Below are 72089 nucleotides of genomic sequence, written 5' to 3' on the forward strand. Positions count from 1 at the left end.
GACGGATTTTGGGTCGTTTAAAAAATGTTTGTTACAAAATTTGAAACGAATTTTGAGATGAAATTAAGACAGATTTTTTTCGTCTCTAATTTGAAAAAGATATTTAGATGAATTTTTTCGTCTGTAATCTGAGACGAATTTTTTTCGTCTCTAATTTAAGGCGGATTTTGAGACTGAATTTTTCATCTGTAATTTAAGATGAATTCTTGAGATTGATTTTTTTCATTTCTAATTTGAGTTGAATATTCAAACAAATTTTTGAAACAGAATTTTCAAACTAATTTTCAGACTGATTTTTCCATTTATAATTCTCAAAATTTGTCTCAAATTTAAATTAATTTAAAAATAATAAAATTTATTTTCTTTCAGAATTAACTTTGATAGATACAGTACACATATGCACCAATATAACAAAACAAATGAACTAAATTAAAAATCATGCATAAATATAAATTAATCACAATAAATAATATCATCCATTACAACAAATATTTAGACGAGTTTTTTAGACGAAATTTTAAGACTAATTTTTTTATTTGTAATTCTTAAAAGCCGTCTAAATATCCGTCTCAAATTTTGCACCGACCATTTTTTGGATGAATCAAAATCCGTCTCAAATAAAAAATTCTTCTCAAAATCCATCTCAAATTTATTGTTTTCTTCTAGTGACTATTTTATTGTCATATGGTTTCAATCAATCTAAGGTAGATTATTCACTCTTCGCTGCATCAACTAATTAAATTTGGTTTCTTGGCCTTGTTTGTGTATACAGATGATATAGCAATTGCAAGATCATCATCACAGGATATCTCTCATTTAAAGATTATTTGTATTTATATTTTAAGTTGAAAGATTTGGATGATCTTAAATATATCTTCGGCATAGATGTGACAAGATCACATAAGGGAATTGCTCTTGGTCAACAAAAATACACTTTAGATCTTCTTGAAGAGTATGGTCAACTTGGTGCTAAGCCTATCTCTACTCCTATGGACCCTAATCACAGGTTAATTATCACAAGTTATAGAAGGTATTTTAATTTATCCTTCACACTATAGATAGTTGATTGGTAAACTTCTTTACTACCCTGACTCGAAAGCAATTTATAGAATTCTTAGATATTTGAAGAATGCACTAGGACAAGGTTTTGTTGTTGTCAATTTAGTCTTTCCATTTAGAGAGCTTATTCAGATAATGACTGGGATGGTTGTCTAGATACTAGGAGATCCATTAGAGGCTATTGCATATTTCTTGGGGATTCCTTAGTTAGTTGGAGATTTAAGAAGCAAGCTTTGGTTGCTAGAAGTTCTACAAAGTCTGAATATAGAGCCATGGTTGTTACATGTTGCGAGCTTATTTGGATTTTATCTCTACTGAAGGATATTAATGTGGCTCAATTACTTCTTATAAATATGTATTGTGACAATCAATCTGCTCTCTATATTTGGAATTAAGAATCCATTATTGATTGTCATTTTTGTCAAGGAAAAGGTGTTAGCAGGAGTAATTCTATCTTGATATGTTTCAACCACTTAGCAATTAGCATTACAGTCAAGACAATTTCATTTGCTATTATTCAAGATGAGCATTCTTAATATCCATGCTGCTCTTGAGGGGGAGTATCAAGAATGTATAGTTGTCAGTTAGGTTGTTACATCCTATGAGCTATAATTTATTGAAGTAGATAGATGGTTGATACAATTTCTTAATTAATCAATTACACCTGTTAGATAGCTAACAAGTACAACTAGAACTAGAAGACTTTTCTCCTTGTGTATATACATCTCATATCTTTCTTTTCTAATTTTTTTTTTTTAATGAGAAGATACAATTTTTCTCTTAATTATAGTTTTTCTCTCTTTTGATCCTTCATTAGCCTCCACTGACAAAACAAAATGACAAACAAAGGAAGCAAAATCCCAACAAATTAGTCAAAACAGCGAAAAGGACTAAACAACATTGAGGAAAGATGCATCTTTGGCCAACACTGACTTCACCAATCAACCAAATCAATTGACCCAACCATTAATAGCGAAATCGAGAAAAACTTTAAACAAATTTGTTGGACCTCTAACAACCACCAGCCTTCATCACTAAATATCTCTTTCAAAACCTGTGAAGCTAATTAACCGCGAAATAAAACTTAATGAATAGCACGCATGCACTACCTGGTCACAATCTAGTCAGGATGACAAATTCGACGTTGAAAATCCATGAGACCACCAGAATGTTGAGAGCTTGAGACCTCATATCCGCTTGAGCTCCGTCCTCAGCAGCATTACCACAATATATTGTGTGAGACACATGTTTAATTAATTAGTAGAAAATTGAAATGTTAATCACCTCATAAAAATAAATTAATTATTTTACCTGTTAACACTAATGGTGGCCGATCATCTGCAGCTAGCCACCATCTCGAAAGGCGAGTAGAAAACTTAATTACATTGCCCAATTAATGAAGAAAAGTCGAAAGCTAGGAAAGAAGCCTTCGATCACCAAAGAGAAATTAAGAAGAAAAAAGTAAGAGGGAGGGAGAAACTTTTAAAATATAAAAACATTTTGATTATTATTGAATATTTTATTAAGATTAACTAGTGATAAGAGAAAAATTAGAACATGGTATTAAAATGTTAAGAGTACTATTCACAGTATTTTTTTTATTTTTTTCTCTCACTTTTGTAAAGTTTGTTACTTGCTTGTTATTATACTATAAAAGAAGCTTGCCCTAAAAGTTTCCACACTGTTCAAATGAATATTGTTATTTTGGTTGATATGTTGTATCCAAGATTTGGTGTTTGGTTTTAGGGATGTTTGTTAAGTTTAATTAGAATATATAGAATGTGTGATTGTGATTTAATTGAAAATATATATAGTAGGTTATTCATGCGTGGTTCTGGTAAGCCACTTTTTTCCTGACTAAAACAAACCTCACTAGAACTAGAAGGCTTTTATCACTTTAATCAACAGCTTTGTCCCTAAAAACGGGAATGTTAGTGACATCCAGCTCCAATCACAACTAAATTCCTGCTGTTGTGACGATCAACTTAAGGTTGCCATTTTTAGTGGCAGTCTCTGGAGGGAGGGTTTTTGGTGAGGATCGTCATCACGAAAGTCTCTCTAGTGGTGGCAAAAAGTGGTCCCTGCCCTGCGTGTCTTCTTTTTTTGTGAGTTGGATATTAATGGATGAATGGAGAGAAACACGACATGTTATGTTGCGATGAAGAAGGCCCATATATACTAACAGGCCCACTCACTCTTTGTGCTAAGCAACTCTTTCCTCTTTTTTCTTTTTGCTTTTTTGCCCTAAGAAAGTTCAAGTCTGGTTCCTTCTCTTAAAAAGGGATGATCTGTCTGTTGCACGCAAACGTTTTCTATAACTCTCTGCTTCCCTTTGATCGCATGGTCCATTCTTGCAATCTTACCTCTAAACTTTTGGACAATAATTATTTATAAATTATATGTCATTTTTTTAAAAGGCATGGATGGAAGTAGTTTATGGTTTAGGTTTAGAGTATGTCCTCCTTTGTTGTCCCACTAATTATTGAATCAAATTTACATCTTAATATGATTAAGTTAGTTTTTACCTCTTCCATCATAACTCTTGGTGCCATACGCATCTTTCTCAATTCACCTTGTTTCCTCTAGTATATTTAAATTATTTTAATAATTTAAATATTTTATCCTCAATAAGTATTAATTCAACTTTATTATAAATAACTTTTTCTTAATTATACCTATATTTTGCACATGTTAAATTCAAATCTTATCCGTAGCATTATCCGTAATTATTTTTGTATTAAACTACAATATGTATTAAATAATATCCTAATCATTGTTCAAGATACAATAAATCTATCTTGGAATGCGCTCTCTTGCAAACGTCTCTCCACCGAAGCCCCACTCATGTGGAGAGAAGGTAAATCTTAGCATACCCGAGCAAGCAGCTGCGAGCTCTCTTTGCGAACGTCTCTCCATCGAAGCTCAGTCATGTGGAGAGGAGATAAATCCCCACACACTTGAGCAAGTAGCTGCGAGAGGATTCGAACCTGAACTTTTGGGCTTTCCCACCCCTCATGGAAACCTCTCGAGCGCCCCTAGGGGCCTATAATAAATCTATCTTAGTTTTACATAATGTGTATTTGTTAAATTTTATTATTAATTTCAAAATATTTAAATTACGTATATTACATTTTAATTAGCATTACCTTATATTCAATTTATAACTTGCTTGAAACTTTTGAATTCTAATATGTTCTTTCATGTATTTACGCTTCTATTTAATTTATCAAAACAAATATCAACTTACAATAATATACGTCATGACATTTTCTTTTAATAACAAAAAAGAAAAACTCACGATCACAAGTTGAGAAATTTAAATTTTAATCCTATTTCAAATTAGTCAAATCTTATGCCGCTTATAGATTTTCACTAATTTTTGGTGGCCCAGTCTAAAATCAAAAATCAATTACAATTAATATAATATTTATTATTTATTAATAAAATACATTTAAAATTTAAAATATACATGTAATATATACAATTTTTAAAATTTTATATTGAAAAAGAAAAAATATTTAGGATTAGACTAAACTAATCCAATCTAGTTCAATTTTTAGGTTTAGGACATTTAAGAATCTCGACCTTAATTCAAACCAATATAGAGTGAATTCAGTTCAGATTAAATTAACATCATTAACCACAACCTTCAGTCAATTGAGTTCATCTATAGATGAAGTCCGCTTATTGCATATTGTTTTCAACAACCAAATAATTTTATTGATTGATATTAAATTGTTCTTAAAACAATAGTCTCCGTATAAAAAAAATACCAATAAAGTGATTCTCGTCATTAAAAATAAAAAAATAATAATAATAATATAAAATAAGATTTATGTGTGTCAACGTTCAGAATTGGTCGACTATGATTTATTAACCTGTATTGGTGTAATGAATTCAAGAAAGAGAGAATGGATTATCTGGTTCGATTTGTTAACCCACCGACTGGTCCTTGTAAAGTACTCTGACACTCAAATGAGTAAACAAGTAAGTAAATGCAGAGTATTAGCAAGTTGGCAGAAAAAACATAATAAGGCTCTCAAAAATGCTGGTTGATATATGGGAGGAGAAGATGTCCTCCTGCATGTGTTGTACATCTGCAGGTGATGGGATAGAGTATCTGGCGTCGACGGGAATGCCTATGCAGCAGCAAGGTGCCGACGGGACACTCATTAATGAGGATGAAATCTAAGGTAAACTCGCGAAAATCCAGACACAACTGTAATGATGTTGTTGCAAGAGACTAGAATGGGACTGACATGGGCTGATCAAATGGACCGAGAAGACCAGGCTAGATTGGGCCTGGATGGCCCAGCTAGGACGGCCCTTAGCCTACTAATATTTTCTTTCACATGACATTCTCGTTATGCGAGCTAATTGGCTAAATGGGCGAATTGCAATGGTTGCTAGAGCTCGCTCAAAGTGTAGTTGGGAGCTCGCTCGGATAGGCCGACGAGCCAGAGACATTGCTATGAGCTCGCTTAGCCTTGAGATCCGAGCTCGGACTCCAGTAATGTGCGAACTTGTTTCGACGAATTCAGTTTGAGATCTACTAGGCCTCATGTGATTGGGTCGAGATCTACCCGTAACAATGTTTAACAATGATCAACCAATTAAATTATTTAAAACAATAATTAGCATTATTAATTATAAAATATCACTATTAAATTATAAAGGCTTAATACATCTTAAGGTCCCTCAACTATTACAAAATATAACATTGAATCCCTCACCTAAAAAACCTCAAGATTCGGTCTTTAAACAATTAAAAATATATCTTTTTAGTCCTTGCCGTCAATGCGAGTAAAGAGCTCCATTATGTTTGTCCCAAACCTATATATACACATACATCCAGCTTTGTATATATATACATATACACAAACACACAAAGGGCTGCGGCCATGGCAGTCACCGCCATGGACGCATCGCCTACACTGGACTTTCTCTGACTCTCTCTTTCTGTAATGTCCTTTTCTTCATCATCTGATTTGCTGTATCTTTAAGCCTCTGTAGGGACTTTCACTTGTCTTTTCGTATTTTCTTCTTCTTTAAATTTAGATTCAGAGAGAGAGAGAATAAGCCACAAGACATCGCCACACCTCTTCAAATCCATACCCTCAAACTCAGATATTTTCTCGACTTTCCACCATTAAAGCCACCCACCCTGTCTTTCTTCCTTTAATCTCCAGCCTCAACGCCAACAGTTACTTTTCTCCCCGCATCAACGGCTACTCCCTATGCTCCCCGCAGAGAGAAACTGACCACTTACAGATTCCCGATCTAGAGAGAGAGAACACACTGATCAATATCGAGATGGATTTCAGCTCCTTCTTGACGTCACTCGGGATTATAAATAGCAGTATGATTAAATGCCAAACATGAATGCAAATGAATTTTTAGCTGTCAAAATTTAAACTTAAGCATTCAACATGCAATTTGTATTCTGTGCTTTCATAATTGAAAGGAATAAGGCATGCGAGCAAGAGATTTTTATTATCTATCTACCAGCAATAACGTGAATTCGAGACAAACTCCATTTCCATGGCGCTAAAACCAAAACTAGAGTCCCATTCAATAGCGACCACTAGCGGGTCAGGTGAAGCCACAACTGTAGTAGCCCAAACCAACCCCCATTGTTCCCCATGTACCTGTGCAGTATATATATAGAGAGAGAGAGAGAGAAAGAGAAGGGGGATGGGTCTGTAAAGTATATATATATAGAGAGAAGAGGGGCGCAACCATGGGAGGGGAGTCACTACAGGAAAAAGGAGTATTGCCGGCGAAGTTTTCCCGGCGGTTTAAAGAATTGTCGGGAATACACCAAAATTCCCAGCGGTTTAATAAACCGCCGGGGATTTAACACAATCCCCGGCGATTTTAGGAACTGCCGGTGATGTTGGCCCATACCCGGCGGTTTAAAAGCCGCCGGGGATACTATTTAATAGGCACAGCCAAAATTACCCCCTCCTTCTCGCGCCCCCGCCCAAATCTGCCTCTCATCCCCTAGCCTTCTCTTCCAAAACCCCCCCTGCAAACCCTAGAACCCTCTCTTGCTCGCTCACTCGACCTCGCTCTCGCCGTTGCCTCCCTTGCCCTCGCTGCTCACTCTCGTCGCTGCCTCCCTCGCCCTCGCTGCTCGCTCTCGCCCTCTTCGTCTCGGTCTCACTCGCCCTCAATCGCTCTCGCCTTCGCCCTCAAAAAAGGTTAGCCTCAAGCTTCTACTTTGATTTGGATTGACGAACAGAGCCCTTGAATCTGTTCGTAAATCCAAATCCATATAAATTTGGTTATAGATCTTGTATAATGTATTTGGTATTTGTGCTGGATTAACGCTATTCCGTTTTAATCTTTGTTTTCTGAGATCTGATTTCCGTTTGATATTGGAATTGTGCCAATTTGAGCAGATATGATAGTTATAGTGATTTCAATGGGATTGATTATGTTCTCGTGATGTTCATGATGCTTCCAGTAAATTAATATTTGAAATTTTCAATACATGATATGATAAATGATAGGATTTATATATCAATTTAAAGTGAATTGAGTTTAAGTTTGAGTTTTAGGATTTATATAGGAATAGGTTTGCTTACCCTACAAGCAGGAACATCAAAAAGTATTAATTTAATTGTATGATCTCAACATATTCCATTTGTTGAGAATAGCTACTGATCAGGAATTAATTTTGCTTTCCCATTGTACAAACAAGTGGAGAATAGCTACTGATCAGGAATTAATTTCAGTTTTAACGCGCGTAACTGGAAGTCATTGATTGAAATTTCTTTTTTCTCCGTGGTAACACGATTGACTTAACAGAAGTGAATTACGAAGCACGCGATCGTTTTCTTGTAGGTCGTGATCGAGCGTGATTCTAATGCACTCGAGGAACATAAATTTGAAGATAGAGGTATTTGGTAGAGTTTTTTTAGCGAATTCTTAATCACTTTAAGTTTATGGTTTGCATGAAGTTTAATTGACTCTACAGCTGTTAGCATAGGTTGAAGGTTAGGGAAAGAGAGGAAGTGCTGAGATACTGTTGCAAAATGATATTTCAAATAAGTTGGAGGTTTGTAAAGATGTTCTCAAGACAAGGGATGGAATAAATCGATTAGCGCTTTACCACTCTTCAGTTGGCAAGTTGTTGCCAATCTTTGGGTTTATATTTCAGGAGTTACTCTAAAATTATGATTGTTATTTATTAGATAATGTTAATAGAACTGCATCTTAAGTGGAGTAGAACAAGCAATGAATTGTTTTATTACATAGAACAATGAAGATAATGATGTCAAGTTGGTTGGAAATAGAAACGTGACAGGTGAAGCCATTCCTATTTCTAGCATGCTCCTCTTTTTTTATTCCATTTTAAAATGTATAGTATAAAACATTATTTATTAAATAATTGGCTGTTCATTGCTAAATTCTTGTCATTTATCACCCAAGTGTGAGAACTAATGTGAAGACGTAGAGCAGGAGATCAATCCACTAGGCTCAAGGAATTTTCTATTTTGTCTTTGGGTCTACATAAAAAAGGAAGGGAAAAAAAAAAAAAAAGGCAGCAATGCAAATCCATGCACAGTCAGTTTTCTTGGTAGAACAGTAACAACTGGGGTGCTGAATATGAATTTAAGGAACTAGCCACTTTGTACAACTAATGCCATTGGTTAGTTGACAGTTTTCTAACATTGAGCATACCTCATCAATGACTCCACCTTTGCTTCTTTTCGCTTGCTCTCGCACTCTTGTTCTTTTTTTACCCCACAAAATGCTTTGATATATTCTTTAGTCTTTGATAATCTTCTTCATTGCTCTTCTCAACCTTGGACTTATCTTTAGTCTTGGATATATTCTTTAGTCTTTGATAATATTCTTTAGAACTAAGTTGAACATAAATTTTCCCCACATTGGACTTATCTTTTGCTTGGCTAGATTAGATAAGATAGTTGTCCAACTAATTAATTTAGGCTTCTATCAATATTTGTCATCATTCATTACGAGAGACTAACTAAATTTACTAGGTTCTTGTTGAAATTTAAGTGCTATTGTCATTAGTGATCGGGTTAATTATGATCTTGAGTCAAGAGACAAAACTCTCAACTTTGTATATTAATTTTTTTTTTTACACTATTTAATTGTCCTCTATTTGTTTATTTTAAGAGGACAAATGTTAGAAAGCATAATAATTTATATTTATAATATCAAAGGATTAAGGATAATTTTAAAAGTTGGAGAGAGGAGGCAATTGCCCACCCTCAAAGATATGTAGTAATTCTGCCCTGATTGCCATTTATTATTCACTTGGATAAAACATCACAAATGAAAAATTTAGGAGAGTTCATCCTCATGAGCTTTGTATGCTTTTGGATTTATAACTGTCAAGTTCCTTTCAATAGAGAAGGAAATGACAAGATATATATATATATATATAGTTGGGCTATTTGGATATAGTAATGATGCATGCATGCACGGTCCAGAACTCCCGATTAAGTTGGATGGGATGGGAGTGGTCGATATCCAATATTCTCATGGGCGTTGCGGGCAATCAAAGAGAAGAGGAGGTTGTGTTTGCCTAGTTCAATATTGGAATGAAATGAGTGAGAGGTGGATTCATCTCAAGACACTCTCTACGTACCTTACCAATGAAGTGAGAGGTGGCTTTATTTGTTTTGTACACAATAAATCAATCACTTACGTACCAAACTCTTTTTTTGTTCTTCTTCTTCTTGTTGTTTATGATTATTTGTTTTGGTTACGTGCAAGTAGAAGTTGGATGTTGATGTATTTGATTATTTGTTTTGGTTACATTCCTTTGCCGGCGGTTTTAAAACTGCCGGCAAAGGAAGAATAAAATAAATATATTTTGCCGGCAGTTTTAAAATCGTTAGCAAAGGAAGAATTATATTTTGCCGGCAATTTTAAAATCGTCAGTAAAGGAAGAATTTTTCCGGCAGTTTTAAAACCACCGGTAAAGTAAGAATTTTGCCGGCGATTTTTAAGAACTGTCGGGAATTATTACTTTAACCAGCAGTTTATCAAAACCACTGGTAATTAATTTTTCCAGGCGATTTTCAACCGCCGAAAACCTTTCCCGACGCCGGTATTTTCGACGGTTATAATTACCGCCAGTAAAATATTTACCGACGATTTTTCAACTTTTTCCGGCGATTTTTTCATCGTCGAAAAAAGTTGAAACTCTTGTAGTGAGTGGGTCTGTGCACTGGGCAGTATATATATATATATATATATAAAATAGTAAGAGAGGGGGGTCGCGGCCATGGGAGAGGGTGGGTCTGTGCACTGTGCAATATATATATAGAGAGAGAATAGGAAGATGGGTCTATACAGTATATATATATAGAGAGAGAGAGAAAGAGGGCTACGACCATGACAAGAGGAAGTGATGACTGTGGCCATGGGAGGGGGTGGATCTGAGCAAGTCGAAGTGCACATGAAATGCCAAGTACATGCAAATGCAAGAATATAATAACAATTAAAATAATATAAAATCATTTTGAATTACTTGTTTTGTCAGGCATCTTAAACAGTGCGTGATGTCACACACAAATAGATATAAACGATAAGAATTAAAAATATATATTTTTAATTATTTAAAGACTGAATCTTAAAATTTTTTTAGGTGAAGAATTTAATATCATATTTTTTAATAGATCAGGAATTTTAAGATATATTAATAAGCCAATTATAAAATCATTATTGCTTATATAAAAAATCTGTAAAAGTGGCATTCGACAATTTCACAAAGCTGATTGATACTTACATCCCAATCCCAATAACAAAAGAGAAGATTCAAAATACTAAAACCAAAATAAAACTAAAATTATACCACAAAAGAAAACAAATAAAAATTAAAAATAAGAAGCGAAAACTTGAATCAGTCCACCAACGAAAGGACATAGAAAACTTCCGAGTCCCAAGACCCCGAAATTACGCCTTTGCCCTTCACTCCCATCCTCCAACAGGTGGCGTCATCAAGCTCGGACTCTTGTAAAAATAAAATAATCCTCCAAAAAAATATAGAAAAGGGCAATACGATTGTGCATCGAGGTGTACGGGGAACGCTGAACCCGCGAGCCAAATCCGCCAATCGAACGGCCGCTATTTCCATGGCTGGAGGGAGAGGACTATGATCAGGATGATGACCAAGAGCAGAATAATGGCGAAGCAGGTCCACTTGCGCGTGTTCTTCTGGTGCTTGCGAGCCACATGGAGCTGCTGAGCCCCTCTGCTCACGAATGAGCTGGCTCGGTTCACCTGAGCCTCGATGTCGTCGAGCTGCTCGCCCTGCGTCTCAACCAGCACCGCCATGTCCATGAACACCTGGTGCAGCTCCTTCAGGTTCCTCTCCATCTCCTTCACCCCCTCGTGCCGCTCCTGGATCTCCATGATCGTGTCCAGGACCTTCCCCCGTCCTTGCTCCTGGATCGCCTTCTGCAGGAACGTCTCGCTCTCGCCCGTCGAGATCAGCCGGTCGATCGTCGACTCGTCGGCGTTCTCGCCTGTCACCGTGTAGTACCGCCGCTGCACGGTCTCCTTGTACTCGCCGGCGATCTGTTGCCGGAGCGCGTTGAAGGAGTTCATCGACTCCTGCAACTTTTTACGGAGGCCGTTGACGACGGAGGTGCGGGTCCGATCCGAGGAGCTGCCCGGTCCGCAGCCGGGGAGGCTCCGGTTCGCGGCGTTGGACCGGTCGAGGGCCTCGAGCCGGACCTTGATCATCTTGGCCTTCTTCAAGGCCGAAGCGACGTCGTTGTCCATCTGCGAACGAAGGTTTTTCACGGCCTTGGCGTTGTGGAGGGTCTTGCTCTGCTCGTTGGCGCTCTGGAGATTGGCGCAGAGAGTCTCGAGCTCCCGGAGATCGTCCTTGATGGCCTCCACGTCCTCGAAGAACTTGTCGAGGTTGACGCCGCCGGTGGAATTCGCCGACATCTGGACGCTGCGCGGAGAACCATCGTCGCGGTAGCGAGAGAATGAGCCTGAAAATATATCGTTCATCGTCGTTGATGACTCGAACCTCCAATTAATTCACTGGTCCGATTCTGCAGTATATGGCAATGAAATTTGTTAAGAGAATAGGGAGGCAGAGGTGTGGGGATTGGGGGGAAGAGAATCGGAACTGGGTTTTGGGTATGGAATGAAGGTTTTTAGAGAGAGAGAAATGGGAAGTTTGAAAACGCGTCTTGGCTGCCGGATTGGGTGGGTAAGACTCGTCAACTACTCTGTACAAGATGGAGCATTATCAGAAAGAGAGAATAGAGAGAGAAAGTCAACAGAAATTCATGAGAGAGAAATTCAGAAGAAACGAACGATCCATTCGGGGGGAGGCTCACATGAGAGACCTGGTCTATAATGTGGTGTTGGGGGTAGTTTTGGAAAGTTGGTGTTATATGATCATTAAGTTAAATGAAAATAGAATAAAATAGTAGCTAGCCAGGCTGCGAAAATGGGTTTGACGTTTGAACGGCCTCTCAGTCATAAATTGAATATAAAAATTGGTGTCGTACAGGTTAATTAATCCATCTGGGTATGAAAGCTCTGTTTAGAATTGGGATAGAAACTTCTTTGGGGGAATATTTAAGGAATTAAAAAAAGCCAAAGATTGAAATTTCCAGGAAATAGCTGTCTGATCAGTAGCAGCTATATAATAATAATAATAATAACAATAAAAGAGAAAAGATTTCAAATCAGTGTTGATAGATAGGTTCAGAAAATAGAATAAAGATTGATGGATAGGTTCAAATCAGAAGAACCCATCAGTAGATGGGTTCGGTTGAATAATGCATGCAGAAAACCAACCAATTTCTGAATGAGAAACCCGGAACCAGTCTCTGGCCGTCGTTAAACATTTTTTCAAATCACCAAAATGTACCGTTAATTAAAAATGTAGCAAATCATTTCCTCAATTCGCTTTTCCTATTCTCCTCCAGTACTAACATGATATAGAAATATATTAAAGTGAAAGGAAAACGTGGTCACGCTCTTCGTTCATTCCTCATGTACATTATTTATATATATATATATATATATACAGATCTTCTATTATTTTCTTTTTTATTTTTATGACAAATCCATGAGTAGAACGAAAGGCTGTTCACATGCTAGATTACCTTAAAAAACCAAAAAAAAGAATATGTAAATCTTCAACCATATATAGTATTAGATAATGCTAGTAAATTTACATAATAACAAGTCGAAAACGCACAAATTATTAGCCCAAAAGTCATAGGATACAACACTTTTCAACAACAACAAACTCAACCTCTTCAAGCTCACACACACACATATGAAATCACACCTTACGTAGTTTTACTCGAATATATATGGATGGAATAAAACATTATAGTTTTATCCAATTCTAACGTGCAATAAGGCTCTCAGCACCATCCAACCACACCAAGAGTGCAGCATGCAAATGGAACCGCAAAGACAACCTTAATGCAGATGAGCCAAGAATGACTTGCCTTCCGCCAAAAATGGCGGCGGGGCAATGCTTCAAACTTTGAGGTGGTAACTGCCATCGGCCGCGCCAACCCACTTGCCCGACATGGCTAGGCCACGCGTCGTTTCAGAGGGAGCGCGGACAGATGGCCGGAGATGATTGATCCCAAAGTGATTCAGATCCCTCCTGGAAAATATACTGGTCACCTCTGACCCTAAAATGTTTGGCATGCTGCCATTTGCTTTGGTTGGTGAGTTCAAGTTTCCGCTCTCAGACTGCAGAACTTCAGAGTTTTGAGACTCAGTGGCTCGAGAAAGATGCCTGTTCGTAGTCTTCTCCTTCTCAGCTCCACCTTTGTCACCATTTATGATCTTTTTGTTGAGGAAGCGGCCACCGCAACCCCTTGGTCGGCGCATGGCATGAAGATGGCGTGACAGGTGCAAGTATGGCTGTGAAAAAACCAGAACAGGAAACCTTAATCGCAACCACGAGGTGAATATTTACTGCTTGAAAGAGGTAAGAACTTAATGAAAGGAAAGAATCGGCAAAAAAAAAAATCAAGGAGAAAACTAGAGAAATGAAAACAACTCAGAATTTGATAGAGACTTCATATGAAGTAACGGCTTCAAAGAAAAATTTGTTAGCCACTAAATCTGAACTACATAAAAGCTAAACTGAGAGAACTTATTTGGAAGGATCAGATAATATTCTAAACTTATATAAAATGATGACTACCGCCTAACTAATCCCCTAAATATAGCATTCAATATACCAATTACAGTTCCTATTGAAAGCCCAATCCCTTCTTTGAGGATAATGCTGAATTCAGAAACCGTACCTTACGTACTCTTAGGACATTATCCTGAGATTTTGCCTTTGCACGTGAGAGCCGACGCCTAATTATTCCATGATATTGCTTAGCATTGACATACACTGTACCATCATCTGTAGTCAGGTTCATTGGCAGCATAACTCGGCCCTAATCATGCCAAAAAGAAAGTAAATGAATTTGTAGCTATGTCCAAATTTGTTCCTGAGAAAACTAATGAAACAATGCCAAGCCATAACACCAACCAAAGGTAAAACAATAAAAAAAATAATAATAAGTATACATAAGGATTCCCTAGATATTAGAGTTAAACTACATGGATCTCTGTTAATTTGCTAAGAAGCACCGTGAGACAGATTTGAACAACACAAACAACTTGATTTTGAAACAAGTGAGAACACCACAAACAGCACTATGATAACAAATAAACAGGTATTACATGTACACGAGAAAAATCAATTATCTAATACTCTTTTCAAATAGAGAGACAATTACATTTGCTTGTATTAAATAGCAAGAATTCATGTTCCACATTCTACATATTTGCAAGAAGAATGAAAAGCCCAAAGATCTATCCCAGGAAACTCCATTTGTGAAATATTTGGAAATTCTAGTTAGCGTTAATTCCTAATATTCAGCCATGAGAAGGAAGAAGAATAAAAATGTATAATTCTACATTGGTTTACCATTACTCCTAAGTTAAAATTCACTTCTGTCCAGATTCCGGATGCCTGGCTGAAGTACATAGCTGAGGCTCATATGTCCGCCCTAGATCATTTTAGCTATCCTGATAACTTTTCCTTAGCTCTTTATAGCAAGCCAAAAATAAATAAATAAATAACTACTTGCACTTAGTCTTGCTTAATCTTTACAGTTTACACAGCCAACCATGAGCATAGATAAAGAAGGGTGTAAAAAAAAAAACTACAATGTGCTTTGTCTTTCTTATCTTTACAGTTTCCAAGGCCAACCTCAAGCCTAGATAAAGAAGGGTTTTTTAGGTAAACGAAAGGCAAGGTAAAATTTTGTCAAACCCATTATGATGGATCTCATTTTTCTTTTCTTTTTTTTTTTCTTTTAACTTATACTACATTTCCTGTGCATGTCAGTAATCAATATGTTTGTTCCCTAGGTATTTGAGTGTGTGCAAAAATAAGTATACAATTCAGACAACCAATATGCATCAAGGAGCATCTAATGTGTTCTGTTCAACACATATACGGAACCGTATTAAAATTGCCCATACTTCTTAGTCAATGAGGAATTTCACTATTCTTCTTGGTTTTTGATTTTATACTTTTTGACTGTTACAAGCATGCATATAATGGCATAATAAGACTCTAGTACACAACCTCTAATAATCAGGGCTTTCTATTAAGAAGGGCTGCAAATGCTCCCTTTTGCTTCTTATAACATTTTCTTATTTTGTACATAAGAAAATTTCTTGCTCGTTTACAATGCCTCCTTAAACCATAGAGAAACATCCCTTATGCTGTCTTCAGACAACAAATGCATATTATTTCTCTCCATTAGGAATCTGGGAGAAATAGAGACTTAAAACATTCCATTTTTGGATGGCCATGTACCGCAAACTGACACATTGGACTAGTTGTGGCAAGTCGGCTTGGTGGAGGTAGAGTCCAAGAATCAATTGTATGCTTGGGAGCAATTGAATGTTTGGAAGCATGTATCAGGCTCAGTGCTTGGAAAAGTTTTGGTGGGACTGGGTGTGTGGACAGTGTGACAAAGGCAAAATATGACAACCAAATTTCAATTACAAATCCTTTTTTTCAACCATATTTTGTAACACTATGTCCATGTCTTGTTGTCAAGACATACTTCTATATGTTCCTTCTGCATGATTGACTAGAAAAAACAGAAGACATAAAACTTTACTGCTAATAGTTGCTAAGTTCATTTTCCAATTTAACTAGTAAATCATAGGTGAGAATATAATCATTTCTGGATAATATAATCATACAGATTTCTCCAAGAGAAGAATTTTACTTTACACAGAAAACATAGGTGAGAATATAATCATTTCTGGATAATTGGCAAACAAGAAGGTTAGAAGAAGACAAACCGTAATAAGAGGTCCATAAACTCCATAATATGGATACTTTGCACAGATCTGCATCAGTTAAGGGACAAGAAATAATAATCATTCCTTGACTAGAAACAGAGATAATATACAATTCGTGGACCTACCACAGGCTGACCAAATCCTAGCTCAAGATGACCTCGATAGTCTGCCAAAGCTGATTGCACAGCAGTGGCTGCCTGGAGTTTTGAAGGTTTCTGCCCATTGGATGAAGTTTTGCAATCACCTGAAAAGGGGGCCAACTTAGATGGTTAAGGAAAGCCAGAATCCAGATGGAAGTGCCTAGCATATAAATTCTAGAGTGGGTCTCAAAATTTAATTGTTATCTTTTATTCCCAACAATCAATATATGTATGCATGGGCGCGTGCATGCACGTGCGCGCGGGGGGGGGGGGGGGGGGGGTTTGCACATAAGAAAGAGAAATGTCCATGCATTGAAGTTTTTGAATATGCTGTGTGTTTTTGAGAAAGAAATATTGAGAAGAGAGTAACCATTGATGGAATAAAGACATTCCTCTGATGGTAAGTGCTGATGATTATGAATGTATGGATAAAAAGAGAGACAACCGCCTCTAATTTTATTTTGTTTATTCTTTTATTACTAGATTTTTTTTCTCTTAGTGGGAAACAAAAATAGTAGCCAAATATTGTGGCTCTTGTGTGTGCCTTACACATAATTTATTTGTTGTTTCTTTCTTTTGGAAGAAACTCAGCGCAATCTTTTACAAACAAGAATTCATAATCATAGGTTAGTTGCTGTAATTATCTGCAAGCTTCCATTTTCAATGATCCCTATGCTGTACACTAAAGCTTTATTTATCCCAGGTCTTACGAAACAATAAAATGTCAAAAGCTTACTTCACAAACATCATTGCACCCAGGTTCCTCAACCAATTTCACATGCAAAGCTTCTGCATTATTCTAACAAACTTTTTTCTTTATTGGTAGAACAGAAACTCTGCAAGTACATTAAGTTTTCCACTTCTAGGGTTGAAGGTTTTCCTAGCAAAGTTGGTCCCAAGCCCCAAAATAGATGAAGGTACATTAGGAAGGCCACAGTTACTACAAAATATTGCCAGATCTTTTCAACATAAATTCTACACAAAATATTATTTTGTTGGGGAGTAACCCTCTTAGCAACACACTATTATAGCATAGATGCAGTGAAAAATGTGCTAAAGTTGCTGCATCAACACCCAGATGTAGTGTTAGATTTGCAAAGGTTCATACATTTTCATAGAAGAATGAGCGTAAAAAAATTAGTCTAAGAATAAAGGCCAAAATTTGATTATGGAATATTGGAACTTTGAAAAAAAAATTTGGAGGTATTGGATATGATGGTCAGAAGAAGAAAACAATATTAATATTATTTAACTTCAAAAGACAAGATGAATCAGTGAGAAGCCTAAAATGTTGGCTGGGTTAGGATATAAACTTTGGTACTTAAGAAAGGACTGTAAGAGGAAAGGAGTGGGGATTATTAGGGATAAAAAAAAAAGGTAGTGGATGTGAAGAGGTTGGAGATAGGATTATTATAGGTAAAATTGTTCAAAGAGAAGAGGCATTAAATATTGTTAGAGACATTAAATATTGGGAGAATAGACAAAAGTAAAATTTTGCAAGGATCTAGAGATGTTATTTCAAGGAATACTGAGAAGAGAAAAAATCTGACAGGCCCCCGATTCACTTGACTTATCAAAGAAGGTCTAAGGGGCAGCAATCAAGGGCAGAGAAGTAAATAAGTTGGCTGGCATAACAACCAGCCATGTGCGCAAGTGGTAGAATGGGGTATCACTGGTGTAACAGCCCAGCTATGGCATAACAGAATTCGGTTAAGGGGTAGAGGGAGGAATATGTAAGGGGTGGGGGGGGGGTAGAGAGGTGGGCAGGCTGTTTTTCTGGAGGAATTTGGAAGAGAGAGGGCCTCTCGAATGCCCTGGGTGATCTTGTTCTTGGCTGGAAAGTTGTTTGTTACTAATACTTGATTGTTGGTTGGAACTCTATCGAAAATCTTACCATTTTGGTATCAAAGCATCACCGATCCTAATGGTGAACCTGACTAACCGAGTGAGTGAGTTGGAAGGCAGGATGGATGGCATGCAACGGAGTGTTGAATCGGTGGAGAAGAATGTAGCGGACTTGCTGGAACAGTTCGCTTGGTTGAGAACGAGATGGGAAGAATAGGAGAGGGAGAGGAAGAACAAGGAGAAGTTGGGAGGCCAGCCTCCGGAATTCACCCAAAATTCAGAAGCGACACCGGAAATCAAGGTGAGGCGAGTGGAGGCAGGGGGTTTCGAGGGGGGGTGGCGTCCGGAGGGCCAAGGTCGACGGCTGGAGATGCCCCTTTTTGAAGGTGAAGACCCCGATGGCTGGATATTCCGAGCCGATAGATACTTCGCAGTGAATGGGCTGACTGAAGAAGAGAAGATGGACGCGGCAGCGTTGTGCTTGGAGGGTGTTGCGCTCTCGTGGTTTCAATGGGAGGAGAAGCAACAAAGGGTTAAGAGCTAGGAGGACTTCAAGTTCCTGATAAGGAACCGCTTTCGACCCACCCAAGAAGGCTCAATCGAAGAGCGTTTTCTCGCCCTCCGGCAGAAAGGAACTGTCAAGGAGTACCGCCAATGCTTCAAGGCATTGGCATCGCCCCTTGAAAACCTGCCGGAAGCCATGCTAGAGGGGCATTTCATCAATGGACTGCAACCTGATATCAAAGCCGAGTTGAGGGTGTTGAGGCCGAGAGGCTTAGAGCAAATGATGGACTTAGCCCAACGCATAGAAGAGCAGAATCGAGTGGTCCGAGGTGGCCTGGGTGGTTCAGGGTCGAACAAGGGATAGGCCATGCTGAACCCAGCTCAAACTTATCAGCGAGGGGGAATTCTACCACCCTTCCAGCAGCCCCAAAAACAAACGACGGTCAGTCCTAATTCTTATCGACCACAAGCCATGGGGAAAGGGAACAACCCACCCTTCAAGCGGCTTAGCGAAGCTGAGTGGAAGGCAAAAAGAGATAAGGGCCTATGCTTTAGGTGCGATGAGAAGTATACTATAGGCCATAGGTGCCGAAACAAGGAGCTGCAAGTGCTTATAATATACGATGAAGAGGTAGACGAGGAGGTAGATGGGGGAGAACTGTTGGAAGAAATCACAAGAGAGCCTGGGCAAAGTGGGGAGGTCATTGAGCTCTCCATGAATTCGGTAGTTGGATTAACCACACCACAAACTATGAAGCTTAAAGGAGATATAGAGGGGCAGCCGGTGGTGGTGCTCATCGACGGAGGAGCCACCCACAACTTCATTGCAACAGATTTGGTGCAGCTGTTGGGGCTAATCAGGGAGGAAACAACAGGGTACGGTGTGATTTTGGGTACGGGAGTGGCAATTCAAGGGGCTGGTATTTGCAAAGGAGTGAAGCTTCAGCTCCAAAATTTGCAGATTGTGGAAGATTTCTTGTCCTTGGAGTTGGGAAGCTCGGATGTTATTCTGGGAATGAGATGGCTAGCAACGGTGGGGAAGATGAATGTGAATTGGAAAACTCTCACCATAAAGTTTCAAGTAGGGGGCATGGCTGTAACCTTGCAGAGGGATCCTAGCTTGAGCAAGACATTGGTATCTTTAAAAGCTATGGTAAAAGCATTCAAGGAGAAGGGGGAAGGGATGTTGCTGGAATTGGGGACAATGGCAGCTGAAATTGAAGAAGATCAGAGAGCAGTTCCAGAATTGCTGAAAGGGGCATTGGCTGAATATGGAAGGGTGTTTACTGCTGTGGAGGGGCTACCGCCTAGTAAGGAAAGGGACCATGCCATAAACCTACTTCCGGGATCCTCACCGGTGAGTGTAAGACCCTACCGTTATCCTTATTTACAAAAGAATGAGATTGAGAAGTTAGTAGGTGAAATGTTGGCCGCGGGAATCATCCAACCCAGCTCCAGTCCATTTTCCAGCCCAGTATTATTGGTTATGAAGAAGGATGTGCATCGGTATGTAAGTGAGTGTACGACTTGTCAACAAAACAAATACATAACATTGTCACCGGGGGGATTGTTACAGCCACTACCAGTTCCTAACCAAATTTGGGACGACATTGCCATGGATTTTATTGAAGGGCTACCAAAATCGAACAAGGTGGATTCAATCTTGGTCGTGGTGGATCGACTCAGCAAGTATGGACATTTTATTGGCCTTAAACATCCATTTACAGTTGGGGATGTGGCTGAAACTTTCATCAAAGAAGTGGTGAGGCTCCATGGAGTTCCTAGGTCCATTGTGTCGGATAGAGATAAAATTTTTATGAGCAGATTTTGGGAGGAGATTTTTCGGCTACAGAGCACCAAACTCAAAAGGAGTACAGCTTATCATCCAGAAACAGATGGGCAAACCGAGGTACTCAACCGGACTTTGGAGACCTACTTAAGATGTTTTGCTTCCTCCAAACCAAAGGCATGGTTCACTTGGTTACCTTGGGCTGAATTATGGTGCAATACCTCCTTTCACACAGCTGCCAAGTTAACTCCTTTTCAAGTGGTGTATGGGCGGGAACCACCTCCCTTATTACGGTTTGAGAAGGGAACTACCCTTGTCTCGATGGTGGAGCAGCAGATGATTGAAAGGGATGTGATCCTAGATGAACTGAAGGCACAACTATTGAGGGCACAGACAGTAATGAAGAAAAGAGCAAATAAGGGAAGAAGAGAAGTAAAGTTCCAGATAGGAGACTTGGTTTATTTGAAACTAAGGCCGTACCGACGAAGGTCCTTGGCTGCTCGTGCAAATGAGAAGTTGGCTGCTCGTTATTATGGCCCGTTTGAGATTGAAAATGAGGTAGGTCCGGTAGCTTACACACTAAAACTGCCACCACATTGTCAAATCCACCCTACATTTCATGTGTCCCAACTACGGGAGGCTAAGGGTGCAGTGAGGGCTACTATAGAGCTGCCCCAACAGCTTAATGACGACCTGGAAATGGTGGTGGAACCTTCAGCAGTGCTAGGAGTGCGGTCGAGTGCTGGCAAGAACATGAAAGGAGCAGAAGTGTTGATCCAATGGAAGGGCCTTCCACCATTGGAAGCCACTTGGGAGCCTTACTCAGTGATTCAGCAGCAATTTTCATCTTTCCACCTTGAGGACAAGGTGAAAGTTGGGGGAGGGAGTAATGATAGGCCCCCGATTCACTTGACTTATCAAAGAAGGTCTAAGGGGCAACAATCAAGGGCAGAGGAGTAAATAAGTTGGCTGGCATAACAACTAGCCATGTGCGTAAGGGGTAGAATGGGGTATCGCTGGTGTAACAGCCCAGCTATGGCATAACAGAATTCGGTTAAGGGGTAAAGGGAGGAATATGTAAGGGGTGGGGGGGGGGTAGAGAGGTGGGCAGGCTGTTTTTCGATAGGAATTTGGGAGAGAGAGGGCCTCTCGAATGCCCTGGGTGATCTTGTTCTTGGCTGGAAAGTTGTTTGTTACTAATACTTGATTGTTGGTTGGAACTCTATCGGAAATCTTACCAAAATCTTTATAGGAGTGACTTGACTGGTTATATGAGCAAAGATAAACAGTTATAGAGATGTGCATGGACAGTATGACTTTGAAAAAGAGAGGAAATAGCTATTTCAGATCTTGTCATAGTATATGACCTCATCAATGTCTATATCATGTATAAGAAGCGGGATAAATGTTTAGTGACAATAAAAATTGGTTATCAGCTATCTAAATAAATTAGTTTTTTAGGAGGCAAAAGGATTGCTTATACTATAACAATTGTAAAGTTATACGAAAAGAATGCCAAACCATTCAATATAAGCTTAATACTCTTTGATGTCCATAACAAAAAATGGAGAAAAAATTATTAAAGAAACAAAGTCCATGAATCAAATTGTGAAATCTACAAGGAGAAAGCAATTTATTTTTAAGAAAAAAAAAGTGTAACAAAAGAATTGGATTATGAAAAGTAATACTAAATCAGTGTGCATCGAAATGGTTATTACTATCCAAAATATAGCAAAAACTATTTTAAGAGAATCACGAAGAAAAGCTCCAAACCAAAAGAGTCAAGGTGATGAATTGAGGAGGTACAAGTACAAAATAAGAACCAAGAGAGCATGTTGTATATTGTTGTTTTAATAAAAATAAAAGGGTTGATGATGTCCCAGAAAGACTTGTAGATCAAGTTATTCCTAGAAAGTATTAGTTTATATCTCTTAAATTAATTATTCAAAAAGAAAGGGAAGATCCGAGGATGTCACCACATAATTAATGTAGGATGATTAAATTAAAAACACATCATTCATACGATCGTAAAAAAATTTTAAAGTCAAAAAAAAGAAATTGTATTAGCTGATTATAAGACCATCTTTGTTATATGCATAAATTGGACAATTAAATATTAATGTATGCAGAATATGATTACAACATATGTGTGGCCATATAAGAAAAGATGAAAAAAAAAAAAAAAAGATTATTTATAATAACATTGTTGTATATTGAAGATAGACGTAATTAAAATTATTTGAAAACGTGAGAGGAAGGCCAATAGACACACTTGTAAAGAAAGTGGATGAAATGAAAAAAGTTTGTAACAAAAAAACAGAGGAAGACCTAAAAGAGAAAACCTTAACAAAAAACTATTAGACATGACATCAAACATAACAGCATACAAAAAATATGGCCATAGATAAGGATATTGAAGAGCTACAAATAGAATCCATTTAACCAAACCATTAATGGGATTAAGTATGACCAAAAGGTTTTTAGAAATATTATATTTCAACCAAGCTTTGTTAACCTTCAATGCAATGGCAAGTCTCTAAAAGGAACCTCTTTGAATGGATTGGTAAGGAGATCACTATAACTCCAGCATGGTGAACAAATCACAGAAAATCTTCCCAATGCTCTCAACCAATCTTCTCCTGGATTTACTAAGAAATGTCACCAACTTTCATGAATTCTTACCTTAAAGTCATGACAAGCTTCTATTAAAGAACTACATGAATGGCATTTCACATTTTTAGAGTTTTTTGATAGACTTTTTAGTATATTTATCCATAAAATAAAGGGATCTCATACAAATATGACGGTGATTAAACAGTTAAACTGTATGCCTTCTCCAATCAAACAACAGTCTCATTCAAAATTGTCAATCATGAACTGTTTGAGCATACTATGCTGAATATCAATAATTTACATGTGGCATAAAGAAAGAGAGGGAGGTGACACGGCTTATGTACCAACTGACCTCGTATGAACTAGTAATCCTCCACCTTCAACTACCTTCAGGGGGGAAACAAAAAAAAAAAAAGGGAAAAAACTAACATTAGATTAAGTAATTATTTTAATTTTTCCATTTTCCCTAAACAGGGACTACTCAATACTTCTCTTACATCAAAAAAATCTGCAGTCCACGGTGAAAAACATTAACTCCTAACCCAAAAAGGAACTTTCTCTATCAAAGATGCTCAAGTCCCATAGAGGCACTGTCACCAAGTCACAGGACAAAGAAGGAAAAATCCACAGGAAATCGAGAGAATGACCCTCTTCTCATCTTCCATCCTTTGCTATCTAGATTGTTAAGTAATATTTTTATCTTCCTTAACCTCTGGGTGCATATGCTCACTGCAAATCCACCATTCATATCCACAAATGTAACAGAGTTCAATGTTTAATCAATATGCACATCTTATACCTTATCAATTTATGCAACAAAGACACACAAAGGATACTCATGCGTGATGAATGATTGGAATATCGTCTTTGCGGATGTAATTAACCATAACAATGATATGGAAACTTCTTAAAGTCATTAACATTAGATTTAAGAAAGTGTGATGAGTGTGATGTCTGTTCATGCTCAGAAACTGGATAACAATTTCGCATTTTCACTGATATTCCACTTAAATATTACTGCAACTGCTTCCCCCAGCACTATTTCACTACTTTTTCAGTACTCTAGTATGGTTGTAATCATCAATAATGCAAAAGGTTGAAGAAATTACCTGGAGAAATGGTGAACTGAAGTATGCTCCCTTTCTCCAGACCTTGCTCCATATCACACCCAGAATCCTTAGGGGCAGTCAGTTGGCCTCCACCGGTGGATTGCTCCACATGGGAAAACTTAAATTGGCTTCCAGATCCACCATCAACCGGTTGAGATCCGAGTCCACTCCACCAAGGCACCAAAGTAGACGAAGGCTGGAAAACGGGATTGTTCAAAATCCCTTCATTTTCTTTCATGAAAACAGTGGGCATGGCCATACAGCCTCCAAATTAGAGTTCACTTTTTGGATTACTTAGTCTAGTTCCTGCAATTTAAGTTCATAAAAATTTAGTATTTCTACCAAGTACCAAAATTTTGACAAAGTCATTCAACAAGTACTTGGAAAACTCTACTAGGTGATCTCCGTGGAGGATCTACAATTACTCAGTCATCGAAAATTTACTGACACTAGATTCAAGGATTCTGTAATTTTGTCCAGAAGGCTTGCCCAAAAGAACTAAGATTAAACCGAACAAATAAGAACCAAGAAAACAAACTAAATGGCCAATTTTAAAATGCAAATGCCAGAACCAAAACTGAAAGAAGAATTCAAGCTATGTTATTGTAAATACCTAAATGAACTCGCTGCAAGTAAAAGACCAAAACAGCAATAGGTGGTGAAGAACAAAGAGGATATCCTGAGAAAGACGATGAAAAACCAACTCCGGCTTTCGACACTTGAGTTAGATTGAACCAGAGACTACCTCAAGAGAGAATAGCGAGAGTCAACTTTGAAGAACAGTATTCTGCCAATACTATCGAGTTTTGTTTGCACAAGGGATGAGAAGAGAGTATTTCATTCACATACCCAGAAAGCAGAACCAGCTTCAACCGCTCAAGCGAACAAACCCCATTTGGGCGGAGGGTGCCATTTCTGTCGGTGCAATTTGAAGCAGAGGAAGCAAGGAGAAGAATAGAGACTACACAAGGACGCGTGCCACAAGAAGAAGCGTCTACTGAAATATCTGTTGCTTTTTGCTCTGCCTTTTCATTTTCGGTAGATTTCATCACTATTTTTTGTGCTTTGAGTTATATTTTGGTAAAGTTTATAATTACACATATTAAATAAATTAATTAAATATTAACATAATCATGTTAAAATTTCCAATTTTAATATTTAAGATATCATATCCGACCACTAATTTGTGAAAAATAAAAATAAAAAAAAATAACAATCACCCACTAACTTCTTTTTTATTAAAAAAAAAATAACAATCCCAACAACTACCTAATTCGAGTCAATTTTGGGTTAGGTTGTTTTTCTCGACTTTGACAGAGTTTAACAAAATAAATTAGATTATAATTAAATTAAATATATATTAAATTATTTAATTTCTAAATCTAAAATCAAATTAAACTAAACTAAATATTAATAATATATTTCTCAACCTTCTAATAGTAAACTGTAGTCATAATTACACATTTAAGTATTCATAATCAGAAAGAACACAATTTCCTTTGTATAGACACTGTTATGTTATCCGCATTGGGAGCAACTGAAAAGTTTTTTTCTTTTATATACCTCAAAACAGTAACAGAATAAAAGAGTGTTTGTAACACAGTTCATTTTTCTTTCAACCCAACATAAATATTATTACCACGTAAAATTAAAATAAAATCTAATAAACATATGTGTTAAATATGGGAAAAAGATTTACCATTTAAATTAAATCAAAGCAGGGTTCGAAGCCAAGCCAAGCCAACCTCTCTTTGCAAGATTGTTTGCATCCCTCAGTTACTTCACCTGGCCTAGGAATAGAGGATTTAAAATTCAACTCTTAACAGATAAGTTTAAAAAATATTAGTGTTCCTGTCACCCAGGATCTTTTCTCTTCTTTTTTTTAATTGTAAGTGGGTGATAAAAACTAATTTTGACTGCATCAACACATTTGATTAAGGATTATGGGAGGAATATATACATATATATGTACTGGCCATTGGAATTTTCTGGGTGTGAGGTATATGTTAGGTACATGAAAGTCGAAAGGTGGTTGGGAGGCTGTTTTGTGAACTGTTTTCTAGTTTTATATATAGAAGGGTGTGACATATATAATCAAACTTGTTATCAACCTTATGAATTTTTGTTATTTTGGGTCATAATTAACAAAATAAATGTAATCAAGATTCCATGCAATAATCGTTGTTATGGTGGATAAGATATTGTCATTTTCTCTGGGTTATCTCACTTTTCATGGTTAGTTTTAAAATTTATAATTTATTTATTTATTTATTTATAAAAGTCATACAACACATAACATACTCTCTATCTTGAATAAAATTTCTTCATAAAATAAAAAAAGAATAATAGAAATTTAACAACCTATAATACTTAATTTTATACAGATGCTCTTTGCAAAATATTAAATCAATTTTTTTACAAATATAAAAATATTAGGTAAGTTCGTACCACCTCATTTATATGATTTATCAATAAATAATATGAAAATAAAATTTTCAGGGATGAATTTATCTTTTTTCTAAACAAAAGAGAAAATTTAATGTCGTAGAGAGCTAATTGGAGCACTAATAAGCGACTCGTATGAGTTCATTTCTTAAGAAGAATATGAGAAATTATTAATATATGTCACAAAGGGGCACCTAAAAATATTGAAAGACCAGCTGATCAGCTACCCGGTAGTGAATTTTTAACATAGGTGGACGTTACTTATTAGCTAACTATATTTGTGATGTAGTACGAACTTTTTTTTATCAAATAATTAATAGTTTGAGTTTGAATTATGCGAATGAATGGGTGCCAGGTGTCGAACACTAATGCACAGGACAAGATTCTCACCAGTGGAAGTCTATCCGAAGTTTACAAGTGGAGATTGAAAATTAAAGGCGGCTGCTTCTTTTTTTTTTTTTATTCATTTAGAGTGTTTAAGTTTGGCTCCATCAATTCTTAAACGTGAGTGACTCTCTCTTCTAATATATCTATAGAATAAATTTAAATACAAACATAATTTATATATATTTAGAATTAGATATTGAGTATAATTCATGCGACAATTATTTTTTAGCCTTATTATTGTTTTTTAACTAAATATTATCTTTAAGTAATAATTTTACTTTTTAAATTATCACATTAATTCAAATTTTAATATTTTATATAAAATTTTAAATACTTTATTACCACACCATGTCTACAAGAAGAAGGCGACTGGTTTTGGCTTACCTAAGTTTTGCAATTTCACTGTGAATGTTTTTCTCTTTTTATTTCTTTTCTTGTGTAATCCATAACAGGCATAGCTAATAATGTCGCTATCGACCTCAAATCAAGTTAATCTTAAAGAGATTTCTCATTTCTTAGAAAAAAAAAAAAACAAAATCAAGTTTTTTTTTATGTAAAGTCAACGGCATCAACACATAAATTTATTTGTTCATTCTTATCATCTATAATTTATTTTTGTTAAAAGTTAAAAAAGCAAAATTAAAAATAACATGGGTGGCATCGCCACTGCCTATCCATTGAGTGGATTTGCTTTTTAATTATTTGTTTATCAAGCTTAATTAGTGACATACAGTTGGATTAATTATCCATAGTTATCCATCATCATAATTTTCCAGCCAACCCCCCCCCCCCCCCCCCCCCCAACACACACACACACACATATATATATACACAGAATTTTTATACAAAATATTATATGTATAATGTGAGACAGTTGTTTTCTGTAATTATAAATTTTTAGTACAAAATTTATTTAACATGCAATAACTAATAAATAAAAATTTTCATTACAATAATTAAAGCAAGTGGATGATTTGTTTATTGCATTCTTAAAGTAAATAAAAGTCATATAATTTTGGTAAATCATACGACGACTAATATTGGTGGCCAGTAACTACATGCAGAAGAATCGTTATTGACAAATCAAAATTGTTCTCAAAAAATAAGATCTTGTTTTTCTTATCATTTTTAATTTTTTAAAATAATAAAAACGTAATATGTTTATATTTTAAAAAAATATTTTCAAGAATAAAAAATTATAAAAAAACTCCAAATAGTAAAAAATTATTTTAATTATTTTTATCATCAATTCGCTCAAAATTTTCAAAAGGTGAAAAACACTACAAACAAAAAAAATACATATTTTTTACAATTTCAAAACAAATACTTAAAATATAAAATTCAAAATAAATTTAAATTCAAAATTAAAAACTAAAACAAGACCTAACTTTCTAAAAACAAAACTTTCGTTTTTCTTTTCTTCTTCTTATTATTATTTCTTAATTTTCCTGTTGTAAACTTTCACAAGACGTAGCTCATTATGAAGTGTGATTATTTCTAATTTTTACCAAAGGTTCGAAACACTTCCCTTTTTTCTTTGCTAGTAAGTAATGACTAAAGACAATAAAAAAACACAGTCATTAGAATATTTTAATTTTATGGAAAAGCTGACTCATAAATTTTTCCTCAATGTCTGATAGAAGAATAAAACCCGCCAACAAAATAAATATTTGGATAACCTCTTCCTCTTTATCGCCTTTGCTTCAGGTAAATCAAATCAACGTTAGATTCGAATCAATAAATAAAAGCACGACATAGAGAATCCAATGGCCCTTATGATAAAACATTAGGAATCCGATAACACCTCTGTTAATAATGATCACAACAAATCCATTTTCAATATAGAAATTTACACAACTTTGATCCAACTCCCGAAGAAGAACGGAGGATGAAAGTGACTGATTGCAATTAAATTTAAAGCACTAACAGAAAAGACAACTACTAAACAAGAGGGCAACACAAAGCAACTAACAACAGTTACCTGCGGTGAAATCTACAGAAACAATTAGAAGATTTTGTTATACTGACCGGTTAGAGAATCCCTGAGATTGGAATAAAGGCCATAGAGGGAGTACTGCCGAAGGTTCTTCACTTCATACCACGAGTTGAAAACTGCCTCGTGCTTATCGGTGCCAGAGAAAGCCATTTGTATCCCAATGCTACAGTCGACAGAACCCCCATGGTTCTTACAACTGCTTGTTTTGATTGCACAGTCTTGATTGTTGAGGCACACAAAGTTGGAGTCGCCTGAGCATTTAGCACAGCCATCTCTCTTCCAATAAAAGTTCTGCAGCCTACCCTTCTTGAATTCAAGAGCCTGCAGCATCCATAACATAATTCAAGTCTTTTTATACATGAAATGGAAGCATATTAAGGTTAGAAATCAGCATCCACAACATAATGCGAGCCTTTTGTATATAAAATGAAAGCATATAAAATTTTGAAATAGCAAACAAAACAAAAAAATTTCACTTACAAGAGTAAAGCTGGTTACTGTGTATGTGCCATTTGCGACGAAAGCAGGAAGAGATCTTGCAGCATATTTTCGACCAGCAAATGCAACCATATACCCACCATAAGAATCCTGGCAGTCCCAAAAGTCACGGGGATGAAAGACGTGTAATAGGCTGGGCTACATGCTTTTCTACTTGGTAGAAGTTCAAAATTACACCAAAAGAACATTACTAGTACCATAATTAGTGTGTGCCAGTCTTTGTTGGGGGATGGAAAAAAGGCAGTTTCATCATGTAATACTAATTGTCACATTCTACCAGTTAACCACATTACAACTAGCTAAATAGCATTTTCACCTCCAAATTACAAATCTCTTCTCTACTAGGGTTTGGAAATAAAATTACAGAAATAGCAAAGCCAAGCTACCATCCAAATGGATCCACCAACTCCTTGAAAGATAAAAGTGCAAAACATTCTTCGAACAATACTATTCTTATTGCTTTTGGTGGGTGCTCTTTTTCAATGGGAAACAGGGTTGTGGCTAGGAACAAGTTAATAAGAATCTGAAACTTCGAAATTCAGAAAAACAAAACCCTGATTGAACTTCCATCACTCCAAAACCTTTCAGATAAGAAAAGGCACAAAAGATCACCACAGATGAATACAGATGAAAATGAATAAATTGCATCTCTTAAAATTTTGTCATCACTCTAAAAAGCATCTTTTAAGCACCCTCTTGACAAGCAAGGGAAAGGGTCCATGTCAGGACCCTAGGATGTATAAGAGCTTACGGTAGGGTTGAGCATAGCAAATTATCCCTCAGGAGAAAATAGTTAATTCTGTTGAGCTGTTGTAGTAGCTACATACGCTGTTGTAATGGGGATCATCCAGAATATCAATTGAACTTCTGATTTTTCTCTCTCCAAACTCTCTCTCCCTCTCGGACCTGTCTTCTCTCCCCCTCAAGCGTCTCTCTCTCATTCTTCCTTCTGATTCTCCCTCTATTCTCTCTCTCGATCTCCCTGTTTCTTCCACCTCTTTCTGTTTTCCCCTCTCTTCCTCAATTTCTACCCTAATTCTCTGTTGAAACCCTAGGGTCATGATAATTTGGTATCAGAGCAAGGCCTTCCTCAGAAGCTGATTGAAGGCGATTTTGAAGAAGCTGCAACAGAGGCGATCAGTTGTAGGAGGTGCTATCAGAGTCGAGCCTGTTTCAGGAGAGTGTTTCCATAAATTCCGGCAGTTTCAGCAGGACAGATCGATTGGGTCAGGAAGTAGATAGTGTTTGCAATCATTGGCGATAGGTTACAGTAGATTATTGGCGATTGCTGTTCTTGGCTACTGCATTGTGACTTAGGTTGTGGCTCGGAATTGAAAGACAAAGCAGTGTCAGGGGGCTTTTGGCTGGAACTCTGGCAATTATTGTTCGACTTTGAAGCGGAACAGTGCCTGCAATTCGCCACTCCCAGAATCAGTTCCAGAGGCGATTATAATCCACGGTAATTCTAGTGATTCGGAGCTGCAGAAATCGATCGATTGTTAGGCGATCCCTAGCAGCAACGGAATCAATTGAACTTTCAGAAAGAGAATTATCAGAAGGCGGCATATAGGCCAACCAATTCTCATGGTAGCTGTTTAGAGCAATTCGGCTGTGATTCAGGAAGCTTTAACAATTGACAAGGCGACTTCCAGAAACATTTCCGACAGTCGCCGTAAGTCCGACGAGTTAGGCGAATCTCCAACAACTCCTGGAGAAGTGTCAAAGGCGACTTTGAAGGACTGTAACGGAGCCAAACGTTCCTCGGCTGGTAATGTCCGACAGTTCTAGGCTGTTGTTTTCCGATGCTGATAATTTCTGCAGTGCATTCCAAGTCGACTTGAAGGTACTTGAGACAGATCGTAATCGAGCAAGCAATTCTCAGGAATGAGCTAGAGGCGATTTAGTAAGCTGAGCTACAGGCAACTCTCGACTGTGAAATCCGGCAAGTCTCGTTCAAAAATTGAACGACAAAGCAGACCAGTGAATTCCATTGGTTGCACTAGAGTCGACAGACATAGCAGGTGGATTTGTAGCAGCCAATACTCGGCTACTGCAGTGGACTCTGTTGAATTTCCACGATTGAGACAGTGAAGCAAAGTAGAACTTCAAACCTTGGCCTTCGACAGTCAATTGGATGTAGGAAGCAATGGCGGATGGAACAAGAATGATGCAAATGGAGGCGTAGCTTCAGCCTTCAGCAAGTGACCACAGCCACGTCAGATATACAAATGCGAGTAGAGGAGCCATTGACAAGTTGATAGATCGGAAGCTATTGTCAAGCACTTAGGTTAACGGCTGACAATGGGGCGGAATTCCAGTAAGAACAGAAATGAGGGCGAGAATGAAATAGGAAGAGAGAGAGAACGAGAGGGAATAAGAGAAATAATTTGTTATTCAATCAAGACATGCCTTCCTCCTACAACAGCCTACTTATTAGGCATTTACAACTGACTAACCGTCCTCCCCGCCTGACCCCCTGCCCAATTAGTCTACAGTTACACCAATCAATCCCTTATTACATTTAAACCCCCGGGTCCTAACAAATCCTCCCCCCCTGAAAGAATTCTTGTCCTCAAGAATTTAGAGGAGATTGATAGCCCGAGGAAACTGCTTCAGCACATCCGGCAAATATATTCCCAAGTAGGGTGATCCGGAGGTAGATGGGACCACCTGATCAGAACTTGGGTAATAGGGGCTGTACCCTGATATATAACCCACCTATCCACAATGGCCTGGGGTTCCATCACCACTTCAACTTCGCAACACAGGGCTGGACACCACGTCAGATTCCCCTTCCATAGGCGGCAACACAGGGCTGGTAGCAGTATGAGGACCAACTGCTTTCTTCAATAATGAAACATGAAATACGGGATGTACCTTCACTCCAGCAGGTAACTACAACCGATAGGCTACCTCTCCAACTCTAGCAAGTATAGTGTAAGGCCCGAAATATTTTGGGCTTAACTTAGACACTGGAGTGTTTGAGAAAGTAGGCTGAAGAAAGTGCTTCACTTTTAAGAACACCCTATCCCCCACAGCAAAGGTTCTGGCACTCCTCTTCTTATTGGCAGCCTGCACCATCCGATTGCAGGCTGTAGCTAACTCCTTAAAATCTGTTAGAACCTCCTGCCTTTGCTGGAAATAGTGCTCCACATCAGCCAGGGTAGCTGAGGAGCTCATGATAGCCAGTAACAAGGGTGGACAGTATGCAAATAGGGCCTCAAAAGGAGTCCGCTTGATAGCCATGTAGTAGCTTGAATTGTACCACCATTGGGCTAAGGAAAGCCACTTATGCCAACTCCTAGGCCTAGAAAAACACATGCAGCGTAGGTTCCAAACATTGATTTACCCTTTCGGTTTGGCCATCGGTTTCAGGGTGATAAGCAGTCGACAAGTGCAGCCCAACCCCCAAACTCCTGAACAATTCCTGCCAAAAGGAACTAATAAAAATCTTATCCCTATCCGACACAATAGTCTAAGGGATTCCATGAATCTTCCCAACTGAATCCAAAAACACCCGGGCCACCTCTGAAGCTCAAGAAGGATGAGTGAGGCTGAGGAAGTGGGCAAATTTATTTAACCTGTCCACTACCACCAAGATTGCATCTTTGCCCTTTGATTTAGGCAAACCCTCTATGAAATCCATAGAGATGTCCTCCCATGCTTGCTCTGGTATGGGCATATGGTTGCAGCAACCCTGGAGAAGCAACCTATTCATGCTTGCAGCACTAACATATCTCACATGCCAACACATACTTCACCACCTCCGTCTTCAACCCATGCCAATAAAAAAACTATCGCACTTTGTGGTAGGTTGCCCTCACGTCCAGATGCCCACCTACACCTACAGGTGAACCATGCAGTGCTTGCATGATCTGAGATTTCAATTGCTCATCATTTCCCACCATGATCCTTCCTTTAAACCGGATCACTCCATTAGAGTGTTATAACCCTGCTGATCATTTGGGTGGACAACCAACTGAGCCAACAACCATTGCACCCACTCCGTATTAGCATAACTCCCCACAATATTCTTGACCCAATCAGGTGTTGCTGCTGTAATAGCCTGACAAGCCCCCTTCTCTTCCCTTCTAGATAGGGCATCTGCCACCACATCCTCCTTCCCCCTCCTGTATTGGATTGTGTAATCCAACCCCAAGAGCTTAGAAACCCCTTTCCGCTGCAAATGAGTATGCAGCCTCAGCTGAAGCAAGAACGACAGACTTTTAAGGTCGGTCCTAATTACAAAAGGATTGCTCTCCAAATAATGCTGCCACTTATCCACAGCCACCAACACAGCAATAAGCTCCTTATCATATACACTCAACCCTAAATGCTTAAGAGCCAAACCTTGGCTCATGTAAGCTAATGGTCTCCCCTCTTGCAAAAGCACAGCCCCCACTCCACTGTCACAAGCATCAATCTCCACAACAAAGGGCTTAGAAAAATCAAGCAGCGCCAAAACTGGAGCTTGGGTCATGGCCTTCTTAAGGGCGGCCCCAAAAGTTGCCTCCGCTTTGAAGTTCCAATGGAGGTTATCCTTCCTAAGAAGCTCGGTCAACGGCCTACAAATCACTCCATAGTGCTGAATAAATTTTCTATAATACCCCATCAATCCCAAAAATCCTCTCAACTCCTTAACAATAACAGGTCTAGGCCAACTCACCATAGCTTCAATTTTCCTCGGATCAATACTCACTCCCTTCCCCAAAATAATGTGACCCCAAATAAAGTGCTCTCTTTCTCTTTCTCCTCCTTCCTACCCACTCTCCTTCTTCCTTGCTCTGTTCTATTCGTTTCTTACCGAAATCATCTCCTAATCCATACTGGATTAGGAGTGTACCAAATTCACAGCAAAGACATGACAGGGCCACCTTCTAGAAGGACCCCAACCACTTATATCTATGTAAGGGGCCCACAACCAATCATGCAATGAAAATATTCTGATTTTCCTCTCTCTCTCTCTCTCTCTCTCTTCGATAACCAGAGAATTCCTTCCAAAATTTTGTCAAGTAGCCTTGTCAGTTTCTCCAGTACTAACATCATTGCATGGTGAAATTCAAGAATTTAGGTGAATTTTGGCCAGTGGTCGGTGATTGGGTAAGAAGTGGATGTAGGCTTGGGCGATTTTGAATCCGCAATAAATCAAATGCAGAATAGAAGACTATGACTACGAAGATTCTCAGCTTGGAAGTTGAAGGCAAAGTGGTATTAGCGAAGGCGGTGGTGGACTGCAACGAACAACAGAAGACTCTAGAGAAATCGACGATTAGAAGGGATGGAAGATCAACCTATCAACAGTGTCGAAAGGACCGAGTCGTAAGCAACAAAAGAAGGAAGGTATCGGAAGGTCAACAGAGTTGGTGATCTTGAAGGCGCGATTTTGAAGTAAGGACGAAGTGCTATTTGGAGGCAAATTAGCAAGGATTTGAACTAAGAAGATGGATACAGGAATTGCAAATACTTGGGTTAGTATTGACAACAAATTGAAAGGTTTATCAAAAGTTTGATGAATATTTGACTAAGTCTACCAAGAAGAATCAGGTTCGAGACGAGAGTTACAATGACAAGATCAACAAGCTGGAACACGAGGACTCAATTATAGAGTATTTGGGCACGTTTGAGAAACTGAAAACGCGAGCTCTCCATTCCCATCCAACCTTAAATGAGTCTTATTTCGTATTAAAATTCACTAATGGTCTTAATGCTAAGGCATATGGTGAATATGTTATGTCCTACTACGGTGAAACAAGTAGCGAAGAAGGCGAAGCTGCAAGAATTGGCATTGAAAGCCATTTGCAGAAAGCATGGGTTGCCACTTAAAAGTTTTCTTAAGAGCAACCAGCAGAATAAAGGTAATTTTATGGCTACCCCCAGTTTATAGCAAGAAGATGAATTTTCTGCAATAGATTAAGAAATTCAAGAAGTAAACGATAATCCTAATAAGGAGATCTATAGGGAAGATGAGGTAAAAGATACTATAAATTCAAGAAGGGATATGATCATAGCAATAGTGGATTTTGAAGACTTTAAGTTTGTTTCTCTTAAAAATGAGGTACTCCAATACCTAATGACAATGCAACACTACTTTTTGAGGATCTACATAATAGAGCCAAAGGGGAGAAGGAAAAAGCAGTTAAAGATGATATTGTTGGATTTTTCTCAACTGCTGAAGATGTAGAGGAGTTGGGGTTGATTTTAGCAAAGGAAAAGAAATGAGGTATTTCAAGAGAACTTGAAATATATGTTGAACAATGAGATGTTTTCTCTCTCATTCATCAGATAAAGCCAAGAAGGAGAAAGAAAAAAAGGCCAAGGCAAGTAAGAGAAAAGAACAAGAAAAGGCAAAGAAGAATTCAAATTGTGAAGGCTGGAATTGGATGAAGAACAGGGTCGGCAACTGTCAATTCTTGAGGACAATAATTGTTTGAAAGGGTAGAAATTGTCACAACCCTAGGGGCAATATTGTAATTGGGTAGGGAACTGACCTTGTAAACCGTTAGGGGTCTAACTAAAGGAGTCGGTTAATTAGTAGGCAAGAATGGGTTGGTTGTATAGACGGCTATCTGTTAGGCTGTTAAGTAGTTAGATGAGCTATTGAATTGGCTAGAGATTCTCTATATAAGAACCTACAGCATGGTGAGAAGGTTATCGATTGAATGAATGATCAGTTCTTCTCCCTCTTGATTCTCTCTCATTTCACTCTCGTTCTCCATTTCTCCCTTCTCCTCATTCTATCTGTTTCTCCCTAAAATTCAATTCTTCTTTCTTGGAATTCACTTGAATTCTCTCAATTGACCAGCCCTCAACCTAAGAGCTTGAAACTTATCACTCACACGACCAGACATTGCATATGTTGCAAACATGGTTAGTCAGTTCATGCATTCACCTGCAAGAAGACATCTTGAGGCAGCATATCATATTCTCACGTGCCTCAAAGGGACCCCGGGAAATGACTCTTATTTAAGAAGAGTCGAGATAGAGGGATCAATGCATTTGTAGATGCTGATTGGGCTAGCTTTGTTGAAGACATCAGATCTACATCCAATTATTGCACAAAATTATGGGATAATTTGATAACTTGGAAAAGCAAGAAGTAACTAGTGGTGGCAATGAGCAGTGCAAAAACAAAGTATATGACTATTGCTCAAGGTATATGTGAAGTAATTTGAGTGGAAAAAATGATGGAAGACCTACACCTACTAGTGTCCTCCCCAAAAATTCTCTATAGTAATAATAAGTCGGTAATTAGCATTGTGAATAATCTTATACAACATGACCAAATGAAACCCATAAGAATTGACCGACACATTGTCAAGGAAGAAATTGATAGATGAAATATAAGTCTTACTTATATCCCTATTGAGTTTCAAGAAAAGCAATGCAAAAGCAAGGATTTGAATCTATTCGAGGTAAGCTGGGAATGATGGATATCTATTCATCAGCTTGAGAGGAAGTGTTGGAGAAGATAAAGGAGAAAATTCAAGTTATAAACGAAAGGATAAGAAGAGAAGAAGATAAAGACTAATATGTGATAAGATGAAGGAGAGTTCAAGCTGAGAAGATAAGGAAAAAGAAGGATAAGGATTGTTATGATTAGGAGTTCTAGGACCACTCTAATCTCAGCCAAATGTAAAACACACCCTCACCCGAATTCAAATCAATCAACATAATGTAAAAGCAGAATTTAAAGCAATAATGGAAATAGGGAAAGAGACAACCAAACCACATAAGAGATAAGAATTTATCCTAGTTCAGATTGTTGTGAGCAATCCTATATCTAGCCTTGGTCTGAGAGCAATCCACTAGAAATCGTGTATGAATCAGTACAAGAAACCCTCACAAATCCCTTCACGAGTACACCATACTTATGAGATTACAAAATACTCTCTATACAAGCCCTTCCTCTCAGATTACGGCACTATCACTCATTTATAGAATTGAGAATGATCAAGTGATCACAACTACCCGCCTAAGCCTTCTATTTATAGAGGATTTGGGCAGATATTACAAAGTTTTTAAGTTAGACTACACAAAGTCTAAACTGCCCCTTACATATACAACATAAGATAGCCTCTTCCTAACTTAGTTTATTTAGCCACTTCCAATCACTCGAGAGATCTCCTGATTCCTTCTATCCTTTTAGAAAAATACTCAATGCAAAACTCAACAAGGATGCTCCAAAAAATCAAATAAGGAAGTCCTAAATTCAATCCAATCCTAATCTGAAATATGTTGTTGTAATCTAGTCCTATATTTTAGGAGATTTCTTAGGAATTTGTGTATATATATTTTGCATCCCTCGAATCAATGAGATTATGGAAGTTTATTCTTCTCATTAAAAACTTCCAGCAGTTTATTTTTCAGCAACAAAGACAAAAACTAAAATGGGAGCATTGGACTTCTTATTTCTAAGATGGTATCATTGGTGAAAGGAGTCTACCAGTTACTGATATTTTTGAAGATGAAACTCTTAGTTTTTGGATGCAAAGGCTAGAAATTTCAGGTACTAGAGATGTGCCATGTTGTGTTCTGATGTTATGTGGGATTTGCATAATCTAACTAAGAGTGAGAGGAAGAATCAGCATAACAAGTGCAAATTTGGGCTAAAACGGTGTAAGATCTAATATGGAACGATAATATGAAACTTTAAACATAGAATTAGAATAAAAATGATAGCCTACAGAGTATCTTGAAAGACTAATTACACTACAGGTACTGTGGTATTTCTGAAAACACGGGTGATTGGTGCTTTTTTGGCAAACCTCAGGTGTGCCACGAGGAATTTGACCATAATAATATCACAAACCTTTCCTCCATTAGTTACCTTCATGTGAAATATGCAATATGCTTCTCCAATCTTCTTGTTCTACCACCTTAGGAGAAAATGACACCCTTCGTACAACAAGACTTTCGCCTTGGACAGGTAACAAGTCAATTTCTTCCTCCTCGTCTTCAACATATTCATCACAAAGAAGTTCTTCAATGTCTTCTTCATGATAGTTTCAACATCTAGTAAATTAACTAGACGTGAAGGACAAGAATAAGAAACACAGTCCAACCCATGAGAATTGAAACAGTGAAGGGCAGATTGTATGAGGTTGAGGTTGCTGTAACCCTTTATAGCTCCAAAATGAATGAGTTCCTTCCCCTTTTCACTACGACTTGAACCCCCCAACAACTCTAGAGTCTGTCCTTCCAAAACTACTGCTTGTTTGCTCCTTTCTTGAAGTCGTTTGAGCACTTTTCAAGCCTTGGACAGAAGTTAGAAACTTGGGACTCGACACAACAGTCCCTCAAATCATTAAAGGACACCTAACACAGCAACAAGCTACTCACTCTTCAGCTTGCATAGCATGTTCAAATTTTGTAGCACTCAGCTCGTAACATGTTTAATGTCATATGGTTTCCCCAATACTTCTAAAATCTTTTTTTTCCATGCACACAAAAATATCTAAACTAGATTTTGACCATGACTCTTTTTAATATGATGAGTGATTGTGTGCATGGATCTAAAGCTTTTCCTTTCCTTTTTTTATTTTTTTTTTATTTTCCCTTTTGGTAAGTAATCCATAGACCAAAAGCTTGGAGATGTTATATCCAATTCTAACAAATATGCCCCAATAGTGCTAGTGGAGCTTCAGGGAGTATCAATTTACCTTTCTAATGAGTTTCCTTAAATAATATGGCCTTCCAGCTTTGTACATTTATTCCATATCAAACGATTTTCTCACATTTTGTAAAACAACATAGTCATTTATCACGTTACTGAAACATACTGATATGATGTCATTTTTATAATTAACAGAAATGGAGAAAGAAAATAGAAAACGGTAACAAGAGGAGCATGTCCAGAAGAGAAGTACTTATATATTACCTATTAAACACAACATGGGAAGCGGAGGAGCTGAAGAACATATTACATATTCTGGTTCGAGCAGAGAAATGGTTCGGAACTAGTTTTTATATCAATGGAAATTGAAGATATATAATTTGCAGTTATTCCTACGTTCTCCTGTTTTCACAATAAATATAACTCGGTTAAATTGAAAAGTAGTAGAATTATCGATTTATGCATTCAATTGAACCACAAATGGGCTAAATTCTCCAAACTATCAAAGCCTGGAAAACCGACTCTACATACATATCTCATAAAGAACTGTAAAAGCCCAAACTTTAGATTATCAATTTTTCCTACTCCATGAGTGTCTTCAAACTCATCATGGTCCAAAGTAGCAGTAAAACAAGTAATCAATCTGGCTAAATTATAGAAGCAATCAAAACTGAGCCCAATGACCGAAACCCTAGAATTTTACTAAGCAGATCTGAGTTCAATGAACACCAAAATATTTACATGCACAATAAAAGCAACGAAGATAAGAGTATAGATTGGTACCGGAGAGAAGTTGGAGGTGTTGATGGTGAGGAGAGAGATCTGGTCGACCTTGGGGCGGAAGAGAGCAAGCTGAGAGTTGGATGAGAGCGAAAGCCTCTTGTCACAGGGCGAAAGCTGCACCGAGTTGTTTCCATTGGAGAAGAACGAAGTCCGGGACGCGAAGGCGATCCCGAAGGTGAACCCGTCGGAGCGCTGGACCTTTGTGTCCGAGCAAGGCGAGTAGACGGTGTTCGTGTCGCTGCTCGACTCGGCCAAGGACCATACAGTCCAAAGCATTACGACGACGATCGATGGCCTCAGAGCCGCCATCGTTGGAGATCCGCCGAGAACGGTTGCGGTGGTGGAGGTCGTCGGAGTTTAAGCAGAAGTTGAGGCTTGCGATGAGTCTAATGATTTTGACTTGGATGCACGGGAACTCGAGTGGACAGCCGGAATACGCGAGTGTTATGAACGTTTCATTTTTGAGCCGTTGATTGCGTGGAAGAAGCTCATCATGTCAATTTGTATTCTGATGGGAGCATTTTAACGGTTGAGATTTACGAGCGTGGAAAGATGTTGGACTAGGTAGTCATCCTTTGGTGCCTAATCAGATACAGCTGGTTCTCGCAACCAACTAACTATAATTTTAAGGGTGTTCGCGGTGTGATTTGGTCGGTCTAAATCATTTTTAACACGCTAAACTATTAGCGTGATTTTTCAATCAAACTAGACCGCGGTCTAATTTGGGTTCGGCCAAACCGCAATTTGAAATACTATTTAAAATCACTAAAAAAAATATTTAAAAATGATAAATAAAGACACAAATATTGATAAATCAAGACAATTAAATGTAAATAAATATGAGCAAAAAATAAAGACAAAATAGTGTAAAAAATAAATAGGATGGGCTGCCAATTATTAGATTTTTATAATAATAATTTTATTATTATTTTCTTGGGCGATTCGGTTTAAAATCGAACCACAAACTGTCCAAACTGCAAACCGCGCGGTTTGGACAGAATCCAAATCGTTTTCGACCGCCAAAAAAAAAAAAATCGATCGGATCGATTTGGTTCGGTTCGATTTGACTAATTTTCACAGTGTATCGATTTTTTTGAACACCCCTACTATGATGTTTGAGTTCAAGTGATAGGTTGAGCATCAAAATTTAAAATTCATTTAGAATCAATGAATTCTATATAAATTTTATTTACTTTATATTTGAAAATTAAATGACATAATTTAAACTATAGAATTTAACTAAATTCTACAAATTTATGTTTAGAATTAAAGTTTTATTTGTTCTTAATTATTAAAATAACTATTATCAAAAAAATAAAAAACAAATATAAATATTTTTATAATTTGAAATGTGTAAATATATTTTATTTTTAAAATGAATTTTTTAATTAAGGATTAATTAATTTAATATATTTAATAATTTAAATAAAACTAAATATAAATAAAATGAATAAGTAGACTAAAATTATATCTAAAAATGCTTAACTTACTGGTATCAGGAGTGACAAAAGTTGATGAAAATGATAAAGATGGCAGAAAAGGAGAAAGAGATAAGAATATTTTTGTTCATAAGTAATTTTTATACTCAACTTATAATTTTTAGAGTTTTTCATTTTCATCTCTTTTTTTAAGTAAAAATATTTAAATAAAAATTTCAAATGCTAAATCTAATGCATTCTTAATACAGGAAATAGATAAATAAAGGAATGACAAATGGGTCAAAGAAACAGGTTTTGCGACCCTCAATTGCCATTTTAATATTTTATATTTTACCTCGTATTTATCTTGAATTTTATTGAGATATAAATCTTAAGCTTTATTTTCTTCTCCAATTAATAACAAATAAATTATTTTAATAAATATTTGTAATGCATAAATATTAATAAGCTACTATTAATATGACAAGTGACATGTCAAACATCATTCACACTTAATAATGTCACACCAAAAAGCTATATTTAAATATAATAATTGTGTGAATAAAGTTAAATATTCATAACTTGATAAATTTATGAGAAGACCCTCTTATTAGGACACTACCAATCCTATCTCTAATTCGAGTTTTGCATTTGAAATTACTCTCGTAATGCCTTAACAAATTGTTCCCCCCCCCCCCCCCCCGCGACAAATTGAGCCAACTAGTTGCTCAGTTATAACATTTCTAACAAATTGGGATTATGAGTGCTTGGTTTTTGAGTTCCCCCCCCCCCCCCCCCCCCCCCCGCGACAAATTGAGCCAACTAGTTGCTTAGTTATAACATTTCTAACAAATTGGGATTATGAGTGCTTGGTTTTTGAGTTTTCACTCAAATTGAGTTTGTTGTTGTACTTTTTGTATATTAGTTTGAATGATGAAAAACATATATTGGTTTAATCCCTAAATAAATCATGAATCAAGACTATGATTTTCAATATATATCAATTTCAATATCAGAAATCATTTTGTGAAAATGAAAATCATGTTTTGACTAAGTCTGAAAAGTTAGCACCTTATAAAGAGACATATAAGAAAGAGTTTTCTTTTTAAAAAACTATCTCCCGGTATTTTGATAGCTAACATCTATTAGTGCTAAAACAATTTTTAATGAATTTTTTATTAAATAGAAAATATATATTTTGGATGTGGTATTATTGTTAAAACTTGAGTTTGTACTAAAACCCAAAATCTACTTTCTTATTATTTTGGATTCTGATTTTTTAGATATTTTTATTGAATCCAAATAGGAGGTACTTCGATATTTACATTTATGTATTAAAATAAATGGAGGTAAAATATAAATAAAAGAAAATGTGGACATTTACTTAAACTAAAGAAATGTAAATAAGCTGTGATGTATACATGCTGTGGATTGTGCTATCGCGCAAATCATTCTGATATCTGTCATGTTTCTATGCATGTTTTGAAACCTCTTTGAAAAGCTTTCATGATTTCTAAAGTGCATATGCTATTTCGAAACATCTATATATTAGCACTTGTTTCAGGTTTTGAATTATGTTTCGAAACCTGTATACCATGTTTCGAAACCTTATTTCCAAATATGTGTGTTTTGAAACCTATGATGGTATGTTTCGAAACCTCATTTCCAGAGAGGTATATTTTGAAACCTATGATAGTATGTTTCGAAACCTATGTCTCTGTCAGCAGAGATCCGAGATGCTTTTTGCTTTGCATTTTTAATATTTATCTAAAAGCTTCTTAAAACATTTTTTAATGCATTCTCCATGGCTTGCAAAATTCAAATTCAAATTTGAAGTGGAGATCATTATTATGTGTTAGTGGGAAATAGATTGTGTCTCCCACTCATTGCTATCTCTTGGTTCATATCTAGCTGTAAAGGCTGTATGTTTCGAAACACGAGGAGTATGTTTCGAAACCTATGTGTAAAATTGTGATGTTTCGAAATCTATTATGCATGTTTCGAAACCTACTTTTCTGTCTTGTCTCTAACAGCTATAAAACGGTCAGATTTCTATCTTTTGGTATAAATAGCAAGTATTTGAAAACAAGAAGAGATTGATTGAGAGACAACAAGCAAGAACAAGTGAGCACACACTAGAGACACACACTCAAGCACAAGAGGTGATTAAAATGTTTGATTGAGCTTTCAAGAAGATCTACACGCATCATATTCTCGTGCATTGCAAGTATGAAAAGGAGAAACAAGCTGAAATCTGAAGTCTCATCCTTCTAGCTCTCCTCACCTCAAGTTAAAAGGTTTGTACAACCATATAGTAAGGCATTTATTGCTCATTGGGTTGTAAAAGATAAAACGTTTATTATCTTGTAAATGTTGTAAGGTTTGAGTTTAGCCTAAAACTTATTATGGTGTAAAGGTTTGAGTTGAGCCTAAAACTCATTGTGTCAAAGGTTTGAGTTTAACCTTAAAACTCACTTGGTGTAAGGTTTGAGTTTAGCCTGTAAAAACTCACTTGGTGCTAGGTTTGAGTTGAGCCCATAAAAACTCACATTGTAAGGTTTTGGGGTGAATTATAGTAAAACACTTGTTATGGTTGATCACTAGTAAAAGTGATTGGGATTGCAAATCTTTCAAATGGGTAAGCTTGAAGGTAGTGGAGTAGACAGGTGCCGAATCATTATATATCTTGTGTGCAATTGTTCTTTAACTTTTGTTTATCATTATTGTCTATTGCACATGTTTTCATAAGTTTAGTTATCAAAGGCTAAAACAGTTTTCTTGAGTATAAATTAATACACATTCATAGAAAACATATCTTTGATATACAAACATCTTTGGTATACTCTTAAATATATAAATCATCTTTTCCAAATATCGTTATTTTGAAATACTAGGTAAAGGATTTCGAATCAAGCAAAATAGTGAAGTAAATTTCGAAACATACATTTCATGTTTCGAAACTTGTAAAACAGTGAGGTATATTTCGAAACATATATAGTAGATTTCGAAACCTACTTAACAAAAAGTCTTATTTCAAAACATAAGCTCTATATTTCGAAATCTAGTGTTTTGCCATCCATCAAAGTTTTTAAAGTATCGAAAATTTATACAAATCTCAATTCACCCCCTCTTGAGATATATTTGCCATCATTAGGAACCAACAAAGTTGAATTGGGGGTCAGATATCAAAATTTTGTATTTGCTAATATAACATCCCGAAACTTTGAGATAAATAATAATTATAAATATCAGTGTTGAGGTAATTATTGGGTATTTGGAGATTTAAGGAAAAAACATAATTTATGATGTTTTGAAGAAATAGGAAATTTAGGTAATTAATTAAATTATTTGGGAGTATTAACGGGAATAGTAAAATAACTTAATTTAGTGGAATTTTGGGAAAATCTTGGGGGTATTTACGAAAATCAGGAAATATTGATTTAATTTGTATTTTTGGTGATTATTGAGTGTGTATTGTTTAAAGAAAATAATTAATTATTGGGGAGTATTTAGAAAAATAATAAAATAAAATGATTTTGGTGAATTTATGGAAACTTGGGGTATAAATGTAATAAGGGAAAAGGGAGTTTAGGGTGTATGTGGAAATTTTTGGAAGTTGTGGGTTTAAAATGTGATTTATGGAAGAGGCAGCTGGATAAGGCGGTTAGCGCGCGCGAGGGGTGAGTGGCAGGTCGCGGGTTCGATCCGTGGGAGGCTTGCGCGTACGCTGGAGAATTGACTGATTTTTATTATACATAAGGCGCCCAAAACGACGCCGTTTTGATAAGGCGATGGGCAACCATGTTGTGACTATGTGGCACGTGCTGGGCTGCCAAATTCGGCTATTTTGGGGGCTCCAATTCGAGCAGTTCCAGTGAGTAAATTTAGGAGAAGAAGAAAGCGCGATGAGGCTGAAAATGGAGGAAGAATTTGGAAGAAATTAAGGATTTAATCAAGGTTTAATTGAGTTTTGAAGAGCTAGGTAAGTAGAGACATATATATTAATCATTTTATACGGTTGGAATTTTATTTTGGGTCCAATTTTATTGATTTTGAGAGTTTATATTAATTTGCAGCGTGTATTATTTTGGTAGCGTGTAGGCGTAAAAACGCTGTAAACAGCTAAATAAAGACAAGCTCTCTCTACTCTTACGATCTCTTTTCATTTTGTGAACCTCTCATCTTCCCTCAATTCGTTTCAGTTTCACGTATTAATTATACGAAACAAGAATTTTATTAGCGTGATTTAATTTAAAGTCACATTACCTCAATACACTAAAGTCAATTCACTTCACCTCACACTCTAACAAATCCCGTCTTTTCTTTGGAAGTGTTTCATATAGCTAGTGTGATACTTTATACATTTATGTTACAAATAAATAGTCTTTTATGTTTATTGTGAATTTGACATTAACTCACTATTCAACTCAACCATGACATGCTCTCCATTAATTTGGGCATTAAGGGTGCAAAGCCTTGCTTCATCGATTGTGTTATAACTCATTAGTAGTTACTGACAATTAAAAATACTTATAATAATTTTAACATATGAAGATGATAATATAAGGAAATGCAAAGGTTCCAAAAGATGACATATAGGATCAACAAGCCCAACACAAATAGCTAAAATGTCGATAAACAAAATGCAGCCCAAACAAAGCCTTCGATTAGATTTGGCAAAAAAATAACAAAAACAACACTAAAATAATTCGTTGTGTTTCATTTTCTTATTTTTTTAGTCGAAAAAACAAAAATAATGTACAATTGTCCAGACCCAAACGGCCCGTTTCTAGAACGGGTCGGTCATCGGGCCAGTCCGAGCCTAACATCAACTTGAAATTGGGTATTGTAAACTGAAATGTAATAAGACTAAGGTCAAAGATTGAAAATATGTATTATGATTAAACATATATTTTAGTATTTGTATTTATATATTTTTTTATTTAAATATTTAATTTTTTTATGGCTTTAAAGAGACCCCTAAATTATATAATTTCGAATCAATTGCATACCTTGACAAATTTAGTGAAAAAAATAAATTCAAAGGTATAATTGAAATAATAAAAAAATTAAGAATGCAATTGACTCGAAATTACAAGTTTAAGAATGTTTTTAAAATAACAAAAAGTTCAAATATTTAAATGAAAAAAACATACAAATACAAGAGTTAAAATATACATTTTATCTATACGTGATGCATAGAATGAAAAATGCAGTCATTTTGCTAATCAAGGTTTACTATAACAGTTGATTAAATAAACAAGTTTACTGTGACAGAGTCATGATTAGTAGTTTGAATAAGATGTTAACCTGAAGGTGAGGAGCTCTTTGATGTTTGCCTTAAACCCACAATAAAACTTTTAACAATAAATTAAAAAATAAAAATTCCATTGATGCAAACCCATATGGTTAATTCGTTGAAAGAGGGAAGGGCCGGATTTGTCAACTCAAAGTATGATAGAAAATAAGTGTAATGTGTCCCTTTCTTTTCTCGATCACTTCTATTGTCCTAATCATGGCTTAGGAATGATTAATATAAATTACATAGATTTTGACAATGTTGTGTGGCATGCATACACCCACATGGTCATATCGGTACCTTGCTCTGCTTGGCCACAATATATGCTTCTTATGAAGTTATTCAATTAACGTTTAATAGGGTGGAAAATGAGGGTAAAATTTATTTTTTATCTAAATTTTAAAAAATTTTATTAAATAATTTTTTTTCATGGAATTCGAATTCCATTTTAGTTCAAAAAATGGAGATTTTTCTTGAAATCAAGAAATTGAAATTTCTAGGGAGGGGTGAGAATTGAAATTCTATGAAATTGAAATTTTATCCCACTTTTCATCCTACAATCAAACGCACCATGTAATGATCCCAACCCACCTTAGGCGGTTCCGAATTATACATCAAATTTATTATAAGAATGGGCACGCACGTAAATAGATAGAAATTAATGCTAAAACTATTAGGGTGCGTTTGATTGCAATGGTAGAATTTAATTGGGTGAAAAGAAAATGAATTCTAGATAATTGAATTACAGGAAAAATGAATTCCTGAAAATTAGAAGTTTAAGCTGTTTGATTAGTATAATTTTTTACCTAGAAAATGATATTATTTTCCATCTTTTGTTGTTTGATTGGTAATATTTTCTATAGAATTTGATAATTTTTATTTTTCATTTCTATACATTTATATTTATCACAAAAAATTAAAAATAATAATAAACATTTTTTATTTATTAATTTGTGATGAAATATAGCAATAAAATAAAATAAAAATAAACCCAAAAATTACAAAACCCACCATCTCTCACCCCCAAACCCATTTTCTCACCCTTTCTGTCTCCCTCCCGCGTCCTTCTCACACCCTCTCTTACCCCCAAACCCACTTTCTACCCTCTCTATCTTTCTTTTGCGTGTAACGACCCGTTAGAGGGTCTAGTATTTATTTAGAATTATTTAATTAATTAGTGAGGTATTTTAATTAAGAGAATTTACCATTTAATTTTAATGTGGAAATTTAGAATATTTTTAGTTGAGAAAATAGCTTTTAAGTAGTATTTAATTCTTTTTATATTATGAGAAATTATATGCAAGGACTTGAGAGTCATTTAAGGATTTGATATTAGTATTTAATTAGTAAATAGAATTATTGTGATTAAGGGATTGATGAATCCATCCGTGAGATGATTAGATTAGAAGACTCCTAGTTATATTAGGAGATTGAGATGAGCTTTAGGGCTTCAAAGTATATATATAGAGAGAGAGTTTGATGGCCAATAGTTCTTCACGCCGTGTGAAGAACAAAAGTGAGAAGAAGAGAGAAAGAGTTGGGAAGCATTGCAGTGTCTTGGTATAGGGAGATTTTCATTGAAAGCGTCGATTCGATCGATCAAAAAGTTTGAAAGGCAAGTTCTTCTCCCTGTAAACCTTATCAGTTTCAATAGCTCTTTGTTTAAGTTTCAGATTTATATATATATGCACGAGCAGTGATTATGTATACCAGATCATGCATGATTACTTCCAGCGATTCTTATCAATTTTATTGTTGAATCATTCATAAGTTTGTTTGGAATCAATTGGGATTTGTTTTCTCAAGATTTCTTTTGGAATGGTGTAGTAATGTTAAGTTTGTAATTCAAGATATCGTCTCTATTATCATGAGTTTTATATCTGATAAGATTCCAGTTATTCGAATGAGTCTTGTGTCATTCGAATGAGTTTTGAGGCATCTGAATGAGTTTTCAGTGTTATCGTAAGTTTTTCCCCTATAATGTATCAGTCATTCGAATGAGTCCTTTGTCATTCGAATGAGTCATGTGTTATCGTATCATTCGTATGTGTTTTTGAAGTTTTGAAACTGTCATTTGAATGAGTTTTCTTGTGATTCGAATGAGTTCTTGAAGATTTGAATAAATTCTTGCTTTGTATAGTTTAGCATTCGAATGAGTCTCTCTGTCATTCGAATGACCCGTGAGTATCCCATTAATTCATTAGAATGAAGGTGCTGTTGCATTCGAATGAGTCACTTTTTGCCAGTTCAAAAGTTAGAAAATTGTCAAATTCATTCGAATGAATTTGTGAGTCATTCGAATGAGTCATTTATCAGATCCGAATAGCCTTTGTTATATCATCTATCATTCGAATTAGCCTCTGTCATTCGAATGAATTTCTGCCATTCGAATAAGCTTGCTATAGTCCATTTTTTTCATTCGAATTGCTCCTTATACTTCCTCAATCATCTGAATAGTATCATATGACATCCGAATGGCTTCCAATAAATTCTTGATGCAAGTCTTAAATTTAATATAAATATTCAATTATTCAAATATTGAATTTTTATCCCAAGATATGATAAAATCCAATATGCCATGCCTATACTCAGAAATTTCAAAATCTTTGTATCTCAATATAGCTGGTAAAAATCATATATCATGTTTAGCAGTTCATTATGACATGGTCAGCATTATTTTGTGAGATTATTGTGCATACATATTTGTATGACCATTGAGCATGACTTTATATGGAGCACTACATATCGTGTGCCAGTACTTATATGAGCATTGTATTATGCGCGCCAGGCGGCTTATCCGCGAGGATCTCACTAGTATCAGTTTAGTTATATCTCAGTTATGAGATGCTCACCTGATGTCGACCAGGGGGCTAGGGGCATATTGCCCACAATATGTATTTACAGTTTTTATGTTTGCAGTATTCATATCAGCCAGGTATGTATTACAGTTATATGGGCCTACGTACCAAAGTTGCATACCTGCATTTAGTTTACCGTTTATGTGCATTACATCTTATAAATGCAATCCAGTAATTATTATATCTCTCAGTACAAGTTCAGTAAGTATTTATCAGTATCGATATTTTTCGATTCAACTCCAGTTATTCTTTCCAATTTATTACTTGCTGAGCTTTGTAGCTCACCTTGTACTCTTCACCATTCTAAATTCTAGTGGGGGAGTACTAGATGTGGGGTCTAGCAGCAGTGTCCAGTAGTGTGTGTACGTGGAGTCGTTTAAGACAAAAGATGTCTGGGAGTTGTTAATTTTATAGTGTTTATCAGTTTGAGTTTATTTTTATTTCCAGTTTAGGAATTTTCCCTTAGATGCAGTTATGGTTTTTAATCTTGATGACTCAGAGCTTTATTCCAGTTGATTGAGATGCTCATTATTGGTATCAAATTTTGGTTATCAGTTAGTTTTATTTTATTTTCTCGTATCACCTCTTCTCGGGCAGTTCTAGGAGGATGGGGTGTTACACTGCGTCTCCCTCCTGCCATCGCCGTTACTAGGCGTTTCTAAAGGTGCAGAAGATCAGGCCGATAACCCCATCGTCGATCTTCTGGGTCAGCGTCGATCTCCCGCGACCATGGCCAACAACCAGATCCTTGCCATTGTCGATCCTCTCGCCATCGGCTCCTCCAACCCCATCGTCGATCTTCTGCACCATCGGCTCTTTCAACCTCTTCGTCACCATCTGGGTCAGCCGCAACGTTGTTGCTGTCACTGTGAGTCTCTCTCTCTCTCTCTCTCTCTCTCTTTGTGGAGATGGCGACCAAGCCCAATACGGAGCTCGTCTTTAGCGGTGGATGGCGTGACTCACAAGAAGTCGGAGATGGCGATGAAGCTTGAGTTGGGGCTCGACTTTGGCGATGGATGGCCACGAAGAGGAAGGGGACGAAGTCAGCTCGAATGGGAGAGGAACTAGAGAAATCGAGGTGGACAGAAACGAATGTGCTGTGCGTGCGGTGATTGAATTGGCTGGAAATGGAAAACAAGCCCCCCTAGGAAAATCATTTCTCGCAAAAGCGAGAAAATAATATCACGTGACCGAAAATGAGAACTTAATTTCTCTAGAAAATAAGTGCAATCAAATACTGCAAAAGTTAGAACTTGGGTGGAAAATACTCATTTTCCATAGAAAATAAGTACAATCAAACAGGCCTTTAAAGAAAAACCCAATTTACATGGAATTATTATTGGTAATGGGAATAATATTTATATATATATATATATATAAACAATTTCTTTCTAAATGCAAGGATGCCAATTAATGTGTCATATTCTATATTGTTATTGTTGAGATATATCAATAAATTTATTGACTAAAAATGTTATCGTTAAGTTGTTTGAATATGTAAAAAAGAAATAGTCAGAGGGCATGAGAGAAATTCTCGTGCAAATACTCTGATACTTAAGTTAGATACTGAATATTATGAAGATTATATTGAAATCAGTATCAAAAACCTACTTTTTCATAAATAAGTGTATGTTTATTTATAGAGGAATATAAAATAATATTAAATAATTTAAAATTAAGATTATTGTAAATAACACTTATCTTGACTTTTTATAATGTTGTTAAAATTAACATTTTTACAGATAATGTTTACTATATATATATTTTTAATTTGGCTAGATTTAAACTTGTTATGGATGACATCTATCTTTTGTAAATAACGTCTATCTTATCATTTTTTTAGATAAAATTTCTTGTAGATGATTATTTATTTCAATATTCTAAAATTCTTTTAAAACTAAAATTCTTTATGAATAATTGCTCATTCTTTTTTTGAAATATTAAAAAAAATTAATATCAAAATTATTTAATTTACGCGTCAGTATGAGAAAAATTTACTCCTCTTAGTTTAAAAAGTTATTTTATTTTTTTTAATTTTTTTCTATGACACAACATATATAAAATATAATCACAGAACTTTTATTCATGCATTATTATCATATATATATATATAAATACTAGTACACAAAAACTTTTGTGTTAACTTGGCAGGGAGATCAGAGAATTGTCTATTATCATATTATTATAAGAAGGCTTGTTCCGTATGTTAATTAGTCAATTGTTTGCAATAACAAGCATTAATTGCTTTGATACGTTAATTTGCTTAGTATTTAAGTTTTGAATGCCTTTTGTGAACTTTACCGTATGTCTGAGTTGTATTGCAAACAGGTAAGAGATCACACTCAATCCTAATTCGCCTTCAATTGCAAAGTGCATCATAATTTAATTTTTGATTATTATTTTCTAAAAATATAATATTATAAAATAAAAATTTTCATATTAACTATTCTTTTTTGATCGAATATTAATTTTCACATTGATTCTTTCACTGAGGTTTGATTAATTTAAGTACCCTTTTTTAAAAAAAAAAAAAAAATTGTTTTGAGTAAAAGAGTATGAACACGCATTCAGGAAATTGATGATTTGGACCAATGGGGACAGTGGAGTTGCAGAAGGATTGAAGAATTGTTCAGATGCTAGCAAGATAATATCTTTTACGCTTTTTAAGTTACCACGAAAGGAGATTACTAAGGAAATTGATGATTAATTACGTGATAATGTTCATGTATATTAAATAACCGCACTAGCTATAATATTGTTAAGAACTTTAATTAAAAAACATCATATATGGTAGTTAATTATAATAACAATGATAAGAACGCTAAACTTGTTGACTAAGTTGAACGAGTAAAATATTCACAGCAGCCATTCCTTTAGTTTAATTTCGTAATCAAGAGCCATTTCTGTCCTCACTTTAGTTTTTACAATACAATTAATTAATTGTTGTAAAAATGAAAGGAAGAGCAAAATACACGTTTTGTTGATTTAACCCGTTTGCACGGCCCGTGGGATCAACTTTTTTTTGTCCTCATTATCCATTCTTGTAAAGACTTAAATGTCACACGTTATTGTCTATCGATCCTCCATTTAACTTTGTACACTAGGTGAGATGAATGTACTTAAAACATTAGTAAAATATCAGAAATTAAATTCATGATTAGAAAGTTGCGGAGGCGACGTCTTCAAAATTTCCAGCAATAATCTATTACCATCGACAGTGATTGTTGTCAATCTCACTTGAAAAAGGCCATTATTATTAGATATCGGTGAGCAGGTGCTGCCCATACAATTAAAAGCCAGCTAGCTAGCTAGCTTGACACCCTAACATTGCTAATGCTATTTCCAACATCTCACTTTTTATTTTTGTGTTAATCATCAAAACAATTCATTTATAAAAGTTGTCTGTTATTAATTTTCTTTTTTTTTTTAAATATATATATTTCCCCTGACCTTGCCTTTAAGATATTGTGGCCCTTAAATTGCTTTAAAAAAAATAAAGGAAAACATATACTGAAATGAGTAAAGGATGTGCTAAGCGAATAACCACTCCACATGTCAACCCTCCAAGACAACGACCAACTTGGATACGCCTTCACTTCACTTCAATTACCGCCCGACTTTTTTCCATTTTCCTCTATCTATAGTCACATAAAATTAATGTGGTGTTAGTGTTAATTAGCGTTAAGAGTTTATGAATCGATTATATATATGTGTTTCTCGGATATAAATTTTGAATATATGACAATAAAACATATATATATATATAGATAAGGTATATTATAAAAGAAAAAAATTAGATTAAAGTATGTATGGGTGGGGTTGTGTAGAAGGAAAGGACAATTAATGTGAGCTTACCTAATTGTAATAAACAAGGACTATGCAGCAAGCTATGCTCAAGTGCATGGAACGTGCGAGCGAGACGCTGTCACATGAATCAGGCGTAGAAGCAAAGAATAGAAAGGAGCCGCTGACATACATATCCGAACACAAACCGCAAATTAAATGGCATCTCTGATCATACATGTAAAATAATAGTTAGCATAGCAATATTGTAATATCACATTATTATTACACAATTTAACTATATGTTATTATATGTATTTAATATGACCATTTGTAAAATAATAAACTTTATATTAAAATTTTAAATCTTTTCAAAAATCTTATTTTCAAACTTTAATGTCCTTTCGGAGTTGAAATCAAATACATCTTCCCCAAAATAAAGACTCTCTCGTGCCATCGTTGACTTTCTCCTCCATCTCTTCACTTCACCCCCTCCAAATAAACCACCACTCCATCGATCTCATGGCTGACCACGATCAGATCACCGCCGCAGTGTTCTCGTCCCGGAGATGAACGACACCACCGGCTCCGGCGGCTTTCTCGGCTCCCAGAACATCGGCGGTTTCGGCTACGGCATCGGCGTCTCCGTCGGCATCCTCTTGCTCATCACCACCATAACCTTGGCTTCCTATTTCTGCACCCGGGGAACCTCGCCGCCAGCCGCCGGCAGGGCTCGGGCGGCCGCAGTCCTCGAGCTGGCGGAGCAGGAAGCGTACGTGGTGGAGGTGGGGCTGGACGAGGCCACGCTGCGGAGCTACCCGAAGCTGCTGTATTCGGAGGCGAAGTTGAAGAAGAAGGATTCGACGGCGACGTGCTGCTCCATCTGCTTGGCGGATTACAAGGGCAGCGACATGCTCCGGCTGCTGCCGGATTGCGGCCACCTCTTCCACCTTCGGTGCGTGGATCCGTGGCTGCGGCTGCACCCGACTTGTCCCGTCTGCCGGGCCACCTCGCCGGTGACTACTCCGCTGTCAACGCCGCTGGCCGAGGTGGTTCCGCTCGCAACCAGGCCTGTTGGCTGATTATTAGATCCGTTTGATCGGCTGATGGCATCGAACCCATCATTTTTTTTTTTACCATTTTCGTTGTCAACTCCTTCATCATATTCTGTACACTAAAATTTATATATACTTTATTGGAGATCTCACACCCATTTAGAACAGATCTTCCCGCAATGAAATTTAATTTCTTGAATTCTTCAAATCATTTTTTCATTTTTCGTAGCTGGAGAGATAAGAATGTGCACATATATACTTGGGAAATTTTTCTGGAATTTTATCATCATATATGTAAGCCCAGAAAATCTCAGTGGAACCTATACATCCATTGCACGAGCAATAAAAATGGCTCTGGTTGAAGTCTGCAATAAAAATGGTTCTCAGGGAACGATTTCAACAAGCTGACTCAAATCTGTCAGCTAACTAATGATGAGGATTTACGAAGTAGTGCAGCAAATGATGAGAAGAGAGACCGGAGCAGCAGTTGTTTCATTTATTTCTAACTATAAAATAGAGTAAATTAAATTAATTTTCTATGAATAAAGAATTTGTCACAAAAATCAATTGCATCCATGACATCCCAGTGATCCCACCATAGGTCCATAGTAAGATAAGGAAGAGGGGTAAAGGACTTTTATCCCCCCCACTTTTCAGCAGAATTTCTTAGAAATATCGTGATTTGGCAGTGAATATATTAAAAAAGTACTTAATACAAATTGATAATTGTAAAAATACTATTATGATATTTTTATACAAATTGTTTGGTATGTGATAATGTCATTTCCTCGTTGGGATCCAAGTATTTATGGTCCGAGTCCAATGGGCTGGGAGAATCCCAATCCATAGTAAAAGATCATAAAGGCCTAGTGGATTGGGTATTGGCCCATTTTCTGAAACATTGGACTGACTCGATACGAGCCAACCCAACGGTTCGAACACTCGGCCCAAAATGATAAATACATAAAGGGGTTTTCTTGTATAATTATACATTTTTTCAGATCAATTAAGTCTTTTTGGATTTCAGATAGAATTATTTTTTTTAATCATTTTAATTATTGATGTTAGGATAATTATGCCATTTATCATTTTATTTTCCGACAATATCATTTTCAGTCACAACCCAAATTTTTTTTATAAGGTTAAAATTATTTTTCTATTTTATTAAATATTATTAAATTATTATAAAATAAGCATTAAATGGAATAGATTCTAATCATTTAACAAAATCCTTTTCAGATATCGTTAGAATTTATTGAACAGGTTGACTGAATGATAGAAAACTTATTCAAATTGCCTCGAATTTTGACTGATCAGTTTGCCTAATTCTGTAGTCAATTCAAAATACTGTCAACTTAGAGAATTTCTGTCTTATATCATCTCAATAAACAGTTCTCTATTATTGATTATCTAGTGTGTAGATTTGAGTGAGACTGAGAGAAAGATAGTTTTATTTTTTTTTCTTGTTTCCTTAATAAATTTGTGAGCCAAGTATTATATATATTTGTGATTGAACTTTGACTCAGTGAACAAATTGTAGATCAAATAAATTCTAAAATTTTATAAATTGGTCACGTTAATTAACTATTGAATTTTTGTTTTAACGTAGTTAGATACGATTGTTATTGGTTAACGTAATTTTATTTATACAAGTTTAATGTCTAATTTGCCCATAAGTCCAAGTTCAATGTCTAATTTAGCACTCTGTCCTTTTTGCTAAAAAGAAGAATTATTTCTAAAATCTTAAATCATAGTAATTGATTTATGGCAACATACACAAAAACTTATGATTAATTTGTTTTTGTCTCTTTTCATACAAAGACATTGATGATAAAAAACCGTTAATCAATTCAACAAGAGACTGGGAAGAAGACTCCTGCAACATGAAGAAAGTTCACTTTTATCTACCAAAATAAATTTTTATGTGAAATTAGGGGTGTGCAATTAGTTATGATCGAATTGAACTGATCAAAAATCATAAATCGAACTATATGTAATAACCAAATCGAACTAACCAACAAACTCTAACTAATCGAAGTCAAACAAACAGACACCTAAACTGTGATAACTGGACCGAACTAGAATACAAAATAATCAAGAGACTGAATATTAGTTCGGCTTTACTATTGCCGCCAACCACCTAGCTGGCTAGTGATTTCGATGATCAAAACTGATTATCGAATTCCCCCAACTATAGTGACTCACATGTCCAAAAATCAAAAGTATCTAATGGTTGAATTTTAATAGATCAACGTTTCAATGTAAAATAGAAGTAGCCAAAAAACTTATTAAGAGGCCATTGGCCTCATGTTTGTCTCCAACCTTCATCTTCATCTTTGCCATTGACGAGGGATGGTGGAGGAAGAGAAAAACAACGAAAAGATGAGAAGATGACTAGCACCATCGGGAGGGATGAAAAGAAAAGTCTGAAGACGAACATCGCACTATCACAAGGAGGTGAGGGATGGAGATTGGAGAAGACTATCGGGATTCGGGTGCCTATGGGAAGAGGGGTGCACAGTTTGATTGGGGTGCCGCGCCCGCATAGGAGGGCAGCCAGTTCGGTTCGATTGGGGAGGGGATGGGTTATGGCTACACAATTCGGTTCAATTTTTTGATTATTCATACCAAAATAATTGAATCAAATCGAATAACTGATTCTTCGGAAAAGAGATAACCAAACCGAACTGTTTCTTTCGAAAAATCAGACTGACTTGATCAACCTTGTTGGTTCGATTAGTTCAGTTTACCCAAACTCTTGCTTACCCATATGTGAAATTATGCTTCTTTATACTTAGTATGAAAGAAATTTCTTAATTAACTTAGTAACAATGTAATAAAACTCAACAAAACTGTACCAACAAAGATTGATTAGATCAAGCGATGTGCTACCTAGTTGTTAAAGGATTTTTAAAGTTACTGTTTGAATTTTTTGCAAGTGCCATTTAGTCTTGAACTCTTGATTATTTTCTTTTATAAGTAATTATTGACTTAATAAGAACCCAAACACTACTAATTTTGAAAACGAAAAGCAAGGCACGACGTTATTCATGAAAATTTAATAGCCTATTTAGCTTATTTTGAAAAAATAGAGTTGTTAATTTGGCCTTTTAAGCCAAAGTCTAGTGGCCATTTGGCATTTGGATTTTTAGAAATTGTTGACATATATTTTTGTAACACCTTGCATCGAGCGATAAGAAGGTCCGGGACAACTTATCCTGATGGGCCTACGCAAAGTTCTCAGAGGAGTCACCCATCATTGGATTATCCCAGGTCAAGCACGCTTAATTTAGAAGTTTTTTGCCTACATTCAGCTTAAAAGGTATCCAGCTGGTATTGTTTCTTTCCTTACTTACTTATTCTCGATATATACTATCATCCTCTAGGTTCTTGGGGTATTACACACATCGTGTCATTATCATGGGGCCCACAGCTACTGGTCAGCTCTTAGCTATTGCCTTTCAACGACCAGGAGACCCACCACACTTATGAGCCCCTCAATCACCCTCTAGGCAGTCGTCTTCTGGGTGATCGAGGTGCCCGGTGTCACCCAGAGGGCGACTACCCAGAGGGTGACTGAGGGGCTCATAAGTGCGGTGGGCTTCCTGGTTGTTGAAAGGCGAGAGCTGAGAGCTGACCCGCAGCTGTGGACCCCATAATAATGACACAATTTGTGTAATACTCCAAGAGCCCAGATGATGGTAGTATATATCGAGAATAAGTAAGTAAGGAAAGAAACAACACCAGTTGGATATCTTTTGGGCTGAATGTAGGCAAAGAACTCCCAAGTTAAGAGTGCTTGACCTGGGATAATCCAAGGATTGGTGACCCCCCTGGAAAGTTTGTGTAGGCCCATCAGGGTAAGTTGTCCTGGACCTTTCAATCTCTCGATGCGGGGTGTTACAAAAATGTGTGTCAACATTTGGCACCGTATGTGGGAAACCCCATAATGGTCTCTACAACCCCCGATAAGGGAAGGGTCGATAGAGCTCCACCATACTTGCCGGGAGGGGGGGATGGTGTGGATGCACCGGGTTCGTCCCACCTCGGTCACCCAGATGGTGACTGCCCAGAGGGTGACTGAGGGGCTCATAAGTACGGTAGGCCTCCTAGTCGTTGAAAGGCGATAGCTAAGAGCTGACCCATAGCTGTGGGCCCCATGATGATGACACGATATGTGTATTACTCCAAGAGTCTAGAGGATGGTAGTACATATCAAGAATATGTAAGTAAGGAAGGAAACAATACTAACTGGATACATTTTGAGTTGAATGTAGGCAAAGAACTCCCAAGTTAAGCGTGCTTGATCTGGGGTAATCCAAAAATGGGTGACCCCCCTGGGAAGTTCACGCAGGCCCATCAGGGTAAGTTGTCCCAGACCTTCCTATCACTCGATGTAGAATATTACAAAAATGTAAATTAAGCGTGCTTGATTTGGGGTAATCTAAAGATGGATGACTCCCTGGGAAGTTCGCGTAGGCCCATCAAGGTAAGTTGTCTCGGATCTTTTTATCGCTTGATGTATGGTGTTATAAAAATATGTGTCAACATAAATATATTTTTTTTTTAGGAAAGAATGCCCAAAATTTACCATTTAATAATTCTATAATAGGCCAAACAAGTCAACTTTTATTAATGAGGTGAACTTAACTAATCATCAATTGTTATTAACGCAATAAACTTAAATTGCTATCTAGTGAAATTTAAACGGAAAGTTGTTAGTTCGCTAGCATCGTCCTATTTTTATAAAAATTCAATAACTTTTTGGGTCTATTTTAAAATGCAAACACATTTGACACTTGAGCCAAAATATATAGTGGTCCCTTCCTTTGCCTTAAATAATCTTTTACTTTTTCCTTAGATAGGCATATGACCCGGCCAGTATCAATCACATTAAATATCTTGCTGTTCTATTATATAAACAAATAAGGTATTTTGCTGTTATGAAATTCTATTAATAGAATAAAATTTTAAAGTATTTTTCATGTATTTTGTTTCATAAAAATAAAAATTAATTATATTACTAATATTTCAACTCGTAATAAATTTAATTTCATCATTAAACCAAATGTCATCTATCTTTAATTTTTTTTAAAAGACTAAAAACTAAACTACAATTATCAATTCTGACATTTTACTTTTAATTATATGTCTATAATATGAATTACACCTCTAATATATATATATATATATATTAAATACACATGACTCTGATTTTGATTAGACCTAACCGTGACATAATTTGGTTTGGAGAAATTCTATTTGCAGCTCGTAAAATTGCTCTTCACAGTCCACCCCATGCAAAATGTGGTAAAGAGAAAGAGAGTGGGTCGGCTGCCATGGCCGACCCACACACACACATATATATATATATATACATACTCAAACACACACACATATATATAGACACATGATTCGGCCATGGCAGCCACAGAGAAAAAGAAAGAGAGAGAGAGAGAATGGGTTGACCATGGCTGACCCCTCCCAACATATATATATATATATATATGTACACACACACACGCATGGCCGCAGCCATGGAACCTAACCATAGCAGCAATCGGGGAACCCAGCGTTCCTCGACTCGGGGCGATGGTGGCGGTATCGCGGCCACCACCATTGAGGTTGACGAAGGCAACAATACTACCATCGTCGCCGGGGTGGAGAGGGGTCGGGGTGGAGGTTGCTAAAACCCCCGTACCGCGAGGTGCAGAGGTTTCTGATGGCCATGGCTTCCATGGTTGCGACCATGCTTTCGTGTGTGTGTGTATATATATATATATATGTGTGTGTATTGGGCTGGGTTCCATGGCTGTAGCCATGCTATGTGTGTGTATATATATATATGTGTGTGTGTGAGTCGGTCATGGCCGACCCACTCTCTCTTTCTTTTTTTCTTTTTCTTTGTGTGGCTGTCATGGCCGAATCATGTGTGTGTATGTATATGTGTGTGTGAGTTGGCCATGGCAACCGATCCACTCTCTTTTTTTTCTCTCTACTACAGCTGGCCAGCAAAAAATCAACGTTTTAGCCACGAAAAATTCTGTCGCTAAAAAAATTAGCGACGGATTTAGTGATGGGTACCTTTCGGTCGCTAAAAAGGGCGTTGCTAAAATTTAGCGATGGGGTTAGCGACGAGAGTATTTTAGCAACAAAATCAGCGACGAGGGTTGTACCAATTGCTAATCAGCGACGGGGTTGACCCCGTTGCTAAATTTTAATTTTTTTATTTTTTAGCGACGGGGTTGACCCTGTCGCTAAATTTTAATTAATTAATTAATTAATTTTTATTTTTTAGCGACGGGTTGACCCGTTGCTAAATTTTAATTAATTAATTAATTTTTTATTTTTTAGCGACGGGATTGACCCGTCACTAAATTTTAATTAATTAATTAATTAATTTTTTATTTTTTAGCGATGGGATTGACTCCGTCGCTAATTCTGTCGTTAAATTTAACCCTAAAATTCAAAATTCAACGTCCGCCAAGCCCCAGCCACATTTTTTATTTTTTAGCGACAGGATTGACCCTGTCGCTAATTCTATCACTAAATTCAACCCAAAATTCAAAATTCAACGTGCGCCAAACCCCAGCCACCCCTCATGTACACCACGTGGTAGCACTGAGATAATACTCTCAACAATTATCTCATGCTCTCAACAAGATTCGAACCCCCAACCTCTCATGACCAAGTTTCACGTGCGAGTCAGCCGATCTGAAAGATTTCTTATTCATTGATGTATATAAAATATATTTATACTATTCACTTTCAAATATTTCAAAATTATATTTATACCAAAATTCTCAAACTTATTTAATGATATTAATTTTAATATTTAATGTTAGTAAAGGGAAATGAATATTAATTTTATTTCGTTATTAATTTAAATAAAACTTTATTAATTATTATATTAGCAATGAAAAATTATGTTTTGATTTTAATTTTAATAAATTTAAAAAATTATTAGTTTAATTTTTACTAATATTAATGTTAGTAAAAATTATTGCGATATGTTTAAATGTAAAATTTTTAATTTTTAATTTAATTTTATTTATTTTTTAGTGACGGGTTGACCCGTTGCTAAAAAAAATAAAAAATAAAAATAAAGAATTAAAATTTAGCGACGGGGTCTACCCCATTGCTAAAAAATAAAAAAAATTAATTTTTTTTTTATATTTTAGCGACGGGCCCTTCGCTAAATTAAAATTTTTCATTTATTTTTTTTAATTTTTAGCGACGAGAAATACCCAGTCGCTAAATTTAAATTCTTTATTTAATTTTTTTTTTATTTTTAGCGACGGGTTGACCCTGTCACTAAATTTTAATTTTTTATTTATTTTATTTATTTATTTTATTTTGAGCGCCGGGTTGACCCGTCGTTAAATTTTAATTTTTTATTTAATTTATTTTATTTTTTAAAATTTTTAGCGACGAGAGTGACCCTGTCGCTAAATTTAAATTTTTTATTTAATTATTTTTTTTAATTTTTAGTGACGAGAGTGAACCCGTCGTTAAATTTTAATTTTTTTTTATATATTAGCGACTGGGTTGAGCCCATCGCTAAATTAATTTTTTTTATTTAATTTTTTTAATTTTTAGTGACTAGTAAATTTTAATTTTTTATTTAATTTTTTTTATTTTTTAGCGACGACCCTTTGCTAAATTTAAATTTTTTTTATTTTTTAACAAATTTGAATTTTTTATTTAATTTTTTTTAATTTTTAGCGACAGGAGTGACCCCATCGCTAAATTTTAATTATTTATTTATTTATTTTATTTTATTAGTTTTAGCGATGGGAGTGACTCGGTCGCTAAATTTTAATTTTTTATCTAATTTTTTTATTTTTTAGCGACGGGTCACTCTTGTCGCTAAAAGTTAAAAAAAAATAAATAAATCAAATTGGCTAAAAAATAAAAAAAATTAAATAAAAAATTAAAATTTAGTGACGGATTATCCCTTGGCTAAAAATTAAAAAAAATAAATAAAAAAATTAAAATTTAACTATGGGATTACTCCCGTCGCTAAAAATTAAAATAAATTAAAATAAAAAAAATTAAAATTTAATGATGAGATTTCTATTACAAATTTCATCACTAAATTTAGTGATGGATATTACGTTGTTAATTTGGTCGCTGGTTGGAAAACAACGAGGCTCTAATTAAAATTTGTTACGTTTAGCTTTTGAGTTTTGTTGTGACGTGTGTAAGCATTTTTTAGATTTTCTCCTTCAATTTCAGAACTTGTACTTTAATTAATGATTTTATTTTTAAATTATTTAATTGTAGTTTTGAGATGTACATTATATTCATAATAAAAAAATAATATTTATTAATAAAAAAATCACTATTAATTAGTGTTTTATAATTTTTAAATAATTGAAAATTTCATAGTTTTGATTAAATTCCTTGTGGGCATTGCGCCAACTTAAATTACATAACTAGTTTGCTAGTGATAAATATATATGTTTATAAATATTAATTTATACATAATAATTGAACCGTGAGGTGAAGGAGATCCTTATCCATAATTTGTATTATCTACACTTCAAAATTCCGTGAAGATCATCTGATCTGATGAAATCTTAAAGGTGTGGGTCAATTATGAAGAACATTAATTAATTTTTAAAATTATTATTCTTACATGATCTTTAGTTACTGGTATTCTTTTGATTAAAAAGGTAATTAATCACTAATAAATACTTTATTTCATCATACAGGATAAAAAAAATCGAATTCATTATCCACTTATATAAATCCATCTTATCATAGGTCGTCAACGCGCTGTTCTAATGGCACAATATTAATTAATTCTTCTGATGATGTTTATCCGTACGTCTTTTTGATTTTCTCATCAGGCCTGGCTTTTGACGTCATCTGTAAGCTGCAGGCTGTCTTTTTTTTTTTTTTTTAAGTTGAATGCTAAAACAAATTTATATATATACGGCGGACAGAGAACATAATTAGCTTAAGACATAATTAGCTTAAGACATGAACCAATAATATGTTTAGGGAAAGTGGGATTTAGTGATTTATAATGTTTTCATTTTCAGACAATCGATGACTGAAATCAAAATTTATGATCACTTATTCACTGCACGTTGGCTTTCTATCAAGATTAATCATATATCACAAAATTAATGTATTTTATAAATATATATTATGTTATATTTCTATTTATTTGCAAGGAAAAAGTTATTTACTGTTTTGAAAATATGACTGTTATATTATTTTGATGACATATATAGAAAAAGAAATCTACCTTATAATATTTTTGATTAAATTATTGGGTAACACTTATAATATCGAAACTATGATTATTATATATAAAATGACTAATTTATAGCCACAGATTCAATAACCAGAGATTAAGATAAATGGTGGATGAGGATGAGGATGAGGATGAGGAAGAAGCCAGCAGCCCAGCAGCAGAGTATATGACAATAACCACGACTATTTGGAGTTAAATCTATTTGTTGCGGTTTTGCAGGCCAGCTTCAGCTGACGGAGCCAGGCTGCGATGATCCGGCGCTTGACGGCTCCTCTGACGGTGACGGGAGTCACAAAGACGCGCCCGTTGTAATTGGTCCTTCTGCTTTTCATGATGATGAAGCTATCTTTCGAAGATTTGGCAAGTTTATCTGTAGCTGCGACCTCCATTAATGCTTTCTTTCTTTCTTTCTTTCTTCCTTCTGGATTTCAATTAGGGTTTGGTTTTGGGGAGAAGAGGGGGCGGCCGAACGAAACTCATACAAGGGCTCGACTTGAGAGAGAATATTCTTAAGTTTCAAGAGACAGATGGCAGCAGAGTAGATTTATAGACACGTGGAGGGGCATTCGCGTCCTTCGACTTCCACAAGAAATGGCCACGGATCCGGATGTAGCCCTCGGCGGGGGGCACGTGGACTCATTTGTTTCGGTGCTGACTGTCGCGTCACGTCCTTTGGCGTATGAGAAAATGCTACTCACAATTCGGCGGACAACTAAATTTATTACGATATTTTATCAAAATATCGTGATAAATTCAATTTAAAATTTTGAATACGGTGAGAGAGAGAAAAAATGAGGAAGAAATAAAATTTTGAACGAGTATTTAAAATTTTAAATTGAATTTATCATAATATCAAAATAAATTTAATTGTCACCGAATTTGTCAGCTAAATTGTGGAAGTAGTATTTTTCATGTTTTCGAGGGAGAATGGCATGGTGTTAATTTATTACCAATAATAATATGGAGGGAATTTCCGTCCTTTCACACCTTGCAACTAGCGAATCATAGCTTGTTGCTTGTAGGACACGTGGGCTCACTCGATGGCAAGTAGTATTGCCCCGTCAAGGCCGGTGGGTTCAATCTCAAGTATTGCCCCGGCTTCGTCATTTCCTTCCCTTCCTTTTAAGTCTTTTATGCTCCTAAATTAAGATTCGTATAAAAATTAAAAAAGAAATCTATATATTTATGTATTTTTACATTGAAAAAAAATAATCTTTGGAAGATATAGCCTCGTTCCTTCTTAATTTGACTAAAATTTTCTTATTGCTTAAGAGTTAAGGAATCCTATTATGTATTTGAATATGGTGTGCTAGGATTTTTTCCATATAAAATGTATGTAGAAACATAAGTGAATAATTTTTTTTAATAAAAAAGAGTTGTTGTTGCTCGAATACAATAATAAATTTATTCACTGAGAATATCGTCTTTAAGCCACTTAGAATATGTAAGAAAGAGAACGATTAGAGGGTGTAAGGTAGCCCAACATGAATAGTTTGATACTTAAGTCAAATATTTGAATTTACTAAAAGTTTGAATGCAATACTGAAATTAGAATCGAAAACATACAATTTTTTAGAATGAGAGGTCATCCATTTGTAAAGGAGTATGGAGGTTCATGTTAAGCATATTTAGTATTCTGAGATCAATTAGGATTAAGACTCTGGTACATCATGCCTATCCTTAACAAATTTTTTGGAAAGATTTTTAGATATTAGAATTATCATATTCATGCTCTATTTTGAACATGGCTGAGAAATGGCCAAGTATGACCGTGATTTGACGTTGATAAAGTGGGGTATGGCTGAGGGTCACCGAAAATTTAGGGAAGGGTGTTTGGGGAAAATCAGCTTGATTTGAGGCTATCTAAGGTCATATCAAGAATTTAAGACTTTGATTTGACTAAGCATGGCTCATTTTGGTTCCAAAAATCAAGTATAAATAGAGGGTTTGAGGTTGCTGAATACATAAAAAATTAAACTTCAAATCTGTGCATGTTTGAGAGAGAATCAGAGGTCGTGGATAAAAGGCTTTTGCTATTGAGTGAGTGAGGGACATTTCTGGAAGATTTCATGAGGATTCGCGTAGGTTTTAAGGGGTTTTGAGTTTGGCCAAAAATTCAAGAAAGTAGTTAGAGTTGGGCTGATTTTAGTAGATTTGGGACACATTTTGTGGTGTTTTCAAGCCAAGGTTGGTACTATTAGGACCATCCTGAAGAAGGCTTTCAAATGGTGCAAGAAAGTCGGTCATCGAGACATCGTCGGCAATCGACAAGAGGTTGAAGACGACCGACGCATGAGGAACACGCGCCAGTCTTACTCTCAGATCACGTGTATGGTGTGTGCAGACGCATGGGGCATAGGTAATTTTTTATTTTTTTTATTATTTTTAGAAAAATATTATATGATTTTTCGTGGAGAAATATTTGAGGAATATTTATTTTGAATTTATCAAGGAGAAAATGAGAGAAAAATTAGAGAAAAATTATGAGAAATTTGGAAAAAAATAGGATATTAAAATTTTAGAATAAATGTGATGATCAGGGATCGTTGAGGCAACAAGATTTGGTCAAGAGTGAGATTTCAGGTCTTGGCATATTAATCAAGGTCAACGTGTATTTCGAGGTTTCAATGATAAATTGCTTTTAATGTGAATGGTTCTACCAAAGTCGGATTTAGTTTTATGCAAATGGTTATGACTTGTAAGTGGTTCGACCTTAAACCCGATTTTTACTGTAAATGATTTTATCATGTTGACATGCCTTGTTATGTTATACATTATGTAGAGTACATTCGCATATATTGATGATGAAATATGCATATGTACACAATGATATTATTGGTCATGTATCGCATGTGTTTGAGATTAGGGACTAACATCGTTGCTCTACAAATGGTGCTTCCATGCACCTCAGTCTGGTAAGAAGATCGTAAAAATGGAGAATAGTAGTTGGGTGCAGTTGATTTAACCGAAAGAAATGATGATATTTTACATTTGCATACATGCATGAGATATGAATGATGTATATTTACTTAGATGATTCATCATATAACCTGGACTTTGTCCCTAGAATCTTCGAATGTTTTAGAAGATGCAGTAGAAGCAAGCATGGAAGAGGCATGTAATAGCACTTAACAAGTGCATAATGTTTTATGATTATGAAATTTATGTATTTAAGTTTCTGTTACTTGAAATTTTGAACGTTTTGAAAGTCAATGATATATGATCTGATTTATGGTAAATGTTAATGTTAGGTTCGATTCTTGCTTTCGTTAATGATGAAATATTTAGTCTAGCATATATGATGTATGATGATTTTTTTTATGCTAGATAGGTAGATGGGAAATTTTGGGAGTTTGTATTATGATGAGTTTGTTTTACTAAAACAAAAATATATAAACCAGAATTTTTTAAATTATAACATTCCTGGGAAAGTGGGGTGTGACAAAAGCAGAGACACCAATCCCTCAGCAACACAAGCTTTCGACAGAGGATGAAGAACCTCTGACCAATGAAGCCGAATATCGTTGGTTGATAAGAAGACATCTTTACCTAACTCTAACAAGGCTTGACTTAGCGTATACAATACACTTGTTAAGCCAATTTCTCCAAGGGCCAAGAAAGCTACACATGGAAATGGCTTTTCGTGTGACTAGATATCTACAAAATGCTCTAGGTAATGGGATTTTTTATTTGAAAAATAATGAACTCACCTTAAAGCATTTTGTGATGTAGATTGGGAAACATGTCCAACTACTCAAAAGTCAATCACCAGATTCATCACATTCTTAGGGAATTTGCCTTTCACTTGGCGATCAAAGAAGCAACCAGCTATTGCTCTATCTTCCACCGAAGCTAAATATCGTGCCATGACAAAGACAACCAAAGAACTAGTTTGACTAATCTCCATTCTCAAAGACATGTTTGTTAATGTGCCTAAGTCGATTTACTTATTCTGTGACAATAAGATTGCTATACACATTATAACTAACCTTGTTTTTCACAAATGAACCAAGCACATTGAGATCGATTGCCACTTTATTTACAAGAAATACGAAGAAAAGTTAATCTCATTCACCTATGTAATTTCACAACAACTTGCTAATATCTTCACCAAGGGCCTTGGCAATGATAAGTGCCATGCAATTCTTCATCACATTAGACTTGAACACCATGACTATCAGCTTGAGGGATGCCTTACTATTGAGCCAACTTGTTCTATTTATTTTTCAATTTAAGTTTTGATGATTAACAAAAATTATATTTAATACCTAATTATTTTTTATTAATTTATAAAATATTTTGGCATAATATATATTATCAAAATTAATATTTTTCATTAAAATTATATTTTCAAGTAAATAAATTCATACAAATATTTTTCTTCAAAATTTGGACTAAAAATCAATTTTTTCACTGTTGCGACAGTGTGCTACAGTATTTCGACCACTGTGAACAGTAAATTCGACCGTTTTAACAATATTTTCTAGAATTTCGATAAATACCTCCTCCAAATTCATTTTTGATATACCCAAGTGCTCAAATTGCGTATTCAAAGTACACGAAAGGTTTCAAATGCTCTCAAGCAAAACATCCAAATAATCTGAGGCTCACGAAGTATTATTACACATTCACCGAAGAGCCACAAGGCAAGAGGAGAAAAAAAAATTGCAAAACCAAATCCGATCTTCTCCAATTAAACCGAGGTCACCGTTTACTTTTTTAAATATTATTGCCTTGTATATTTTGTGTTTAATTGCTTATTTATTTTGTGTCCAAGTGTGAACAAATTATTTGTAAACATTTAAAATATCGCTGTAGATTGTATAAATTTCTTAGAACCATTAAAATATAGGTGAATCTAATTTTTTAGGTAAGATATGGTGGAAATCTTAGTGTAGTGGTTGTTTAGAACCTATTGTAATTTACGTGTGTATCTAATTTTTAAAATAAGTTAAGGATAAAATTTTGGTAGTGTTTTCCTAGAACCTATTATAATTTAAGAGTGTATATAATTTTTAAGTTGAGCTAATGTGAAAATTTTGGTGAGATTAGTGGAACTTCAAGAGTGGTTGAGATCTTGAGAAAGTGGAGTAGATGTGTGTAGAGATATCGAATCACTATAAATTATCTTGTATATTATTTATCTATTCTTACTATATCTTGTGTCTTGTAATTGATTAATCTTAAACTCATATATATATATATAATTACAAAAGTTTAATTTGTTTAAAATTAAATAACAAAAATTTTAATTAAAAAAATTAACAAAAAATTTAAACATTCAATTTACTTACTTCTGAAGTGATCATATTCTAAGGACCAACGCCTATAATATCTGATTCTCAATAGACAACAAATTGATCTGTTGAGAGAATCAATTTCCTTGATCTCATTAGAGTTATCTTTCCCCAAAAATCAGCTTGATCTCATGTACTTCCAAAAATAATCTGCAACGGCTGTCAATCATTAGGATTCTGTGCAATTTAAGGCTCCATCACAGTGCATCAAATCATCCACATTCCTTTATTCTTTTCTGCTATTCCTTTCAATACACAACAAACATAAATGTGTATATATATATGTATTGTTTTTGCAAGTGGGTACAAATTAATATATAACCACGACAGACTTCATTTTTGAGAGACTTTTACACCTTTATCACTATGGACCCCCATCCCAAATCCCAACCAATCTCATCATTTCGGTTGAAATGGGCATTTTGGCCAGTATAGCTCGAAATTGAGCAGTACAAAACAAAACACGTACTCCTTAGCATTTTGTTGGGTTTGTTTTTTTATGAAAAACCCATTTCGATAGAAACAGAATGATATTGACAAACCTTGCTTTTTCTCTTTTCCTTTTATCCTAAAGGCAACATTCATATTTGGCAATTTAAAGAAACGAATTGTTTAGGAAGAAAATTAAAAAAATAAAAGAAATTTTAAGTGGATTTGTCGTATAGGCTCGCCAGCATGGCCTTCTAGATCGGACCAACACACAACTAGACAAGATAACATGAGTCAATTAGTTTGAAAATTCTACCACTACTAACTTTACGTAATATCTAAAAGATATAGACATTTTTGGATATTAAAATTAATTGATTGAATTACTTGAAATTAGATCCACATGGGGGCTTAACTATAATTTGGAAAATTATTGGATCTCAAGAGGTATCTAAAAGGACTTAATGAGAACTAATTAATTAGGAAGAAATAGCGTCCAAGAATTAATAATTTGTTAAAAAATTTAAAATGGGTTAATTTTACTAAACTGTGGAGGTAACTTGAGCACAAAATTCGATCAAATTAGGAATATTGAGCTTCATAGATGACATAAGGACAAATCATGGGGCTTAATTTTGTTAAAATTATCAAATGAATTAAAATATATTCAAGTCTATAGGTAGTTGAAACATGAGTTGGGTTGGTCAATGAGCATACTTTGGATAGGCCTGAAACCTAAACTGATCTAAATTAAAATGAACTAGAAAATAGGTTCAAAAGAGACATATCAGCTGAGAACACAGGTGGTGTAACATCCCGCATCGAGCGATAGGAAGAACCGGAACAACTTACCCTGATGGGCCTACACGAACTTCCCAGGGGGGTCACCCATCCCTGGATTGCCCCAGGTCAAGCACGCTTAACTTGGGAGTTCTTTGCCAACATTCAGCCCAAAAGGTATCCAGCTGGTGTTGTTTCCTTTCTTACACTATCCTCGATATATTCTAACTTCTTTGGGCTCCCGGGGTATTACATTCTCCCCCCCTTGAGCACATGACGTCCTCGTCATGCGACCTTACAACTGGTCCCAGACCTTCTCTCCTTGGGGGCTGCCATCCTAGAAGCCTTGCCAGAAGCCGCTCCTTGTACAGGCCCTCAAGCCCCGGCGCCACTCCCCGCCCTCATCGGACCGCTTTCGCCAAGGGTTAGCTCTGATACCACCTGTAACATCCCGCATCGAGCGATAGGAAGAACCGGAACAACTTACCCTGATGGGCCTACACGAACTTCCCAGGGGGGTCACCCATCCCTGGATTGCCCCAGGTCAAGCACGCTTAACTTGGGAGTTCTTTGCCAACATTCAGCCCAAAAGGTATCCAGCTGGTGTTGTTTCCTTTCTTACACTATCCTCGATATATTCTAACTTCTTTGGGCTCCCGGGGTATTACAGGTGGCTTCGATCGAATTCCAATATCGATAACTGTATCCAAAATAATCAAGTTTGAAAGATTGCATAAATAACTATTAAGACACAACGAGTAGTTTAAGTGGACAACTTTGAACTCAAATTCTAGATAAATGAATTCGAAGCATATCAAATTGTTTGATGAGCCTTATATAAGGAGGGTATAAAGACAAACAGGTACCTTCAGTATGCAGGTCGACTACTAATAGAAAAGATACAAAAATAAAATAATAAATACGAATGATCATAGAATTGGGTGATTGACATGAAATCAACCGACAATCTATCGAAATAGGTTCAATTTCCAATATTGCAATCAGAGATTGATTGAGAGACAATCAAGGACCAGAATGACATTGAAAGATCAAGAGATTTAAGTTACGTTCTCTTTACTTTTCAATTTTCAGTTTTGAGTTTTGAATTTATTTTTAATTTTCTGTTTTGGTAGTCTATTTTTAGAAAATTAAAAACGCGTTCTTTATGTCATTTTGAAAAATTATTTTTCAAAACAGAAAATTAGAAAACACGTTCTCTTTAAAATTTTGAAAATATTTTTTTAATAATATTTTATTCAATAAATTTAATTATTTAATAAATTATAAATATTTAATGTTAATATATTATTAAAAATATATATACATTTTAAAGTTAATAAATTTTATAATATTTTTTTCCATTATAATAATAAAATATGAATAAATAAATAAATAAATAAATGTGTTTTGAGTTTAAAGTTTGTTTTGGATGAAAACACTCAAAATAACTTTTTGTTGTTTTGAGTTTTCTTTACATTTTTTTTTTCAAAAATGTATTTTTAAAAATAGCAAAGTGAAGGAGAACGTGTTTTCATTATTTTAGAAAATTAAAAATTAAAAATGATTTGAAAATAGTAAAGAGAACGCAACCTTACTTTTTAGGCATAAATCAACCTGAATTAACTCAAACTATGTAGCTTGAAGAAGAACTCTAGCTATAAAAAATGATGTCTACTTGAGTATTCGAGTAGACAAGTGAGAGAGTGAGAAAAAGATAAATGTTGGTGAGCTTTGGTGGATAGAAAGTGTAATCCAATG

General features: G+C 35.7%; 4 protein-coding genes across 7 annotated transcripts; 1 reads left to right on the forward strand and 3 right to left on the reverse strand.

Annotated features, from left to right (window-relative positions):
• Positions 1-10745: 10745 nt before the first annotated feature.
• LOC127791064 (syntaxin-121-like) lies at positions 10746-12397 on the reverse strand. Its single transcript, XM_052320808.1, has one exon. The coding sequence runs from the start codon at positions 12064-12066 to the stop codon at positions 11170-11172; it is 897 nt and encodes a 298-aa protein (XP_052176768.1). The 5' UTR covers positions 12067-12397; the 3' UTR covers positions 10746-11169.
• Positions 12398-13222: 825 nt separating this feature from the next.
• Positions 13223-25439, reverse strand: LOC127790281 (nuclear transcription factor Y subunit A-10-like). 4 transcript variants are annotated; one of them, XM_052319688.1, is made up of 7 exons: positions 25272-25428; positions 25036-25163; positions 24423-24728; positions 16548-16666; positions 16423-16470; positions 14349-14489; positions 13223-13959 (listed from the first exon to the last, which is right to left on the reverse strand). In XM_052319688.1, the coding sequence occupies exons 3-7, from the start codon at positions 24679-24681 to the stop codon at positions 13564-13566; spliced, it is 963 nt and encodes a 320-aa protein (XP_052175648.1). In that variant the 5' UTR covers positions 24682-24728; positions 25036-25163; positions 25272-25428; the 3' UTR covers positions 13223-13563. The 4 variants fall into 4 exon arrangements, with proteins under 4 accessions (XP_052175648.1, XP_052175646.1, XP_052175647.1 ...); XM_052319686.1 differs by lacking the exon at positions 25036-25163 and having other exon boundaries at positions 25272-25439; XM_052319687.1 differs by having other exon boundaries at positions 25036-25414.
• A 3570-nt stretch (positions 25440-29009) lies between these two features.
• Positions 29010-40594, reverse strand: LOC127790322 (uncharacterized). Its single transcript, XM_052319770.1, has 3 exons — positions 40145-40594; positions 29731-29838; positions 29010-29571 (listed from the first exon to the last, which is right to left on the reverse strand). The coding sequence occupies exons 1-3, from the start codon at positions 40451-40453 to the stop codon at positions 29260-29262; spliced, it is 729 nt and encodes a 242-aa protein (XP_052175730.1). The 5' UTR covers positions 40454-40594; the 3' UTR covers positions 29010-29259.
• A 13325-nt stretch (positions 40595-53919) lies between these two features.
• Positions 53920-54767, forward strand: LOC127790479 (RING-H2 finger protein ATL70-like). The gene has a single exon (XM_052320012.1). It carries the CDS (start codon positions 54072-54074, stop codon positions 54582-54584), a length of 513 nt encoding a protein of 170 aa, XP_052175972.1. The 5' UTR covers positions 53920-54071; the 3' UTR covers positions 54585-54767.
• Positions 54768-72089: the final 17322 nt, after the last annotated feature.

Source organism: Diospyros lotus, chromosome 14 (assembly GCF_014633365.1).
Source record: "Diospyros lotus cultivar Yz01 chromosome 14, ASM1463336v1, whole genome shotgun sequence".
NCBI lineage: Eukaryota > Viridiplantae > Streptophyta > Magnoliopsida > Ericales > Ebenaceae > Diospyros > Diospyros lotus.

Bases quoted from the DNA above. Each gene is read 5' to 3' on its own strand.
- LOC127791064 (XM_052320808.1), bottom strand. From the start codon at position 12,066: ATGAACGATATATTTTCAGGCTCATTCTCTCGCTACCGCGACGATGGT.
- LOC127790281 (XM_052319686.1), bottom strand. From the start codon at position 24,681: ATGGCCATGCCCACTGTTTTCATGAAAGAAAATGAAGGGATTTTGAAC. The intron at 16,667-24,422 runs GTAATTTCTTCA...CCCCCTTTTCAG, and splicing joins TCAGTTCACCATTTCTCCAG to GTGATTGCAAAACTTCATCC. The intron at 14,490-16,422 runs GTTTGTCTTCTT...TGGCATGATTAG, and splicing joins TTTATGGACCTCTTATTACG to GGCCGAGTTATGCTGCCAAT.
- LOC127790322 (XM_052319770.1), bottom strand. From the start codon at position 40,453: ATGGCGGCTCTGAGGCCATCGATCGTCGTCGTAATGCTTTGGACTGTA. The intron at 29,839-40,144 runs GTACCAATCTAT...TGGGACTGCCAG, and splicing joins ACACCTCCAACTTCTCTCCG to GATTCTTATGGTGGGTATAT. The intron at 29,572-29,730 runs GTAAGTGAAATT...TGGATGCTGCAG, and splicing joins CAGTAACCAGCTTTACTCTT to GCTCTTGAATTCAAGAAGGG.
- LOC127790479 (XM_052320012.1), top strand. From the start codon at position 54,072: ATGAACGACACCACCGGCTCCGGCGGCTTTCTCGGCTCCCAGAACATC.